At 42.5% G+C, this 72,089-nt stretch overlaps 2 protein-coding genes across 2 annotated transcripts; one reads left to right on the forward strand and one right to left on the reverse strand.

Annotated features, from left to right (window-relative positions):
• Positions 1-7,251: 7,251 nt before the first annotated feature.
• Positions 7,252-10,891, reverse strand: LOC134287103 (uncharacterized). The gene is made up of 2 exons (XM_062848797.1): positions 8,237-10,891; positions 7,252-8,188 (listed from the first exon to the last, which is right to left on the reverse strand). Exons 1-2 carry the CDS (start codon positions 10,011-10,013, stop codon positions 7,698-7,700), a joined length of 2,268 nt encoding a protein of 755 aa, XP_062704781.1. The 5' UTR covers positions 10,014-10,891; the 3' UTR covers positions 7,252-7,697.
• A 27,463-nt stretch (positions 10,892-38,354) lies between these two features.
• On the forward strand, positions 38,355-43,543 carry LOC134286524 (uncharacterized). Its single transcript, XM_062848150.1, has 3 exons — positions 38,355-38,618; positions 39,189-42,704; positions 42,761-43,543. The coding sequence occupies exons 1-3, from the start codon at positions 38,355-38,357 to the stop codon at positions 43,541-43,543; spliced, it is 4,563 nt and encodes a 1,520-aa protein (XP_062704134.1).
• Positions 43,544-72,089: the final 28,546 nt, after the last annotated feature.

The following is a 72,089-nucleotide window of genomic DNA, read 5'->3' on the forward strand; positions in this document are numbered from 1 at the left end:
AAGACGTCGAGACGATCCGAGGCAAATGTGCACTTTTATCACACTTTTTAGGCGTACCAAAAAAAGTGTGATAGTCCAATTTGGGATGTAGTCTGCAATACCTATAGTTGGTAGTGGTTGGTGCAAGTGATTTATTAGCAAAAACTTAAATAAACAATGGTTTTTACATTTTTCCTAGCAAATTTAAGTGGAAAACCACCGATTAACGTCGAAAGCGCAAAACACCATTTCGCGACCGTCACCGCAATAGAGTTAAGAAACTATAGAGGACGAATGTCGCTGCTGTTCCCTTTGTTCTCGTTCGGAAACATGTCGGGTATCTATCTGTCAAACTGCATACTTTTTCGCTTTGACACTTATAGCCCGGCCTATCTCCACCAGCAAGAGATGTTTCGACAGCGACGCCAGCGACATTCGTCCTCTATAGTTTATTAACTCTATTGTCACCGCCGACGTCCGATCCGACAGTTGTTTTTGATCGATATCTTTATTCACAGCGAAGTCACCGAAAACACTTCTCGCACTTAACTGTAATGCTAAAACTGTGAAAAATCTAAATCAATAGGAAGCAATCAGTGAAGTACTAGATTGAAAGTAGTGAGCTGGATTTTTGTATGGTGAGATGATCAATTCTCCGTTTCTGCAATGAAATGGTGCAAACAACGTGGGTTATATGATTTCTTGCCTAATTTAATGCTGTTTGAGTAAAGCTTTGGGTAACTGTGTTGTTGAAGTTGCAAGAAATAAATAATACAACAACACATTTACCCAAACGTTTGCTCAAACAGCATTAAATTAGGCAAGAAATCATATAACCCACGTTGTTTGCACCGTTTCATTGCAGAAACGGAGAATTGATCATCTCACCATACAAAAATCCAGCTCACTACTTTCAATCTAGTACTTCACTGATTGCTTCCTATAGGAAGCAATCAGTGAAGTACTAGATTGAAAGTAGTGAGCTGGATTTTTGTATGGTGAGATGATCAGTTCTCCATTTCTGCAATGAAATGGTGCAAACAGCATGGGTTATATGGATTCTTGCCTAATTTAATGCTGTTTGAGCAAAAGTTTGGGTAACTGTGTTGTTGAAGTTGCAAGAAATAAATAATACAACAACACAGTTACTCAAACTTTTGCTCAAATAGCATCAAATTAGTCAAGAAATCATTTAACCCATGGTGTTTGTACCATTTTATTACAGATATAGAGAACTGATCATCTCACCATACAAAAATCCAGCTCACTACTTTCAATCTAGTACTTCACTGATTGATTCCTATTCCGACTTCGCGACGACTCCGTGAACCGACGACGATGGTTAAAAACAAACTGATGCAAGATGATTTTGCTCACACACACTTGAGTGTAGTTGATTCTGTACGGAAACTGTTTGTACATTCCATACAGTACTTTGTGCGTGCCGGTGCGTGCACCATCATTCGCAGTTTGTTCGAGTTCCATAGTCGAGCAGTTCAGTGGTGGATCTTTGTATCCACATTCTATTTTTGTTACGCATGTACAGGGGATGGCCAAAATGTTTGGGATAGGCAACTTTTTTTTCTCTCACAAAAAAGTTCAGCATGCTATATCTTTTCATAGAGCGCATCAAAAAATCTCAAATTTTGACTGTTTGTCAACCTATTATATGTGCATCATTGGTACAAATTTGGGCTTGATTGATTAATATTTCGCGAAGTTAGAACCGTTCGGGTAAAACACCTTTTTTTAGACAACGCATTTTTGAGCTGTCATATCTCGGAAACCAGTAAACCGAATTGAATGAAATTTTGAACGTACACTAACAATATGTAAATGCTTCACAAACTATTAAAACATAGATACTTTTTAAACGTTGAAAAAAGTTATCATGGATTGACACTTTTTGGACTTTTCTTGAAAAAAATGTATTTTTTTTTTACATTAATGTGAACAAATTTTAGTGTTGATATCCAAAGATTTTCCACTTCTGTTCTCAAATTATCTCTAATCAGATATATTAGAGCCTATTAAGATTGAAGGAAGAACACATTTAATAATTTTTGTGTGGTATTGTAAATTTTACTTATTTTCCTCTATATGGGTAAAAATTTCAACCCGATATAACTTAATTCGCCGTGAGAAAATATTACATTTTATAACGTCGTATTGAGTATCAATATATTCTTGATAAACGTTAAAAAATTCATTCAATTTGGTTCACTGGTTTCCGAGTTATGACAGCTCAAAAATGAGTTGTCTAAAAAATAGTGTTCTACGCGAACGGTTCTAACTTCGCGAAAAATTAATCAATCAAGCCCAAATTTGTACCAATGATGCACACATAATATATTGACAAACAGTCAAAATTTGAGATTTTTTGATGCACTCTATGAAAAGTTACAGCATGTTGAATTTTTTGTGGGAGAAAAAAAGTTGCCTATCCCAAACATTTTGGCCATCCCCTGTATGCGATAACCGAGCATGTGCGCTTGCGCACCATCCAACGTGCACGTTTTGCGCCTATGCCGTGCACGTTTGGTGCACAAAACGCCGTGCACTAAAACGCTCCTAAATCCCAGTTTTGGGTGTAGGCCCAAACATGGCATAATTAGTACGATAGTGATTAGTAGAAAAAATGCTGCGATTCCGTAATTGACGAGTAGGTGCATAAAAATTCAATTTTGATAAAATTTCCTGTGAATCAACTCGGTTGGATACGACGTCATTTATAAATGAAATATGGCGAATTTTCGACGTTCTTTTAATGTTTGGATATCTAACAGCTTGCACCGTGCTTCATAAGGTGGCACAGGCTGCTCACATCTCCAACCTAGTTTGCGAAGAGCGAATAATAACAACTGTTTATGCAATGCAGTATCATAATTTCAATTTTATATCACTCATTTCAGTATTATAATGACCTATTTTTCCGGACCAGTACATTATGCAACTGAAATGAGTTGCATAATGAAAAATAGTTGCATATTGTTCATTATGCAACTCATTATGAACATTATGCAACTCAAATGAGTTGCATTATGAAAAAATCATAGCATAAAATTTTGTATGGAACTCATTGCAAAACTCAATTTTTTCAGCACTTTTCGTATTTATCCAACTCGGCAAGCCTCGTTGGATAAATGTACGACTCGTGCTGAAAAAATCAACTTTTTGCAACTCGTCACATAAATAACTATTTTGAACAGATTCTATTCGGCTGACGTGATTATCTGAAAATGGCGACCATACTATACAACAATATTCTAGTATTGAACGAACATAGGAAATATATAATGCTTTTATTGTGTATGAGTCGTGGAAATTGTAACTAAAACGTTTTATGCAATTCAGTATAATAATTTACATTTTATATAACTCATTTTGGTATCATAATGGCCAATTTTTCCGATCTGGCTCATTATGCAACTGAAATGAGTTGCATAATGAGAAATAGTTGTATAATGTTCATAATGCAACTCATTTGAGTTGCATTATGAACATTATGCAACTCAAATGGGTTGCATTATGAAAAAATCATTGCATAAAATTTTGTATGGAACTCGTTGCAAAACTCGATTTTTTCAGCACTCTTCGTATTTATCCAACTCGGCAAGCCTCGTTGGATAAATGTACGACTCGTGCTGAAAAAATCAACTTTTTGCAACTCGTTGCAAAACCCAAGCATCTTATAGTGGTTTCGGTGCGCGGCGTCACGAACACTAATGTAAATCTACTGGTTGAAAATATGCCCATTTGATTTTGCCGGGAACAGCTGATTTTTGTTTACTATTTTCAACCAGTAACTCAGGTAGTGTTTGTGTAATGCAACGTGTACGTACACACAATACCACTAAAAGCAGAAATCACTATTGGCCTTGTATTATTGATTGTATTATAATGATCTATAAATGTCACTTTAGAATCTACTAGTACACCACGGTCTCTTATTCTTTCACATTTTTGTACTGGTTGACGTCCCAACAAAACTGTTGTGTTTGGCGAGTTTAACTTCCTGCTAATGGAAATGGAGTTACATTTTTTAACATTAAGTTTCAATAGGCTTTTCTGACACCATGTGTAAAATACATTTATTTCATTTTGGAATAACCTAAAATCTTCATTGTTTCTTATTTCGAAGTACAGTTTCATGTCGTCAGCATATATGAGAATATTAGTCTTACTAAGTATAAAAGAGACATCATTGACATACAAGATAAACAAAAGTGGGCCTAAATGAGATCCTTGCGGAACTCCTAAAGTTACATGTATTGGACTTGATTTAGCACTTTTGAATTTAACTATTTGTTGACGATTCGTGAGGTATGATTCTGTTGAAAAATAGGGTATGTGTTCCATCAGTAATCTCACGCTCCCATTTTCATCTCATTCGAAAACAAGCGATTACGGCACCGATTGATTCCGTTCTTTTTGTTTTCATGGGTGCTCACTTCTAACAAAAAATACAAAAATAAGAAACAAATCATACAGCGCTTCAATCCTCTGTTTTTCGTAGGATGAAAATGGGAGCCACATGCTTAACAAGGGAACCAATACCCTATGAGGTGGTAAGTGGATGCCCGGACCGTCCGACCTAAACTTCTTGTAATTATTACTGTGGAAATCTCCACCAGACGTAATCATTACAAGTGCCTTTCTAGGCAACCAAGGTGGACATCAACGATCCAAGAATGGAACAAATATTGTGGAAACCTCCACCAGAAATATTTGTCCCAGGACCCTTTGGAACACGAGAGTTCTTTCAGAGAGAAAAACTCTCTACAAAAATGTGTTCTTTCTCAAGAACGTATATTTAACTTACCAAATGTAAGCTGGCATAACAGCGTGAGCGCCTGAATGGATTAATCGATCTGCACGCAAAAACGCCTTCGCTCAAAAATGTGTTCGGCCTGCACATTTTTAGTAAACATCCATGCCGCACATGACTGTGTTGGAGACAAACATTTTTTTAAATTGCTCGTACGCTCACATGAGCATGTATTTTGCAATAATTTCGACATGGTAACCTCACTGGGTTTATAAACCACCTTCAAATACCGAAAAATATTGATATTTTGCAAAAATGTGAGCGTATGAGCAATTTTAAAAAATGTGTGTTTCCAACACAGTCCCTGTGCGGCATGGGCGCTACTCAAAAATGAGAGCTTTCGTTTTAGAGAGTGAAAGCTGCATCAGCCATGCCCTGCCACTAAATGCATGACGACCTAACTACTCTATCGATGCATAAGCCTGGGGCCTGTAGCATAATGAAAATTTTACTAATAATATTAGTCTTGTAGCTTGTAACTTATAATTTTCTGTTGCATAAAAATACTACAAGTACAAGTTACAAGTCCAATACTACAAGTCGGTTGGACTAATATTATTAGTAGAATTTACAAGTGTATGTTGCATAAACAAACTACAAGTATAAAATATTAGCTATGACTTGTACTTTTAATTACAAGTCTCAAAGGTCTTGTAAAATAATTTACAAGTTAGATTTAAAGTATTGCAGAAGTCATATTTAGTTTTGAATATATCGATTTACCATTTTGATGAACTCAAAAGATATTATTTATCTAACATGTCAACCTTAATTCCAGTTTTCAACGATTAAGATTGGCAGTATGTATTCGAAACTCATTGAAGACAAAATTGCGTTGATGTACACTTTGTATCTAAAATATAATTTCTGCTGAGTCTCTCAAGTTCTTCAAAATTTCTACAATACCCATCTTTAATTGGAGGTTCTTGGTAAAGTTATATATTATGGTCACTGCATAAGAGCAACATTAACGGCAGCTACTATTCGAGCAACCCGCGCAGCGCTACCATTTTGACTTAACCACCCTTTTCCACACCGGTAGCAATCAAATTAGTCGCCCTGGTTCGTATCGGGAGGGCTGTCATATTTCCATAACATTTTTAGCAGCGCAACTGTTCCGCTACTATATTTGGTCACCCACCCATAGCGCTACTATTTTGCGAGCGCATCCAGCAGCGACCGGTAAAGTTTACTGCAATGATGGAGGGCTGCCAAACGGGCTATAGAAGCGCACCGTTAAAGGTGCTCTAAGCACAGGTAAAGTTGCAGCTGCGAAATAAATTTGAATCAATTGCTTGTATTGCGCATCATTAAGCTAATCAAGAGCTACAATATAGGGTAAAAACACTTCGCCCCCCTAAAATTCTGCTCTAATCTTCGCCACTTCATACATAAAAAATGGAATTTGTATGGAGAGGGCGAAGACTAGAACAGTGGCGAAGTCTAGTGCTTTTACCCTACATACACTAACTCGAATCGAGTTGCGACATATAAAAGTAGGTAAAAGCTCATTTTTTGCATCCCAGATTACTTTGGATTTTAACAAGAAGCAAAATACATGGTGCTAAATCTTTAAGGTACACCGGGGCAAGTTGAAACGGGTGGGGCAAGATGAAACACGAAGTTTTAAAATAGATTTCAATACAATTTGGAAATTTAGCCTTCGCTAAAAGATGGTTTGAATTAAAAACTATGTGTTATGGCGATTGAACTGTTTATCATCATTAGAAAACATCATGATAACCCGCTGTTTCATCTTGCCCCACCCGTTTCAACTTGCCCCGGTGTACCTTATACATTGTTTTTCAACCAGTACTATTAAATCTTTGGGACATTTTACTAAAAATCTAGGTACTTGCGGCCGAAAATTATCCAAACAGCACATGCTTTTCTTCATCTATTGTATAGAGAATGCAAAACTTCGGAAAAAAAAGAAGTTATTTCCGGATGTTACGCGGAAAATGCAGAATATAAACAAACATCAACTGCCATTTCAAATTAATAGTGAACTGTCGGATGAATTTTGACAGGTAAATGAACCAAAACAACTTGTATTTTCATGGTCACTAATATTACAAGTGCTAATAATATTAGTGGAAAATTGAGCCTTTATGCAACACAAATTATTAGCACTTGTAATATTAGTACTTGTAACTTGTAACTTGTAGCTAATATTATTAGCCCGATTATGCTACAGGGCCCTGGTCGCACATCAGTGCATTTGTGTGCGTGAGCACTCCTAACACTCCCGCCATCTCTCTGACAGTTGGCTTTTTAACTCCTGTAAACAACCCGGGCCACGTACAGTCACTATATACACAGTCTGGCGGACTGTCACTTTCGACCGGAGCCAATCGAGCATGGCGTCACGGTGTAGCATTTATCGGTGTGGACACTATGACGTCATGCTCGATTGGCTCCGGTCGAAAGTGACAGTCCGCCAGACTGTGTATATAGTGACTGTAGGGCCACGTGGTCACTGCCAGCATGGCACTGACAGCATTTTCCTACACTGAGAGTAAAATGGTTTTGAAATTAAGAAATGCTAATTTCAACACTTCTCCTCATTTCTTCAATTTCAAACTATTTAACATTTCTTGAAACTTGAGCCCTCAATGGTTTCTTCTATTTACTCACTTTAAAATAAATATGCCAGCATGAGCTTTTGCTCTCTTTACAATTCTTGAATATAAATATTCCTTACATCTATGTGTTTTGTTCTTCTGTGTTACCTACATTATATTATTTTCCATGGCCGCTGCACACTCAGCAATCAGCTCTCTTCGGTTGAAGTTAGTTCGACAAAATTGCTTCGTTGCACTCCAGGTTCCCAAGCCAGGTTTCACTACCTCCGGAAATGGAGTGCCTTTCGTCCACATTGCTGCCATAGTCAGCATCGGCATATCCTGCCAACGGTTTGGTATCCTTGTCTCGATGGTATGCAACACCAAACGTTTTGGCGCCCTGATGACAACGAAGGCTGAGAAATGTGGTGTTCACGAGGATCATTCTGAAATTGACTTGAGATATTTAAAGTAAAACAAGTATCTGTTCTTATCTTTGAAACCAGATATCCCTGTAAAGCTCTGTGTGCTGTAAGCTTTGAACGGATTGCTTCGTAAAAATTCACGGCCGAACCTCTGTTAAAATCTATCCACGAACCTAGGTTGTCATCTTTCGATGAAGCTCGGTTGTCTACCAAAGAACCGCCTTTTGGCGAACCTTTTTCACCTTTTCGTGAAGCATCGACTTCCGACGGACAACCTTGCCGTGAATCTTTACTACTTTCTGGTAAACCATCATCTATTGATGAACCTCTACTTCCTTCTGGTGAACCAAAATCATCTACCGATGAACCATCGACATCATCCGTCGATGAACCTCCATCATCATCTATCGATGAACCATCGACATCATCCGTCGATGAACCTCCATCATCATCTATCGATGAACCTCCATCACCTTCTGGTGAACCAAAATCATCTATCGGTGAACCATCGACATCATCCGTCGATGAACCTACATCACCTTCTGGTGAACCAAAATCATCTATCGATGAACCTCCATAATCATCTATCGATGAACCTCTATCATCATCTATCGATGAACCTTTATAATCATCTATCGATGAACAATCGACATCATCCGTCGATGAACCTACATCATCTATCGATGAACCATCGACATTGACCGTCGATGAACCTACATCACCTTCTGGTGACCCAAAATCATCTATCGATGAACCTCCATAATCATCTATCGATGAACCATCGACATCATCCGTCGATGAACCTTCTGGTAAACCATAATCACCTAACGATGAGCGTCTATTATCATCTATCGATGAACCTTCATCACCTTCTGGTGAACCATAATCATCTAACGATGAACCTCCAAAATCAGCTATTTGTGGACCAACATCGCCTTCTGGCAAACCAACATCACCTTCTGGAGAACCAACATCATCTAACGATGAACCTATATAATCATCTACCAATGAACTATCATCTTCTGATGAACAGCTGCGACGTATTGCTTCCTTTGTTATTTCACCTTTCGATGAATTCAAATCTCTCGAAGCTTCACTTTCATGAGAAATATCTTCCCCTGATTCCATGGTGAAGTTGGATGGAGTACACACTGACATGGCGACCGGTAGTTCCCAAAAGGGCTCACCGCAGATTCTCTGTTTCTTAACCTGCTCCTCATCATGCCGAATTTGATTACCATCCTTCAACTGATTAAGCCAGGGATGACCGGCTCGTTGTCGTTTCGCTCCGACACGATTCTGCGTGTCTGTGTCCATAAGACTGAATGGCACACGCATCATGCAATCATAACTTTCGTTGGTAGTGAGGGCTACGTCACACTGCTGGTGATACTTTGAAGTGTTTGTCGTCACATGGGCTGTCTCCTGTGGTTTATGCCAATACTCATCGCAAAAACGGCGTATGTGAGCAAGTTTGCCACACTCGTGGCACCTCAGCATTTTGCGATGTTGCTGCTGCTTTGGATTCGCTTCCTTCCACCAACCATTCGTCATTTTATAAGCCACTGGTTGCTGATCAACTGATTCGGATACACTGATGTCAGCATCAATGAATATGCGCTGAACCTGAAGCAAAGCCATATTCATCAGGTCGTCTTTTCTCATAACTGCAAGAGCTCCCAAAATATGACTGAACTTTTCAGGAATAGCAGCCAAAAGGGTATTGATTTGTTCTTGGCGAGAAACTTGTTCTTCCATCAGATTAAGCTGCCGGACCAAGTCTTCATGTGTCGAAAATAATTCTTTTAGAGTATTGAATTTTCTGTTTTTAAGTAAGTAAAGCTGTGATCGCAGCCCAAGCATTGCATTCACACCTTTGGGCAAATATACTTCATCAAGTGTATCAATCACATCTTTGGCATATTCACAGTTCAAAACATGCCCCATGGGTTCATCATTCAAGCACAACATCAAGTCATTAACAACTTGAAAATCATCTTTAAGTCGCTTAGCCATTTTTGCCTTTCGATGGTTCTCTGCTTGTGGAGAAGCATTGATACCAGGCGAAGCATATTCCTCCTCCAACGGAGTTCTCTCAAAGACATAAAGTAAGTCATCTAGTCTGAAATAATTTTCTATACGCTTTTTCCAAAAAGGATAACGTTTGTCATCTCCATTGAATGTTGGTAGAATCGTACTTCTCAGTCTGTTGTCCATTATGCAAACCTGTTCAACAACATTCCTTACAGTAGGTCAAAATACTTACGGATATCTCCGCCCGACGTAATAACCTCCTAAACATTCAACTATCTCAATAAACCATCTTGCACAATACAGTGCCCATGCGGAATTCTCCACCAGATACCAAATATCAAAATATTTCTCACACACATATCTTCACCAGGGTAAATTGGTTAAAATGCTCACGCGGATATCTCCGCCAGAATAAATCGATCAAAAATTATCATGCGGATATCTCCACCACAGTAAATTATTCAAAAGTTTCCATGCGGATAACTCCACCAGATTAAATCATTCAAAAATGTTCATGCGGATATCTCCACCAGAGTAAATTATTCAAAAACTGTTTTCCAGGCACACGTTGCCTGGGCCCATAACCTGTTGAAAAATATGAGGTGGTAAGTGGATGCCCGGACCGTCCGACCTAAACTTCTTGTAATTATTACTGTGGAAATCTCCACCAGACGTAATCATTACAAGTGCCTTTCTAGGCAACCAAGGTGGACATCAACGATCCAAGAATGGAACAAATATTGTGGAAACCTCCACCAGAAATATTTGTCCCAGGACCCTTTGGAACACGAGAGTTCTTTCAGAGAGAAAAACTCTACAAAAATGTGTTCTTTCTCAAGAACGTATATTTAACTTACCAAATGTAAGCTGGCATAACAGCGTGAGCGCTGAATGGATTAATCGATCTGAAAGCTACATCAGCCATGCCCTGCCACTAAATGCATGACGACCTAACTACTCTATCGATGCATAAGCCTGGTCGCACATCAGTGCATTTGTGCGCGTGAGCACTCCTAACACTCCCGCCATCTCTCTGACAGTTGGCTTTTTAACTCCTGTAAACAACCCGGGCCACGTGGTCACTGCCAGCATGGCTCTGACAGCATTTTCCTACACTGAGAGTAAAATGGTTTTGAAATTAAGAAATGCTAATTTCAACAGATTCAACCCATTTAAGAAGACATGGTTCGAACCCTATTTTTCCAATTTAAAGAGTAGCATGGGTATATCGATACGGTCAAAAGCTTTACTGAAATCTGTATAGATAGCCTCTACGTAGTTCCCATTATCCATGGCATTCAATGAGTAGTTAATGAATTCCACCAGATTTGTACTGGTGGAACGCCCTTTGAAGAGGCCATGTTGATTATGAGTTATCCTGTTTTTGATTTGCTGAAATAAATTTCCATTAATTATTGCTTCGAACAATTTGGGAATGCATGAAATAATAGCGATACCTCGGTAGTTACGCACGTCAGATTTCTTGCCGCTTTGGAATATGGCAATCTAAAGTTGACTATTTTGTATGGAAAACCGGCTTTGGTGCAATTTTATTGTCCGATACTGTACACTCAGAAATAAAAGTATACACGGAATTACTATTATTTATGCATTTTGTATCCGCATCTATCTCACTCTCTTTCTGTTTTCATGCTATCTGCCGTTTGGCCTGGGTTGAAGAGTAGTGTTTCGTCAACCCAGGCGAAGCACCAGATAGCATGAAAACAGAAAGAGAGTGAGAGAGATGCGGATACAAAATGCATAAATAATAGTAATTCCGTGTATACCTTTATTTCTGAGTGTACATTCATCGTTGTCATACATACATTCACTGTCATTGTCTTGGTGACGTGCACAAAACGAAATGTCAAAAACATGCACAATAGGGGGTTCGGCAATCAGGTCGAATACCGGACGACCGTTGCATTTTCTCCAACAGATTTATGCATTGGCAGAAAAATTAAACCTTGAATCAATTATTGTACTGATTAAATAAGTAAAAAAAATAAATACCTGTAGAAGTGCTAGAAGAGCACTATGCTGAAGAGTAAGGCACTGAATATAGGTTCAAATATTAGACATGGAATGAACTTAAGACTTAACGTCTGACACAAATGAAGGTTCGATCTAGTCATATCAGATGTTTGAGCATTGGTTTGTTTTTGGTGAAATATTTATTTGACTCTATGTACTAGCATCTTAACAGGCCAAGCAGTTTATTTGGCAGGTGCATGTCATGACGGATTGTCGTGCAACTTTCTAATAAGCATGAGGATAGTAATAAAGAATCACAAGAGCGACTCTTTGTATATCAGCCTACATGAGTGTTCCTTTGTATGTATGTAAGCCTATGTCACACTGATCAACTTTGCCGGAGACATCATCATTCTTAGTTACAGGTCGATCTTGATTATCCGTGACTCAATTATCCGCGATTCGACTAAAATATTTTCAGAATTCTGAGCTATGAGATTTCTAAAATCTGCATGTTCACTAGCGCCGCCTAGTGGCAGAATTGCGAAACAAGTGTTCATTTTTATGTAAGTCTTGGTTAGGGACAATGGAAATTCGCGGCAAAATTTCTTAAATTTCGCGGGTCAGCATTGTGAATTTCGCGGCAATTTCGCGGCTCCATATTTTTCACCGTATTGTTGAAGAAAACGCCGATTTTACATGCGAAATCAATCATTTGGTTAGTTTTTGTGTGGCGTAAACGTAAATTCACAGAAAAAGTAACAAATTTGATGAAACATCGAAAAAAATATGTAAAATTGTTCAAACTTTTAATATGCCGGGCTCGGAATCGTCAATTAGTCTACACTGTTCAAAATGACCACCTAATTTATGATTTAAAACTAAAAAAATGGAGGAATTCGCAGCTTATTTTCTAAATTTTGTTAGATTTCGCGGCATTTCACGGGATTTCTTAAATTTCGCGACCGTTGCCCAATTTCGCGGATTTCGCGGCTTCCGCGAAATCGCGAATTTCCATTGTCCCTAGTCTTGGTCATACTTTTCAACTTTGCCGAAAACATCAACTTTCCAAGTTATCAAGATTCTGAAATTTCTAAAATTTGCAGTTCACTAACGCCGCCTAGTGGCAGAATTCCGAAACAATGTCATACTGATAAACTTTGCCGAAGACACCAACTTTCTAAGTTATCAGGATTCTGAGCAATGAGATTTCTAAACTTTGCATGTTAACTAGCGCCGCCTAGTGGCAGACTTGTGAAACAAGTGTTCATTTTTGACGTAGGACTACGTCTTTATTTTCTATACCGGGGTACACTTTGCAAAAACCAAAAATCAACCGCGTTACGAAATGATGAAAGATTTCAAACGTTAATAACTCAAAATCCATCGTTTATTTTTCGGATTATAGCTCGAATCGATAGGAAAACTGCACAACAATTTTCTACAATACTTGAAAGTTACTATTTTCAATCATAAACTATTGAAAAATTGAAAATTGTTGAACATTCTTTTCACTGACCAATCACGTGCAAGCAGAATTTTGGATTTTTGCTTGCGGTATAAGAGCATTCTGCTTCTTCTAATCTTCCATCAGTCTTCTTCGATGCCTCGACGAGAACGCATCAGCGGAGCGCTCGTGGAGTACACTCAGCGAAAAAAAAACTAGCGAAATTCATCGAAATACCTTATGAAAATTTGATATAACTAATTCTTATGGATGACATAAGAATACCTTATGAAAATCGATCGTGCTCGCTATGACAAATTTTCATAAGATAGACATACGAAAAGAACAAAAAAATCTTAAAATTTGGTTTATAAATAATAAATTGTTGAAACATTTTCGAGTTACCTAGTTAAAGCACTCAAAATGCAACATAAATAATGGGGAAGATGTTCTGAAATACCTAGTTTTTACCACTATTGATATCATTTTTTTCAGTTTTCTTGTTGAAGTATGCAAATTTAAAATGGTTCACATAATGAAATTAGCGTGTAATTTTTGAATTTTCTAGGATGCCTGCTATATCACCACATGACACTTCAAAATGTTCATAAAATAATCGTCTACAGGCTAGTAACATTTGCACATCCAAGTGTCCGATAGCTTTTAATCTGTGCGGTTGAAAATAGATATGACTTTCATAGTTACCTAGTTAAATCATTCAGTTCTTGTATTCTAGCGAAGTTGGATTTTTCTCCAAATCCGTGCGTCGGACCTAACTTCGGAAGTGGTGCGCTGTATAGCGGACCAAGTTTACTATACAGCGCACCACTTCCGATGGTAGGTCCGACGCATGGATTTGGAGAAAAATCCAACTTCGCTAGTCAAAAACTCCGATTTTCAACTAAATTGAGAATATATTATAGAGCTCAAAAAGCTCGATGTAATGGTATACAGTGAGAATTCGCTCGTTGGGTCACGACTGCGCCCCGATTGGGGCAACTGACAACTGATCTAAATGCTCTAGACACACGCAAGTGACGAGAAATACGTCACGAAACACTCACATACTTGCGCAGACGGTCTGTATACAGGAGCTGCGATGCGACGACGGTCAGACGTCAAACTCGTTTTGACATCGATTTTGACATTGACAGTGCTTTTTAGTTGGGTTTTGCCCCAGCTAGCGAACATCCAACCATCGAGACAGCCCATCTAACGAGCCGCCAACGAACGAATCGGGACTGTATTCAACTCAAAAACGTCAAATTTCGAGTTACCTAGTTCTAGCATTAAGGGGACGAATTCTGAATTTTCAGCAAGAGTTGTTACCGAATTTTCCTAGAAAGTGCCGACATTTCAAAACCAACTTGTACGAATGCGTCGTGTGGAAATTAAATCGCGCTTTCTCGCATCTATGATAAATTTTATATTGAATCTGCCAAATAATTAAAATAAATTAAATTATATATAAAGAGCATTGAAAATCATCAATTTTCTTCAACGCATAGAACATAGAAGAATGAAAATCGTTGACCGGTGTTGCCAAATTTCAATATAATTTTCCATCGCAATTATTTGATTAATTTTCACTGATTTGGCCAATAAACCTTCAAGAAAATCGTATGAAACATAGATTGTCAAAGATAATTTATAGATAATGAGCAGTCTACTTATTAACAATAGTTTAATAATGTTCAATAATTAATAACTATTAACTTGTGCTACATCTCTTTGATTGCAGGTAAATCTGCATGGCATCACTGATTTTTACCCCTCTCTCATCTAGCCAATCACGTGCGAGAAGGGGAATCCAAAATTTTGCGGCGTATATAAGCCAACTGCTTCTTCTCATCTTCCATCAGTCTTCTTCGATGCCTCGACGAGAACGCATCAGCGGAGCGCTCGTGGAGTATAAATTAAAATCTTCTTCTCGTTTTCGCTCAGTATTCTTCCGTGCGTTGTCGAGTGCGGAGGAGTGGGCGAGAGCGCTTTTGCGTTTCGCTTTCCCATTCTTCACTGTCGAGTGCGGCAGATGGTCGGTCCGCCGGACGGACGGACGCACAAACTCATGGGGTGTTAAGGGATTCATCTTTACACACTACTTTGAAAAATCGCCAAACCGTATAAAAATTAATTTACTTATTCCAAATTCGCTTCAAATGTGCGTTGGAAATAAAGGCATACTATAAGGATTACCACTCATGCAAATACGTTTTTAACTGGACACTAGACATTAAAAATAAAACGGCATTGCTTTCTCTGAATTTCACTACCATTTAAACATTCATTCGTGAGGTCAGAAATATTATTAGGAAAAGTATGTGAGTAATCGTAAGGTGTTCTACAACTCATTTCAGACAAAACTAGGGTAAAATATTTGATCTAACTAAGGTGGTTTTCAAACACAAACATTTTTTGTGAAAAAAGTTTAGTTTCATGAACTGGTGGGGTGTTAGGGGATTAAATTTCTCATATAACTTTTTTATTTGTATAATGAAGTTTTGAGGCGATTGATTTATTGTATAACATTGTTATTGTTACTATTCTGAATGACGTATTACGGATTTCATTTTGGGTCATAGACATCCCAACAGTTGCTATGGATGATAAATTAAACTAATGCAATATAGATCTTAAGAAACAAGTGTTAGATTGATTTAGGTTAGGGTCTGGAACCATTTGAGCAGGGGCACTTGCTGCTATAACTCAGTCAATTTCAAACCGATTGACTTAAATTTTCGAACATGTCTAGATACTGTGGCTATGTGATCGTGTATAAAAAATCAAATGAATCGGTTCAAAATTAACTGAGTTATAGCAGCAAGTGCCCAAAATAGGTGCTCCTACCCAAATGATCCCAGACCCTACATATAATTAAAAAATTGGTTTACTCAATGTCGCAGTGGTCCCCTCTTTACAGAAGTTTATGTTCTTTAGGTGTTTTGTTCAAAATAGATTTTTCGTCTGTTTTCTTATTTAAATATTATTAATGATTGGCGCTTAAACGTGAAAGCTTTTTGAAAATGTGGAATATGCTTACTTGTTCCATATATTATGTAAACTAGACTGCCACCATCTCTTGCAAAAGAAAGTATTTATTAAGATGAATCATGACCGCTAAAATATCTCAGAATCTAAAATACGACCTATCAGCGATGTTCTACACTAGAACTATGAGCATTGAATACACAGTTTACACCCTGAGCCATCTAATTATGCTTGCATTTATAACATTTCAATATAAATGAGTTTTTAAGTGAACAAAAAACTGTAAATCTGTAATCCTTAGTTTACAACCTGTTGGTCAGCCTGAACTATTCAATTTGGTTACTCTAAATAGTAGCTATGAATAATGTGTTTGTTGAAAATTGAAGCCACTCAGGTACAATTGACGGTATTTTTCCAGATTTCGAGGCTTCAACAAAAAAAAACTCATTCACAAAGGTAGATGACAATGAAACTGTCCCTGCACCTTCAGGACTATGATAATCTTTTTCGGTGATGTTCAATAAATATTACAGTCACTGTTTACAATCAATCAATTTGTATCTTTCTTTAAAATATAAGAACTTTTACATTCATTCCCTTAAATTTCTCAACACCCCATTTTCATAATTTTCAAAAATTCGCACATTTTGGTAAATATTTTCAATTTCTCCAAAAAATTGTCAAATTTTGTAATCTATACGCGTAGCAGGCAGCAAGACAATGATCGGACTGCTTTTCCTGAAAGTTTTAAGAAGTAGAACCCATGAATTAATGGGGACGAAAAATTTGTCCGTCCCTTAACACCCCATTTTACGGTACCTCATTGCACTCAAACGTCAAATTTCGCGTGAGAGTAAGCAGGCTAGTCTATAGGGCTCTGCACGAAATTCTCTCCCTCTCTTTTGCTCTTATTGAAATGTTGTAAACAACAAGGCCAGGAAATGTCAAAATCCCATACAAAATCAAAACAGTGCAGTACCCTACACGCTAAGACCAGTTTACTCATAAATAGGTAGTTTATTTACCCATATTTGAGTTATATATGCATTACGAGACATGGACGATGCTCGAGGAGGACCTGCAAGCACTCGGAGTTTTCGAGCGACGGGAGCTTAGGACGATCTTCGGCGGTGTGCAGGAGAACGGTGTGTGGCGGAGAAGGATGGGACCACGAGCTCGCTGCACTTTACGGCGAACACAGTATCCAGAAAGTGGCCAAAGCTGGTGTTTGCTTACCATCCGGTTGGTACAAGAAGGCGTGGAGCGCAGAGAGCACGATGGGCGGACCAGGTGGAGCGTGATCTGGCGAGTGTTGGGCGTGACCGAGGATGGAGAGCTGCAGCTGCAAATCGAGTATTATGGCGGCAAATTGTTGATTCAGTATTATCATGAATTTGATGTGAACTAAATAAATGAAATGAAATGCATTACCTAGATTATGGGTAAAATATGTGGGACAACAGAGTGGACCGACCAACAGACACGGACTCCCAACAGGCCAGCGGAATACCGGAATCCTCCGGACAATGCGTTTCGGTGATACAAGAGAAAAACTTAACACTTACCTTACCTTACCGGTCAGGCTAAGGCCGGGGTGGCCTCTGCTGTACATAGTAGCCGCCTCCGATTGTACGACATTTCCTCGAAAACCAGTTCCCCGAAAGTTTTTCCCCCGAAAAACGGTCCCCCGAACGAACCGTTTCCCCGAATGGGCCGTTTCCCCGAAATATTTATTATACTATTTTTAGAACTGGTTTCTGATCATTTTCTTGATTGTTTCCAATGTTCGACCTAGTTGTTGGAATGAAGTTGCGGAAAGTTAATCTGAGTACAAAGAGGGCTGATATGCAGGCTTTAGCAAGACTTTTCAATAATTTTTACCTTCTCAGATTTGAGAAAATTTACAAATGGATGAAGACATCAAGATCATGGAAACTTTCGCACCTTATTGATGTTGTGCATTCCCTCTTATCATGGGTTTTACGAGATAAAATATTATTCATTAGGTTTGCTCTTCTTTTAAATGTGGGTTGTTCTTTTCTGTTGTACTGATTGAAAATGATATGGCGCTCAACTAAGAACACGCTCATCATAATTTTACCTTCTTTTTTTTTTCCTGTTGGGGACATAGTACCACTGCGACCATTAATTTGATCTATTGTGGTGTCATCCTCTTTATTTTTGCCGTACTAAAAAGACTCATCACTATGGAGAAATGATCATCCCTTTCCCTTCTTTTAATCATAGGCTGTTCTTTCGTGTTATTTTTGAATATTCAATCGATGAAAACACCCTTTAGAAACAATAATACCTTTAAAACGAGTAGTTGTAATTGTGGTAATCTAATAACGTTTATTATCAGCATAAAAGTTGTATACTAAGTATAACATACGCGATCGCGATAATGTTAAGTATGTTTGCTTACGAAGGAAGTCTATGAGCTCAATTTTAATGTTTAAAGTAATGAAATTTGTTTGACAAATAAATTTTAAACTAAGCACTCTTCAGAATTTTTGTAAATCGATTCAAGTTTATTATGACCGAAGTAACATTTGAAATTGCAATTGCTGCACAAAATATTAGTAGTTAGACTGCCGCCAATATTTCGACAACATATTTTGATAGAACAGTATATGATGAAAGAAGGGAGAATTTCTGATGAAGATTTCTACTACATATAATGCTTTTAGATACTAGAACAGTTGTACATGAAAACAAAACATCATTAATTAATATAGCAGCACTTAAATTACTGATGATTAACTGAACAGTTCATCGTGAAAGAACAGCCTATGTTTGAAAGAAGGGAAACTTTATTATAAGATAGGTTATCAATTAGGCCAAAACCTCGGTCATTAAGCAGAAGTATGTAAGGCCGAAGTAAGTTGGGCCAAAGTTCATTTGATCGAAAGGGTCGTGAAAGTGATGGGTCATCAGTCCGATTTTGTTTAAAGTCAAACGGGCAATCTAGTGGAATAATTTAAATGAATTATATGAATAAACGTCAAAAAGCCGCCTATTTTAAAAAATGGAAACATGTGTGATAGAATAGCTGATATGAAAAGAAGAATAAAAAAATAGCCGACTTCTCAAAGAAGGTGAATCTGCCATGAGGTAGTCAGTAGTATAATAATCTACTACTAATAAACTCTGCAATAGTAAAACTCGAAACAACTGTGTGTTATAAAACAAGGAAAAATATCAGATAGCATGTTGGCAGATTGATCCTTTATATTTCCGTAACATTATAACTTCAACACCAAGGAGTCATCTATGAGAAGGGGGTTCGGCAATCAGGTCGAATACCGGACGACCGTTGCATTTTCTCCAACAGATTTATGCATTGGCAGAAAAATTAAACCTTGAATCAATTATTGTACTGATTAAATAAGTAAAAAAAATAAATACCTGTAGAAGTGCTAGAAGAGCACTATGCTGAAGAGTAAGGCACTGAATATAGGTTCAAATATTAGACATGGAATGAACTTAAGACTTAACGTCTGACACAAATGAAGGTTCGATCTAGTCATATCAGATGTTTGAGCATTGGTTTGTTTTTGGTGAAATATTTATTTGACTCTATGTACTAGCATCTTAACAGGCCAAGCAGTTTATTTGGCAGGTGCATGTCATGACGGATTGTCGTGCAACTTTCTAATAAGCATGAGGATAGTAATAAAGAATCACAAGAGCGACTCTTTGTATATCAGCCTACATGAGTGTTCCTTTGTATGTATGTAAGCCTATGTCACACTGATCAACTTTGCCGGAGACATCATCATTCTTAGTTACAGGTCGATCTTGATTATCCGTGACTCAATTATCCGCGATTCGACTAAAATATTTTCAGAATTCTGAGCTATGAGATTTCTAAAATCTGCATGTTCACTAGCGCCGCCTAGTGGCAGAATTGCGAAACAAGTGTTCATTTTTATGTAAGTCTTGGTTAGGGACAATGGAAATTCGCGGCAAAATTTCTTAAATTTCGCGGGTCAGCATTGTGAATTTCGCGGCAATTTCGCGGCTCCATATTTTTCACCGTATTGTTGAAGAAAACGCCGATTTTACATGCGAAATCAATCATTTGGTTAGTTTTTGTGTGGCGTAAACGTAAATTCACAGAAAAAGTAACAAATTTGATGAAACATCGAAAAAAATATGTAAAATTGTTCAAACTTTTAATATGCCGGGCTCGGAATCGTCAATTAGTCTACACTGTTCAAAATGACCACCTAATTTATGATTTAAAACTAAAAAAATGGAGGAATTCGCAGCTTATTTTCTAAATTTTGTTAGATTTCGCGGCATTTCACGGGATTTCTTAAATTTCGCGACCGTTGCCCAATTTCGCGGATTTCGCGGCTTCCGCGAAATCGCGAATTTCCATTGTCCCTAGTCTTGGTCATACTTTTCAACTTTGCCGAAAACATCAACTTTCCAAGTTATCAAGATTCTGAAATTTCTAAAATTTGCAGTTCACTAACGCCGCCTAGTGGCAGAATTCCGAAACAATGTCATACTGATAAACTTTGCCGAAGACACCAACTTTCTAAGTTATCAGGATTCTGAGCAATGAGATTTCTAAACTTTGCATGTTAACTAGCGCCGCCTAGTGGCAGACTTGTGAAACAAGTGTTCATTTTTGACGTAGGACTACGTCTTTATTTTCTATACCGGGGTACACTTTGCAAAAACCAAAAATCAACCGCGTTACGAAATGATGAAAGATTTCAAACGTTAATAACTCAAAATCCATCGTTTATTTTTCGGATTATAGCTCGAATCGATAGGAAAACTGCACAACAATTTTCTACAATACTTGAAAGTTACTATTTTCAATCATAAACTATTGAAAAATTGAAAATTGTTGAACATTCTTTTCACTGACCAATCACGTGCAAGCAGAATTTTGGATTTTTGCTTGCGGTATAAGAGCATTCTGCTTCTTCTAATCTTCCATCAGTCTTCTTCGATGCCTCGACGAGAACGCATCAGCGGAGCGCTCGTGGAGTACACTCAGCGAAAAAAAAACTAGCGAAATTCATCGAAATACCTTATGAAAATTTGATATAACTAATTCTTATGGATGACATAAGAATACCTTATGAAAATCGATCGTGCTCGCTATGACAAATTTTCATAAGATAGACATACGAAAAGAACAAAAAAATCTTAAAATTTGGTTTATAAATAATAAATTGTTGAAACATTTTCGAGTTACCTAGTTAAAGCACTCAAAATGCAACATAAATAATGGGGAAGATGTTCTGAAATACCTAGTTTTTACCACTATTGATATCATTTTTTTCAGTTTTCTTGTTGAAGTATGCAAATTTAAAATGGTTCACATAATGAAATTAGCGTGTAATTTTTGAATTTTCTAGGATGCCTGCTATATCACCACATGACACTTCAAAATGTTCATAAAATAATCGTCTACAGGCTAGTAACATTTGCACATCCAAGTGTCCGATAGCTTTTAATCTGTGCGGTTGAAAATAGATATGACTTTCATAGTTACCTAGTTAAATCATTCAGTTCTTGTATTCTAGCGAAGTTGGATTTTTCTCCAAATCCGTGCGTCGGACCTAACTTCGGAAGTGGTGCGCTGTATAGCGGACCAAGTTTACTATACAGCGCACCACTTCCGATGGTAGGTCCGACGCATGGATTTGGAGAAAAATCCAACTTCGCTAGTCAAAAACTCCGATTTTCAACTAAATTGAGAATATATTATAGAGCTCAAAAAGCTCGATGTAATGGTATACAGTGAGAATTCGCTCGTTGGGTCACGACTGCGCCCCGATTGGGGCAACTGACAACTGATCTAAATGCTCTAGACACACGCAAGTGACGAGAAATACGTCACGAAACACTCACATACTTGCGCAGACGGTCTGTATACAGGAGCTGCGATGCGACGACGGTCAGACGTCAAACTCGTTTTGACATCGATTTTGACATTGACAGTGCTTTTTAGTTGGGTTTTGCCCCAGCTAGCGAACATCCAACCATCGAGACAGCCCATCTAACGAGCCGCCAACGAACGAATCGGGACTGTATTCAACTCAAAAACGTCAAATTTCGAGTTACCTAGTTCTAGCATTAAGGGGACGAATTCTGAATTTTCAGCAAGAGTTGTTACCGAATTTTCCTAGAAAGTGCCGACATTTCAAAACCAACTTGTACGAATGCGTCGTGTGGAAATTAAATCGCGCTTTCTCGCATCTATGATAAATTTTATATTGAATCTGCCAAATAATTAAAATAAATTAAATTATATATAAAGAGCATTGAAAATCATCAATTTTCTTCAACGCATAGAACATAGAAGAATGAAAATCGTTGACCGGTGTTGCCAAATTTCAATATAATTTTCCATCGCAATTATTTGATTAATTTTCACTGATTTGGCCAATAAACCTTCAAGAAAATCGTATGAAACATAGATTGTCAAAGATAATTTATAGATAATGAGCAGTCTACTTATTAACAATAGTTTAATAATGTTCAATAATTAATAACTATTAACTTGTGCTACATCTCTTTGATTGCAGGTAAATCTGCATGGCATCACTGATTTTTACCCCTCTCTCATCTAGCCAATCACGTGCGAGAAGGGGAATCCAAAATTTTGCGGCGTATATAAGCCAACTGCTTCTTCTCATCTTCCATCAGTCTTCTTCGATGCCTCGACGAGAACGCATCAGCGGAGCGCTCGTGGAGTATAAATTAAAATCTTCTTCTCGTTTTCGCTCAGTATTCTTCCGTGCGTTGTCGAGTGCGGAGGAGTGGGCGAGAGCGCTTTTGCGTTTCGCTTTCCCATTCTTCACTGTCGAGTGCGGCAGATGGTCGGTCCGCCGGACGGACGGACGCACAAACTCATGGGGTGTTAAGGGATTCATCTTTACACACTACTTTGAAAAATCGCCAAACCGTATAAAAATTAATTTACTTATTCCAAATTCGCTTCAAATGTGCGTTGGAAATAAAGGCATACTATAAGGATTACCACTCATGCAAATACGTTTTTAACTGGACACTAGACATTAAAAATAAAACGGCATTGCTTTCTCTGAATTTCACTACCATTTAAACATTCATTCGTGAGGTCAGAAATATTATTAGGAAAAGTATGTGAGTAATCGTAAGGTGTTCTACAACTCATTTCAGACAAAACTAGGGTAAAATATTTGATCTAACTAAGGTGGTTTTCAAACACAAACATTTTTTGTGAAAAAAGTTTAGTTTCATGAACTGGTGGGGTGTTAGGGGATTAAATTTCTCATATAACTTTTTTATTTGTATAATGAAGTTTTGAGGCGATTGATTTATTGTATAACATTGTTATTGTTACTATTCTGAATGACGTATTACGGATTTCATTTTGGGTCATAGACATCCCAACAGTTGCTATGGATGATAAATTAAACTAATGCAATATAGATCTTAAGAAACAAGTGTTAGATTGATTTAGGTTAGGGTCTGGAACCATTTGAGCAGGGGCACTTGCTGCTATAACTCAGTCAATTTCAAACCGATTGACTTAAATTTTCGAACATGTCTAGATACTGTGGCTATGTGATCGTGTATAAAAAATCAAATGAATCGGTTCAAAATTAACTGAGTTATAGCAGCAAGTGCCCAAAATAGGTGCTCCTACCCAAATGATCCCAGACCCTACATATAATTAAAAAATTGGTTTACTCAATGTCGCAGTGGTCCCCTCTTTACAGAAGTTTATGTTCTTTAGGTGTTTTGTTCAAAATAGATTTTTCGTCTGTTTTCTTATTTAAATATTATTAATGATTGGCGCTTAAACGTGAAAGCTTTTTGAAAATGTGGAATATGCTTACTTGTTCCATATATTATGTAAACTAGACTGCCACCATCTCTTGCAAAAGAAAGTATTTATTAAGATGAATCATGACCGCTAAAATATCTCAGAATCTAAAATACGACCTATCAGCGATGTTCTACACTAGAACTATGAGCATTGAATACACAGTTTACACCCTGAGCCATCTAATTATGCTTGCATTTATAACATTTCAATATAAATGAGTTTTTAAGTGAACAAAAAACTGTAAATCTGTAATCCTTAGTTTACAACCTGTTGGTCAGCCTGAACTATTCAATTTGGTTACTCTAAATAGTAGCTATGAATAATGTGTTTGTTGAAAATTGAAGCCACTCAGGTACAATTGACGGTATTTTTCCAGATTTCGAGGCTTCAACAAAAAAAAACTCATTCACAAAGGTAGATGACAATGAAACTGTCCCTGCACCTTCAGGACTATGATAATCTTTTTCGGTGATGTTCAATAAATATTACAGTCACTGTTTACAATCAATCAATTTGTATCTTTCTTTAAAATATAAGAACTTTTACATTCATTCCCTTAAATTTCTCAACACCCCATTTTCATAATTTTCAAAAATTCGCACATTTTGGTAAATATTTTCAATTTCTCCAAAAAATTGTCAAATTTTGTAATCTATACGCGTAGCAGGCAGCAAGACAATGATCGGACTGCTTTTCCTGAAAGTTTTAAGAAGTAGAACCCATGAATTAATGGGGACGAAAAATTTGTCCGTCCCTTAACACCCCATTTTACGGTACCTCATTGCACTCAAACGTCAAATTTCGCGTGAGAGTAAGCAGGCTAGTCTATAGGGCTCTGCACGAAATTCTCTCCCTCTCTTTTGCTCTTATTGAAATGTTGTAAACAACAAGGCCAGGAAATGTCAAAATCCCATACAAAATCAAAACAGTGCAGTACCCTACACGCTAAGACCAGTTTACTCATAAATAGGTAGTTTATTTACCCATATTTGAGTTATATATGCATTACGAGACATGGACGATGCTCGAGGAGGACCTGCAAGCACTCGGAGTTTTCGAGCGACGGGAGCTTAGGACGATCTTCGGCGGTGTGCAGGAGAACGGTGTGTGGCGGAGAAGGATGGGACCACGAGCTCGCTGCACTTTACGGCGAACACAGTATCCAGAAAGTGGCCAAAGCTGGTGTTTGCTTACCATCCGGTTGGTACAAGAAGGCGTGGAGCGCAGAGAGCACGATGGGCGGACCAGGTGGAGCGTGATCTGGCGAGTGTTGGGCGTGACCGAGGATGGAGAGCTGCAGCTGCAAATCGAGTATTATGGCGGCAAATTGTTGATTCAGTATTATCATGAATTTGATGTGAACTAAATAAATGAAATGAAATGCATTACCTAGATTATGGGTAAAATATGTGGGACAACAGAGTGGACCGACCAACAGACACGGACTCCCAACAGGCCAGCGGAATACCGGAATCCTCCGGACAATGCGTTTCGGTGATACAAGAGAAAAACTTAACACTTACCTTACCTTACCGGTCAGGCTAAGGCCGGGGTGGCCTCTGCTGTACATAGTAGCCGCCTCCGATTGTACGACATTTCCTCGAAAACCAGTTCCCCGAAAGTTTTTCCCCCGAAAAACGGTCCCCCGAACGAACCGTTTCCCCGAATGGGCCGTTTCCCCGAAATATTTATTATACTATTTTTAGAACTGGTTTCTGATCATTTTCTTGATTGTTTCCAATGTTCGACCTAGTTGTTGGAATGAAGTTGCGGAAAGTTAATCTGAGTACAAAGAGGGCTGATATGCAGGCTTTAGCAAGACTTTTCAATAATTTTTACCTTCTCAGATTTGAGAAAATTTACAAATGGATGAAGACATCAAGATCATGGAAACTTTCGCACCTTATTGATGTTGTGCATTCCCTCTTATCATGGGTTTTACGAGATAAAATATTATTCATTAGGTTTGCTCTTCTTTTAAATGTGGGTTGTTCTTTTCTGTTGTACTGATTGAAAATGATATGGCGCTCAACTAAGAACACGCTCATCATAATTTTACCTTCTTTTTTTTTTCCTGTTGGGGACATAGTACCACTGCGACCATTAATTTGATCTATTGTGGTGTCATCCTCTTTATTTTTGCCGTACTAAAAAGACTCATCACTATGGAGAAATGATCATCCCTTTCCCTTCTTTTAATCATAGGCTGTTCTTTCGTGTTATTTTTGAATATTCAATCGATGAAAACACCCTTTAGAAACAATAATACCTTTAAAACGAGTAGTTGTAATTGTGGTAATCTAATAACGTTTATTATCAGCATAAAAGTTGTATACTAAGTATAACATACGCGATCGCGATAATGTTAAGTATGTTTGCTTACGAAGGAAGTCTATGAGCTCAATTTTAATGTTTAAAGTAATGAAATTTGTTTGACAAATAAATTTTAAACTAAGCACTCTTCAGAATTTTTGTAAATCGATTCAAGTTTATTATGACCGAAGTAACATTTGAAATTGCAATTGCTGCACAAAATATTAGTAGTTAGACTGCCGCCAATATTTCGACAACATATTTTGATAGAACAGTATATGATGAAAGAAGGGAGAATTTCTGATGAAGATTTCTACTACATATAATGCTTTTAGATACTAGAACAGTTGTACATGAAAACAAAACATCATTAATTAATATAGCAGCACTTAAATTACTGATGATTAACTGAACAGTTCATCGTGAAAGAACAGCCTATGTTTGAAAGAAGGGAAACTTTATTATAAGATAGGTTATCAATTAGGCCAAAACCTCGGTCATTAAGCAGAAGTATGTAAGGCCGAAGTAAGTTGGGCCAAAGTTCATTTGATCGAAAGGGTCGTGAAAGTGATGGGTCATCAGTCCGATTTTGTTTAAAGTCAAACGGGCAATCTAGTGGAATAATTTAAATGAATTATATGAATAAACGTCAAAAAGCCGCCTATTTTAAAAAATGGAAACATGTGTGATAGAATAGCTGATATGAAAAGAAGAATAAAAAAATAGCCGACTTCTCAAAGAAGGTGAATCTGCCATGAGGTAGTCAGTAGTATAATAATCTACTACTAATAAACTCTGCAATAGTAAAACTCGAAACAACTGTGTGTTATAAAACAAGGAAAAATATCAGATAGCATGTTGGCAGATTGATCCTTTATATTTCCGTAACATTATAACTTCAACACCAAGGAGTCATCTATGAGAAGAAAGGGAAAATGATAAAAGAATTTCATAAAATCATGGAAATATATCCCAGATTCAATATAATGCGCTAGATTCGAGGAATGTTAAAAAACTCAAGGGAGTCAAAACATTTTCTAGAACTTCAAAACCAAATTTGAACATCGTTATAAAAAAAAAATAGGAAAATAGCCTACTGACCCATTCGGACTGAACAACTCATTCGGCTTAACGTACTTCAGTCTGACGTACTTTGGATAAGCGTACTTCGGCCTAATGACCAGACCCCTAGTTGTGCATTGAGGTCATTACGGCCTACGTGTACTACGTCAACGTGGTGAGCGACAGCTGATGCTTGAAGAATGTTAAATGGCAGATGCAATACTCTTTTCGGGGAAACGGTACATTCGGGGAAACATTTTTCGGGGAAATGGTACATTCGGGGAAAAAACTTTCGGGGAAACTTCATTCGGGGAGCTGGTTTTCGGGGAAATGTCGTACAATCACTTGGTCGACCCACCTAGCTCGCTGCGCTCCACGTCTTCTTGTACCGGTCGGATGACTCTCGAGAACCATTTTAGTCGGGTTGCTATCCGACATCCTGATGACGTGACCCGCCCACCGTAGCCTCCCGATTTTCGCGGTATGGACGATGGTTGGTTCTCTCAGCAGCTGATGCAGCTCGTGGTTTATTCGCCTTCTCCAAGTCCCGTCTTCCATCTGCACTCCGCCGTAGATGGTACGCAACACCTTCCGTTCGAAAACTCCAAGGGCGCGTTGGTCCTCTGCACGTAGGGTCCATGTTTCGTGCCCATAGAGGACGACCGGTCTAATCAACGTTTTGTAGATGGTTAACGTCGTGTTACGGCGAACTTTATTCGATCGTAGAGTTCTGCGGAGTCCAAAGTAGGCACGATTTCCTGCCACAATGCGCCTCTGAATTTCTCTGCTGGTGTCGTTGTCGTCGGTCACCAGTGAGCCCAAGTACACGAATTCTTCAACCGCCTCGATTTCATCACCGTCGATATGAATTCGGGGTGGCAGGCGCGGTGATTCCTCCCTGGAGCCCTTTGCCATCATGTACTTTGTCTTCGACACATTAATGACTAATCCGATTCGCCTGGCTTCACTCTTTAGTCGGATGTACGTTTCCGCCATCGTCTCAAATTTACGAGCAATAATATCAATATCATCGGCGAAACCAAGCAGCTGAACGGACTTCGTGAAAATCGTCCCACTCGTGTTTATCCCCGCTCTTCTTATTACACCCTCCAAAGCAATGTTGAACAGCAAGCACGAAAGACCATCACCTTGCCGTAACCCTCTGCGAGATTCGAAGGGACTCGAGAGTGTCCCTGATACTCGAACTACGCACATCACTCGATCCATCGTCGCCTTGATCAACCGTATCAGTTTATCCGGGAATCCGTATTCGTGCATAATCTGCCATAGCTGTTCTCGATCGATTGTATCATACGCCGATTTGAAATCGATGAACAAGTGATGTGTGGGCACGTTGTATTCGCGGCATTTCTGCAACACCTGGCGGATGGCGAACACCTGGTCCGTTGTAGCGCGTTCACCCATGAATCCAGCCTGATATTGCCCCACGAACTCTCTTGCAATCGGTGATAGACGGCGGCATAAAATTTGGGAGAGTATCTTGTAGGCAGCGCTCAGTAGTGTGATTGCGCGGTAGTTTCCGCAATCCAACTTGTCGCCCTTTTTGTAGATGGGACACACGATACCTTCCATCCATTCCTCCGGTAATACTTCCTCCTCCCAAATCTTGGTAATGACCCAGTGTAGTGCTCTCACCAGTGCTTCTCCACCGTATTTTAGAAGCTCGCTTGGTAGTTGATCTGCTCCAGCGGCTTTGTTGTTTTTCAACCGGCCAACCTCCTCCTCAATCTCTTGAAGGTCAGGGGCCGGAAGTCTTTCGTCCTGTGCACATACTCCTAGATCTGTTACCACGCCACCTTCGGTACTTGCAACGTCGCCATTGAGGTGCTCATCGTAATGCTGCCGCCACCTCTCGACCACCTCACGCTCGCTCGTGAGAATATTCCCGTGATTATCTCGGCACATGTCGGCTTGTGGCACAAAGCCTCTGCGCGAGCGGTTCAGCTTCTCGTAGAACTTTCGTGTGTCCTTAGCGCGGTACAGCTCTTCCATCGCTTCGCGATCTCGTTCTTCCTGCTGGCGCTTCTTCATCCGGAAGACTGAGTTCTGCCTGTTCCGCGCCTGTTTGTAACGTGCCTCATTCGCTCTCGTACGGTGTTGCAGCATTCTCGCCCATGCTGCATTCTTCTCGTTTTTCAACTGTTCACATTCGCCGTCGTACCAGTCGTTTCTGTGATTCGGAGTCGCGAAGCCTAGTGCTTAGTGCTGTAGCCGAGGTACTACCTATGACGGATCGGATGTCCCTCCAGCCATCTTCAAGTGTAGCTGCGCCAAGCTGCTCTTCCGTTGGTAGGGCCACTGCTAACTGCTGCGCGTAGTCTTGAGCCACTTCTACGTTACGAAGTTGCTCGATGTTGAGCCGCGACGTTCGACTTCGACGCGTGGTGATAACTGTCGAAAGTTTTGAGCGCATGCATACAGCGACTAAGTAATGGTCCGAATCTATATTCGCACTGCGGTATGTGCGGACGTTGGTAATATCTGAGAAGAATTTACCGTCGATTAGAACGTGGTCGATTTGGTTTTCTGTTTGATGGTCGGGTGATCTCCAGGTGGTTTTGTGGATATCTTTGCGGGGGAAGAAGGTGCTTCGGACTACCATACCATGGGAGGCTGCAAAGTTTACGCATCGCTGGCCGTTATCATTCGATACGGCGTGCAGGCTGTTTCGCCCGATTACCGGTCTGTACATTTCCTCCCTTCCTACCTGCGCGTTCATGTCGCCGACAACGATTTTCACTGCTCTAACTGCGCGTAGAACGCTTCTTTCTCGTCATCGGGTCTCCCTTCGTGTGGGCAGTGGACGTTGATGATGCTGTAGTTGAAGAAACGGCCCTTAACTCTCAACATGCACATCCTTGCGTTGATCGGCTGCCACCCGATCACACGTTGTCGCATCTTGCCCAACACTATAAATCCTGTTCCCAGTTCATTGGTGGTGCCACAGCTTTGGTAGAAGGTAGCCGCTCGATGCCCGCTTTTCCACACTTTCTGTCCAGTCCAACAAAGTTCCTGCAACGCCACGATGTCGAAGTTGCGGGGATGTAGTTCGTCGTAGATTATCCTGTCACATCCTGCGAAACCTAGTGACTTGCAATTCCATGTTCCAAGTTTCCAATCGTAGTCCTTATTTCGTCGCGTGGGTCTTTGCCGATTGTATCGAGTCGTATTTTCTCCTATGTTATTCGCAATGGGGATTTTTACGGGTGGCTTATTGGGCCTACGCCAACACTCCTGTCTCGCCGGAGGGCCATCGTTCCAGTTCTGTTTAACGTCCCAACCAACACTGGGACGACCACGCTGATGGGGCTACCACCTTGGATCTAGCTGGGCGTGGTGCAGCGTTTCTTACTCAGCCGCTGGATGCCAGAACAGACGCCGTTTGAGCCGCACCTCCTTGGTGAACAGACACTCGGATCGTACCTCCTCAATCTAGCTGAAATCAGAAGGACAACAGTGCCCAGGCTGCACTACCAGCTAAGCACACAACTCTTAGCTGGCGGTCTTTGTAATCGCTTGACCCGTGGAAGCATGAGGGAGGAACTTGTGAGGACCAGAGCTATATTGGACGCTCTCCTTATCGACTCACCGTTTTGCAGCCCGAAAAACTTAACACGCGGGACCGATTATTTTTCACACGTCCCAAGTAACAATTCCATTGCTGGTTGGTTTTGTTTGATTTTTATTAGGTTTTTATCACACCAATAATTAAAACTCACAGTTTTATGATTATTTTTATGAAAACCATTGATGAAACGTTTTATAGTATACTTGAAGATGTGCATAAAGACAGATTTTAAGAGTAAACAAAACCCTCCGATATGTAAATCTTCTAGCAATCATTATTACCACAATAAAACTGTTAAAACTCTCAACAGATGGCGATCCGTTCGATTAAGAACGACATCTGTTGGTGGAAAAGCCGAAACAACGACACTGCTAGGTTTATTGCGGTCATCATAAAAGTAAACTTGCTTTCGTGTTATTTTCGCTGATTATGGTCGTCGCCATATTGAAGAATTAGCTAACGTGAATGGAAAATAGTTATTTTTGCTCAAATTAGCAATGAATTGATAGTTTGCCATAATTTCCATAACGTGCTCACATGAATAAACTATCTCTGCTGAGTTTTCTTGTGATTCGCGATAGTTTTACTAAATTAATCAATTGATTTATTTCATTCCAAGATGATAATTTTTACTATTTTCGAAGCGCATTAATTTTATGGTTCTGCAACCCCAATATTCACGGTAAAATTGAATGCGCATAAGCCTACCAACACAATAACTACTAAAATATTGCTTTAAAATTATCGCTTTCTACTTACGAATGATGCATCCTCCTGAACTTTACGTGCCATCGAAGAAGCTTTTCTGCATCTTGAGCTGTCATTGTTTTGTTGATAAAAAAAAAAACAATCGAGAATGGGAAACTTCTCAACTAGGTTTTAAAACGGGTTTATTGCTACTTCTAATGCGGTTTGCAAAACCTCTCCGAGAGTGGTCCACTTAGCCGGAAGATTCTCTTGAAGAGGTTATCAAAAGGTTTTGATGTATAAATCAGTTTTATTGCAAGTTTTAAAAATTTGGTCATGAAGATCTCTTGTAGAGCCGAACAAAACTTAAAATGTTACTTGGGGTTTTTATTCGTTCGTATCTCGGGTACAGACTGAATGTTCGTTATGGTTATCATGCAAGCGGGGATTTTCGGCTTCCAGTCTCTATGTAATCATAAACGGATATTGGTTCAACACCTGACGTTTCGGTCACATATATTGTGCCTTTTTCAAAGGATAGATACAATCCCTCCGTTTACTCGTGAGGTTATGTATGTTTTAAACATAGTCGCACGTCTTCACTTCAGTGGTTGAGTTCGTTGGTTGGCGCACTTTTTCAAATCGATCAGTATCGATCTGTTTTACCTCCTACGATCTACCTCTTGCCGGCGGCGTCACTTTCGCGCCAGATTTCGATACTGATCGATTTGAAAAAGTGCGCCAACCAACGAACTCAACCACTGAAGTGAAGACGTGCGACTATGTTTAAAACATACATAACCTCACGAGTAAACGGAGGGATTGTATCTATCCTTTGAAAAAGGCACAATATATGTGACCGAAACGTCAGGTGTTGAACCAATATCCGTTTATGATTACATAGAGACTGGAAGCCGAAAATCCCCGCTTGCATAATACCAATCACAGTCGATCCCCTTACAACGTTATGGTTATCTCTCTCACTTGTGTTGCCAGATTGGCGGTGCAGTGACGGCGTTACTATAAACGTCGCCTCCACTTTATAGCTGACACTCCTCCTCGACGTCACGGAACCGGTTCAGCCCGGCCATCGGTACTGACCAGTCCCATCGCTTCCACGAATCGCTGCTGCTTTACCGCGCCTAACGGTTTTGTTAAGAACCAGTTATCGCTCAGCTTCTGAGACGCGCGGACGTGTTTCTATCGATAGCGCTCATCACAAGTCAAGCGTCTAGTTTCGGTGTTTCTCTTTTTTATTTCGCCGTGCCGCGTCGCGTGCTGGAGTGTTTCGCGATGAGGCGAGAAAACACCTTTCGAATAGACTATTCGAGTTTCCCTGTGAAACCTTCATTCAAAAAGGTGCACGGTTTTTGCCGTACAGTGCTTGGGCTGAAGAAAGAAGATGTCGCAAGACTACAGTGCCACAAGGGTGAACAATGTGCGTTCGTCAAGGTCAATGATCTGATGCTCGCACAAAAAGTTGTGGACGAACATGACAATCGTCACGAAGTGGAACTGAACGGAAAGAAGCACAGGCTTCGTATAACCATGGAAGATGGTAGTGTGGAAGTGAAGATTCACGACCTGCCCGAAAACGTGTCCGAGGAGAAAATAATCGAGTTTCTGTGTCGTTTCGGCGAAGTGATTTCGATTCGCGAATTAACGTGGGGAGAGGGCTACGAATTCGCCGGTATACCACTCGGCATATGGTCGGCCCGTATGCTGGTGCAGCGGAACATCGACTCGTGGGTCAACATCGACGGGCAGCAGGCTTTCATCTTCTACAAGGGGCAGCTGCAGTTCTGCAAACACTGCAAAGAGCAGGCACACACTGGTATATCTTGTGTGCAAAACAAAAAGTTGCTGGTGCAGAAGAGTTACGCTAACGTAGCGAAGCAAGCTGGACCACGACCACCACCGAAAAAATCAGCTGGTGCGAAGCCACCGAACTCCAAACCGATCGGCTCGAAACCCTCCGCTCCGCCACCATCATCGTTCGACGCGTTTCCTGCGCTACCGAATCCCTCGGGTCTGCCCGAACCGTCTGCCTCGGCAGCACGATCCGAAAGTCAACCAGCAAGTGTTTATCTAACGACATCTTCCCGCCCGTCACCTCAGCGCGCGCATTCCTCTTCATCATTGCTATCAACACGATCCGAAGAGTCTCCAAAAGCCATTGTGTCGCTGGTTGACTGCTTCAAAAAGCCGACTCATGCGATGCGATCGCAGAGCAAGAGCGACAATGGCAACGGTAATGAAACAGATGATTCCTCCACATCAACGAGCAGCAGACGAAGCACACGAGGTCGTCCTCCCGGCAAAAAGCCCCGCCGAGAAGATGCTGACGACGAACAGGGTGAGGATAAACTGTTATAAATGGCTCTCTCGTCGTACAACATCGCATCTATCAACATCGGCACGATCACGAACCCCACGAAACTAAACGCCCTACGAAGTTTCATTAGCAGCCAAAGCCTCGATATTGTGTGTCTACAAGAAGTGGAAAACGACCAGCTCTCCTTGCCTGGCTTCGTCGTATACACTAATGTAGACCACACGAGAAGAGGAACAGCAGTTGCGGTGAAAGAATACATCCAAGTATCTCACATCGAAAAGAGCCTCGATAGCCGACTGCTTGCGCTCAGAGTGCAAGACACGACCATCTGTAACATCTACGCTCCCTCCGGCTCAGCGCAGCGAGCAGCACGAGAGGATTTCTTCAACGGAACTCTCGCGTACTACCTACGTCACAGCACCGCACACGTCATCCTCGATGGCGATTTCAATTGCGTACTGCGCGCATGTGACTCGTCCAGCCCAAACACAAGCCCTGCTCTCAAAGCAGCTGTTCAATAGCTACAGTTGCATGATGTGTGGGAGAAGTTGTGTCCGCGGGGCGCTGGCTATACGTATATCTGCCGCAACGCACAGTCACGCCTTGATCGAATCTACGTCAGCGGTGGCTTGCGACAGAACCTCCGAACCGCCCACACGCACGTCTGCTGTTTCACAGACCATAAAGCGTTGACAGTACGACTCTGTCTCCCCCAGCTCGGTCATGAGTCTGGGCGCGGTTTCTGGTCATTGAGGCCACACCTGTTGACTGAAGAAAATGTGGCGGAGTTCCAATACAAGTGGCAATATTGGACCCGTCAGCGCAGAAACTTCACATCGTGGATGGAGTGGTGGATCGTGTACGTCAAGCCAAAAATAAAAAGTTTCTTCAAGTGGAAATCTCGAGCCGTCTTCGAGGAATTCCACGACCAGCATCAGCGCCTTTATGCTGAGCTCCGGCTAGCGTACGATCAATACTATCTGCATCCCGAAATGCTGCCCACGATCAACCGACTGAAAGGCGAAATGTTGGCGTTGCAAAGGGACTTTTCTCACATGTTCATGCGCATTAATGAAACCTATGTGGCGGGAGAACCAATTTCGATTTTCCAGTTGGGGGAAAGGCGACGGAAGAGGACCAACATCACGCAGATACAAACGGCAGAAAACCAAATCGTTGACCAACCACAAGCAATCGAGGCAAATCTGTTGGATTTTTTCTCGAGCCTCTACATGGAGGAGGCAGTAGACAACAACGACGACGATTTTGCGTGCGAGCAAGTAATTCCCCCCGACGACCCAGCTAATGCAGCCTGTACGAACGAGATCACCACGGAAGAGATATTGGCTGCAATCAGAGCGAGTGCCCCTAGAAAATCCCCGGGCAGCGATGGTATCCCACGAGAGTTTTACCTCCGAATGTTCGATGTCATCCATCGCGAGTTAAATCTCCTACTAAATGAGGCACTTGGCGGCAATCTTCCCCCCGCTTTTGTGGAGGGCATCATCGTGCTGGTGAAGAAGAAGGGAGGCGACAACACGGCCTCTTGGCCGACTCTTGCGCTGAAGGATCGAATAGCAAGCCTCCGTCACCAACGTCGCGCCGGGAAGCTCATTAGCTTCGACTTGGAGAACGCTTTCGATCGGGTTCGGCACCCATTTCTCTTCCGAACCATGCGATCGCTCGGGTTCAATCCCGAACTCGTCTCTCTGCTTTCTCGTATCGCAAGCCGGTCCACATCGCGGCTGCTGGTCAACGGACGGCTCTCACGCTCGTTGTCCATGCACCTTTTCGTGCTGTACCTCCACCCTCTGGTTCGACGACTAGAGCAAGCATGCGGTAATGATCTGCTGGTTGCGTATGCAGACGACATCAGCGTGATCGTCACATCAGCTGGACAGATCGAAGCGATGAATGAAATATTCGCTCGCTTTGGCAGAGCTGCCGGTGCGCGATTGAATGTACGGAAAACAATTGCCGTCAACGTTGGATTCTGCGAAGGTAATGGGATCATTACCCAGTGGTTGCAGACAGCCAACACTGTTAAAATTTTGGGTATTTCGTTCGCAAATTCGATACGGTTGATGACAACCCTCAACTGGGACGCAATGGTGAGGAAGTTTGCACAGCAAATGTGGCTGCAATCTCTGCGCACGCTGACATTAGAGCAGAAGGTCGTCATGCTGAACGTGTACGGAACATCCAAGCTGTGGTATTTGTCGTCGGTATTACCTCCGTTCGCAGTCCACACCGCGAAAATCACGTCAACCATGGGCACATTCCTGTGGAGAGGAATAGTCGCTCGTGTCCCGATAACCCAACTAGCCCGTGCCAAGAAGCAAGGTGGTTTGAACCTGCATATCCCCACTTTCAAATGCAGAGCGCTCGTCATCAATAGGTTTCTGAAAGAGATCGACTCCCTTCCCCACTATATAAATCTCTTATCTTCCACGATCTTCCCCGTCCAGCAATCTCTATAGACAATCCTGATATCAAACTAATCCTCTCAAATTTATCCCACATTCCATCCCAAATCCAACAAAACCCCTCCGCCGATCAAATCTATCGACACTTTGTACAACAAACTGAACAGCCAAAAGTGGAGCGCAACAGCCCGGCAGTCAACTGGCCAGCCGCCTGGCGAAACATTGCAGACAAACGGCTATCTCCTGCGCAGCGCACTCAACTTTTCCTACTGGTTAACGGCAAAACCGACCACCGCAAGCTACTGTTCGTGATGCAGAGAGTGGACGATGAAACCTGCACACATTGTGGGATCCAAGCGACAGAAACTCTCCAACACAAATTTTGTACCTGCGCTCGTGTCGGCCCGGCTTGGACGGTCCTACAGCAGAGAATAGCGGGCATCATGAATGGATGGAGACGATTCACTTTTGAAGAGCTGGTTAGACCTGTCCTAGTTGGGATAAGGAGAACTCAACGAGTGAAAATTTTGATGTTGTTTATTAACTACATCTGCTTCGTTAATCAATGTTGTTTGCAACACCAATAAGCCAATATAGATCAAAATAGGAATCAATCGGCGATACAACATTGATGTAGTTTCCTAAATGTAGCACCGCCCCACGTGCCACCTTCGACGACGATATCGGCAGATCATCATTAGTGCGTAGAACACAATCAAACCTACAAGCAAAAATCTGGACTATCATTTGTGAGTACCAGTAATGATACGTTCCATACACGAAATCAACGTGAGCGAGAGAACCTACGATCTTCTACGAACGCGATTTTACCTAGAGTGATGGGATAGCGAGTCGTCGTGAAACTCGCAATGATCAGTACGCCTCATACACTTCGCCGGGATCGGTTCAACGTTAGTCGTCGCCAGTGTAGTTTATTACCGAAGATAATTCCAATTATGCGATAGATTTAAGTTCAAGAAACTAAATTATAAGTGAATATTAAAGCTAAATAAAGGTGACTTTAACTTAAGTGCTTGCCGATAAATAAAATGTGTAGTGCTTCAACAAGTGTCGGGTTGCCAATGCTCTACGAATGAGAAAGCCACTCCGAATAGCAGTAATTTAACCGTCTCACCAAGCTACTCCGTGTTCGCTGCGATGGACATATAAAATCTGTTGGATGTAAGTCTGCCTCTCACCCTGGCTATAACATCTGGTCCTTCGAGCCGGATGGTCGTCGACGCGATTCCGACCACCCGGTGAAGCTACGGTTCCGACGCCATTCCTGCAGATGGCTATTCAACTGGAATATCGCCATCGAAGTCTTCCCTCCATCGCCATCTTTCCACGCTTGGCACTGCTGCTGATTGAGAATAATTGTTCAAGGCATTGACAATTGTTCTAGAAGGTGAGTGATATTCCAATCGCCCTTAAAGTGTATCGCTCGTCTACCGGGTCTTCTTTTGCTTGCATGATTGCACCGCCCTACTGGATATTCCTCGCACATCTACCGCACTGGGATCTCCGGTCGACATTCCCGGAGTTTCACCGGTCCTTCATCCGATCCTGCGCACAATAGAGGCAACCAAACGCCATTTCCTGAAGGGACGACTATATAGCAGCACAAGTTGCAGCCATTGCTGGCTGTGTTCCATCATCATTAAACTCAATCACAGTGAGTCGTCGACGTATGCGAACCGATCTATCGCATCTACAAGGACGTTGCAGTTGGGGAAGCGGAGAAGCAAAAACTACAAGGCACTTTATTGCCTTTTAAAAGGTAATTACCGCTCCATTTCGCTAGTTTCTTCTTTTCCGGGCTACCTGGTCTCAATTTGTAGATCCTGATTTGCCATCATGTCCGGAATCGAGCGCAAGCTGCGCTATTTAAATACGAGGCGCCGCAGCATATTGACGTCACTGGCCTCCATCGAGAAGTTCGTTGCGTCGTACCAAGAGGAGAGAAATGAACCCGAAGTCGCCATACGCCTGGAAGCAATTGTGTCTCTGTGGACAGAGTTCAACAAGGTTCAGGCAGATTTGGAGACCACCGACGAAACCCCTGATGCTCTTGAGCAGTACCTCAAGGAAAGGATTGAGTTCGAAAACTCCTACTACAAGGTAAAAGGTTTTCTTTCCCAACGCTGCCCTACCCCTGCAAGTACGCCCACTCACAACCCCCCTGCCCAAAGCCATTCGAACCATGTGAAGCTGCCCGATGTGAAGCTACCAGTATTCACTGGCAACTATGAAACATGGCTCAACTTTCACGACCTGTTCGTGTCGCTCGTACACTCATCATTAGAGTTGTCGAGCATACAGAAATTTTATTACCTTCGGTCATCGCTTGCCGGAGAAGCATTGAAGCTAATCCAAACGATACCGATAAGCGCAACGAACTATTCTGTCGCTTGGAATCTCCTCGTCGAGCATTTTCAAAACCCGAAGGTTCTAAAGCGCAATTATGTGCAGGCATTGTTCGATTTTCCGGTGATTCGCAGAGAATTGCCGGCTGAGCTTCACTCATTAGTTGAGAAATTTTAAGCTAATGTAAAAGTGCTCAAACAGCTAGGAGAGAGCACTGAATATTGGGACATCCTTTTGATCCACTTCCTCTCAAGCCGTCTGGATTCCGTCACTCGGCGTGATTGGGAAGAATTTTCCGCCACGCAACAAAACGTTACTTTTAAGGACTTGACGGATTTCATCCAACGTCGGGTCAGTGTTCTGCAGCAGATGTCCTCCAAACAGCCCGAACCGCAACAAGTTTTTCAGCCTCGCAAGCCACCAAATTCTCGCGTTGGAAGCCACGGAGCCTTCCAGGAGAATCGTCGAAGGTGCCTCTTCTGCCCGGAGGAACATCCAATCTACATGTGTCAGATCTTCAGTCGCATGCCAGTCGAGGAGAAGGAAAAACTCGTCAAGCGACATCAACTTTGTCGCAACTGCTTCCGAAAGGGTCACATGTCTCGTGACTGCCCATCGGAAAATTGTTGCAGGAGGTGCAACTCTCGTCACCACACACAACTCTGCACCTCAACTACATCCAATCGAGGGAGATCAACAAACGCTGCAGTTACAACGAACGACGTCCGAAGTTCGAACCCTTCCGCCACTGGTGCCACCCCCACTGATCCACCGACGTCTCCTTCTCCTTCAGCATCAAGAGCGGCTTCAACCACGATGAATGCTGCCCACTCAAGAGTGACCAGTTGTAACTCACAACAAACGACACGGTCCAAGTTACTTCTCGCTACTGCCGTGGTGATCGTCGTTGATGATGCTGGAAAGGAACATCTTGCTCGCGCTCTCCTGGACTCCGGGAGCGAATGCTGTTTCGCAACCTCTCAACTATCACAGATGATGAACGTCAAACGAACAAGAGTCGATGTGCCGGTCGCAGGGATCGGAAAGTCTGCATTGAAGGTGAAGCACCAATTCCGAGCCGTCATCAAATCTCGAAATTCCGATTACACAACTAGCGTCGATCTGCTCATCTTGCCCAAGGTCACTATGGATCTTCCATCGACGAACATCGACGTAACCCGCTGGGACATCCCCTCTAACATCGACCTCGCTGACCCTGCTTTCTTCCAATCGAGCACGGTGGACATCGTGTTGGGGGCAGAGATTTTCTTTGACCTGTTTTCCGTGCCAGGGCGCATCACCCTTGGCGAATCTCTTCCGTCGTTGACCAACTCGGTTTTTGGATGGGTAGTATCTGGAAGAACTGCCCATAATTTGCCCCACACTTCTGTCTGCTGTAATGTCGCAACCGTTGCCGATCTGCAAGCCTATATGGAGAAATTCTGGAAGATAGAGGAGGACGCATCAACTACCAACTATTCCCCAGACGAAACTGCCTGCGAAGAGTTTTTCCAACGTACGGTGACTCGTGACGCGTCGGGCCGATATATAGTGCGTCTCCCGTTTAAGGAGTCCAAGGTCCAACGATTGGGAGACAATCAGAAATCAGCTCTACACCGGTTTCGCTTGCTGGAGAATCGCCTGTCTCGTGATGCTTCGATCGCTCAGCAGTATCGGGATTTCATGGCCGAGTACCTTCGACTGGGCCACATGACACCGCTCAGCACCTGTAAAGGAGAAGTTCATCCGAAATACTATCTCCCACACCATCCAGTAATTCGAGAGAGCAGCACGACGACGAAACTGCGCGTTGTATTCGATGCGTCCAGTAAAACGAGCACGGGCATCTCGCTTAACGATGCTCTTCTTGTCGGTCCAATCGTGCAAGACGATTTGCGATCGATCGTAATGCGGTCCCGCACCCATGAACTCGTTCTAATTGCGGACGCAGAGAAAATGTACCGCCAAGTGCGACACTTCCCCGAAGATTACGCATACTTGTGCATTTTCTGGCGGCTGGCTCCAGACCAGCCAATACAGACGTTTGTTCTCCAAACCGTTACTTACGGGACAGCGTCGGCTCCCTACCTGGCCACCCGCGTGCTGAAACAGCTAGCGTGCGACGAAGCTGAGAACTACCCGATCGCATCGCAGGTAGTGAAAAACGACTTCTACGTCGACGATCTATTTACTGGAGCTGCAACAGTCACCGAAACAATCGAGCTCAGAGAGCAGCTTGATGGCATGCTGTCAAGAGGAGGATTCACGATGAGGAAATGGGCATCAAACTGTGAAGCCGTACTGGAAGGCATTCCGCCAGAGAATCGAGCTCTTCAGCACTCAATCGACCTGGACCGAGACCAAACTATGAAAACGCTCGGCTTACACTGGGAACCGGGCACGGATCATCTCAAATACAAGATCGATATACAACTACCACCCAATACCATTCTCACAAAACGTCTCACGCTATCCTACATAGCTCAACTTTTTGATCCGTTGGGGCTAGTTGGACCAGTCGTCGTAACAGCCAAGGCCTTTATGCAAACTCTCTGGACTCTCAGGGACGAAAACGGAAAGGTGTGGGAATGGGATCGAGAGTTACCAGCTAGTCTGAAGGATCGATGGTGTGCCTACCATTCGGATCTGCCCACGCTCAACGAATTGAGGATAAATCGCTTCGTTCTTCAGCCCAACTCGCTTGAGATTGAGCTCCATGTGTTCTCGGATGCCTCTGACATCGGTTACGGTACCTGTGCCTATCTGAGGTCCGTCGACAGACAAGGTCAAATTAATGTCGCTTTGCTTACTTCGAGATCGAGAATCGCACCACTGAAGCGCCAAAGCACTCCGCGACTTGAATTGTGCGGTGCTCTACTTTCCGCCGAGCTGTATCAACGAATTGCCGCCTCTCTTCACTTCTCTTTCACTACGGTATTTTGGACCGATTCCACGACCGTCATTAATTGGCTAAAGGTAACGCCCTCAACGTGGGCCACCTTTGTGGCCAACAGAGTGTCCAAGATTCAACATGCGACTCAAAATTGTGGATGGAACCATATAGCAGGACTCCAGAACCCCGCTGACGTCATTTCCCGAGGTTGTCTGGCATCCGAGCTCGTCCACAACAAACTCTGGTGGGGTGGCCCAGAATGGCTGCGGAAGGAAAAAGAATACTGGCCTGTTCCTGGACAACAGTGCGGATCAACTGATGATTGCAACAGCGAACGACGAAAAACTGCCGCAGTGTTCGCTTCTGCCACTACCACACCCTCTTTTATCGACGAATATACAGGAAAATTCTCCAATTACTCCAAAATGATCCGCACAACAGCATACTGGCGGCGTTTCTTTTCGATTCTGCGATCACCAAAAGAAGATCGAACTTTCAGCTTCCTAACGAACGATGAACTCAAAACTGCCGAACATGCGCTCATACGATTGCTGCAACAACAGTGCTTTCCAGACGAGTGGAAGCGATTGCAAAGTGGACAGCACGTCGCCAAAGGCTCTCGACTGAGATGGTTTTATCCAATGCTCTTCTCCAACGACAACGTTATTCGAATCGGCGGTCGGCTAGGCCAATCTACGCTACACGACGACTTCAAGCATCCCATTCTGCTACCTGGTGCTCACCGGCTATCAACATTGCTTCTCGCATCGTATCATCTGCGACTGTTACACGCAGCTCCTCAGTTGATGGTAAACACGGTTCGCTTGAAATACTGGCTCTTGGGTGGGCGAAGTGCGGCACGACAGGTAGTACACAAATGTGTCACTTGTGTGCGGGCTCGACCGAAGCTGGTCGAACAATTCATGTCTGAGCTCCCAGCAGCTCGTGTAACGGCAGCAAGACCTTTTTCTCGTGTGGGCATTGATTTTGGGGACCCATACAGCTACAACCACGGCATCGGCGTGACGCTCCAATCAAAGCATATGTAGCCGTGTTTGTTTGTTTTGCGACCAAGGCAGTTCATCTCAAACTGGTCGCCAACCTTACTACAGCCAAGTTCCTGCAAGCCTTTCGGCGTTTCGTGGCTCGTCGAGGCCTCTGCTCCGATGTTTATACCGACAATGGCAAGAATTTCGTGGGCGCAGCGAACGAGCTTAAACGACTTGTACGGAGTAGGGAGCACAAAGATCAGGTAGCTCAGGAGTGCACGGAAAACGGCATCCGTTGGCACTTCAACCCTCCCAAGGGATCCCATTTCGGTGGGCTTTGGGAGGCGGCAATTAGATCGGCCCAAAAACATTTTGTGCGGGTCTTGGGATCACGACTGGTAGCGTACGACGACATGGAGACTCTATTAGCTCAAATTGAGTGTTGTCTCAATTCCCGTCCTCTCACTCCCTTGAGCGAGGACCCTTCCGACCTCGACCCTTTGACCCCTGGTCATTTTCTTGTGGGCTCGGCCTTAAAGGCAGTGCCGGACGTCAACGTTCTGTCGGTCCCGTATAACCGATTGACCCAGTGGCAGCAGATTCAGAAGGCCTTTCAAGATATTTGGAACCGCTGGCACCTGGAGTACTTAGCCACTTTACAGCCGAGAGCCAAGTGGTGCAATCCTCCAGTGAAAATCGACCGGAATCGCCTGGTCATCATCAAGGACGAAAATCTGCCACCATTGCAGTGGCCAACGGGAAGAATCCACGAACTCCACCCGGGAAAGACGGCATAGTACGGGTAGTCACGCTCCAAACTGCGCGAGGATTCGTCACTAGACCGGTGGCAAAACTGTGCCTTCTCCCAGTTCCATCTTCAATCGAGGATCCAGGATGCTCCGATGTGGCAATCACACCCAGCGATAAGCAGAATCATTGTTAATACAAGGCCCAAAATCCTTGGGTCCAAAGTAAGGACCTGTCCAATCTTTTACTTTTTCCCTCCGGATCTATTTGGTCTTAATTTACATGTACCCTATGCGACGTTCGACGATGGTTTACCCGATGACGACAAGCAACAACGGAATGGTTTCAAGAGCATCCAGAGCATCATCATCACGTCAACGAGTGCTTCTTTAACGCTGGCGAAGACACTTCGTAATTGGTCCAGAAATAGTTATTTCTGGGGGAGGCAGGATGTTTGCAACACCAATAAGCCAATATAGATCAAAATAGGAATCAATCGGCGATACAACATTGATGTAGTTTCCTAAATGTAGCACCGCCCCACGTGCCACCTTCGACGACGATATCGGCAGATCATCATTAGTGCGTAGAACACAATCAAACCTACAAGCAAAAATCTGGACTATCATTTGTGAGTACCAGTAATGATACGTTCCATCCACGAAATCAACGTGAGCGAGAGAACCTACGATCTTCTACGAACGCGATTTTACCTAGAGTGATGGGATAGCGAGTCGTCGTGAAACTCGCAATGATCAGTACGCCTCATACACTTCGCCGGGATCGGTTCAACGTTAGTCGTCGCCAGTGTAGTTTATTACCGAAGATAATTCCAATTATGCGATAGATTTAAGTTCAAGAAACTAAATTATAAGTGAATATTAAAGCTAAATAAAGGTGACTTTAACTTAAGTGCTTGCCGATAAATAAAATGTGTAGTGCTTCAACAAGTGTCGGGTTGCCAATGCTCTACGAATGAGAAAGCCACTCCGAATAGCAGTAATTTAACCGTCTCACCAAGCTACTCCGTGTTCGCTGCGATGGACATATAAAATCTGTTGGATGTAAGTCTGCCTCTCACCCTGGCTATAACAAATGTAACGGTAGAATTGATGTGAATGCACTAAATTTTCACCTAGATATAGATTTTTGAATTGAAGTAATTGTTTATTAGTTATCAAATGAACTGACAAATAAAACTAAACTTTTATTAAAAAAAAAAAAAGATGTCCGCGGTCATCTTCTCCGACGGGCAGTATTGGAAAACCACCACGCCTTTATCGACCAAGTCTTTGGTGTAGTGCATCCTAGTGTCGATATGTTTCGACCTCCTTGACTTCCGATCGGTCTCCACGAACTCGATGCAACCACAGTTGTCTTCTAGAATGGTAGTTGGCTTCATCTGCCGCTAGCCTACTTCGTCCAGTAATTGTCTCAGTCAGATCAATTCACGGCACGCTTCCGATAGAGCCATATATTCGGCCTCCATGCTGGACAAGGAGACGCTGGTTTGTTTCCGGCTCGCCCAGCAAACTGTAGCCTTCCCCAGTTGAAATAGAAAGCCGGAATTCGATTTCCGGTCCGACGGGTCCCCGCTCCAATCCGCGTCGCAATACCCGACGAGATTTAGCTGCTCATCCTTCGCGGGCGACAACTTCAACTTGTAGTTAGCGGTCTTCAACAAATATCGTACGACCCGTTTGAGTTCGACCCAGTCGGTCTCTGTGGGACTGCTGATCTGCCTGCTTAAGATGGACACGCTTGCGGCTATGTCCGGCCGTGTATTCACCGCTATATAAAGAAGGGCTCCCACCAGGCTGTGGTAGAGCTCGTTCGATTCCAGAGGCTGGCTGTTCTCCCGGCTGCGGTAATATCCAGGATCGAGAGGGATACTCGAACCTTTGACGTCCTTTAAGCCGAACCGTTGCGCAACAACCTTGATGAACACGTTCTGATCCAGGCTGAAAAAACCTGTCACTCTCACACCTAGAAATTGGTTAACTTCACCAAGTGACGTCAACGAAATCTTCTTCCGCAGCTCTCCTTCGACATTCTGGATCTCCTCCGGAGCCGTACTCGCCACAATCATGTCATCGACGTAAATGAGAAGGTAGATGACACCACCGTTGGCCAACTTCTTCACATAAAGGCATGGATCTGCTACCGATTGAGTGAAACCGAGTTCTTGTAGCATTGTACTGATCGTCTCGTTCCACACGCGTGCGGCCTGCTTGAGGCCGTACAGGCTCCGCTCGAGCCGGCACACGAACCTCTCCCTTCCACGAATGACGAATCCTTTTGGCTGTTGCATATATACCTCCCCCTTAAGCTTTCCGTGGAGGTAAGCGCTCTTTACGCCAAGGTGGTGCACATGCATCTTCCTTTGACCGGCGACCGTCAGGAGATTCCTCAAAGTTGTCTGAGTCGCCACCGGAGCGAAGACGGTATCATAATCTACTCCGAACCTCTGAGAAAAGCCCCTTGCGGCTAGCCGGGCTTTGAATCTGGAAATGTTGCCGGCGCTGTCGTGCTTCTTCTTATACACCCACTTACAGCTGATTTGTGTACATCCAGCGGGTAGTTCCACAAGCTTCCACGTTCGGTTTTTCATCAGCGACTGATATTCCTCCGTCATCGCCTCTTTCCACAAGCTCTGTTCGGATCCGGACACTGCTTCATCGTAGGTCGCTGGCTCCTCCTGTGCCAGCATTGCCGCGTTGACGACGTAGTCCTCCAACCGCTTTGGCAACACGCCTCGGGTGCTCCGCTTCTGATCTGGTCCTGTCGCTTTCGTTTGGTCGGGCTGGTCCTGTTCATCATCCCAGTCGAAGTAAGCTTCTTCCTCAGAATCTTCCTGGTCCTGGGGCTGCCCTGGATTGCCTGCTTCTGCATGCTCCTTCGATTTTCCGGATGAGCTATCTACCTCAACGAAATGCTGATATTCAGTCGCTTGCTGACCAACCGGCGCAGGTGTCTCCTCCTGAAGCTCAACAAACCGAGCATCGCGACTTATGGTGATCTCGTTTGTGTCCGTGTTCAAGAACCTGTACGCTTTCCTATCGCTGCAATAACCCACGAAAAGCAACTTCTTCGCTTTGCTATCCAGCTTCGACCGTTTAACATTGGGGATGTGAACAAATGCAGGGCAACCGAAAATCTTTAGGTGTGACAGCGAAGGTTTCCTGCCGAACCAACTTTCGTAAGGCGTGCTATTCACTGCACTGGATGGCAATCTATTTTGCAAGTACGCTGCCGTGGCCACCGCCTCCCCCCAGTATTTCTTGTCAAGACCTGCATCAAGAAGCATGCAGGTGGCCATTTCTTGGAGCGAGCGATTCTTACGCTCGGCCACTCCGTTCTGCTGGGGGGAGTAGGCCGCGGTGAACTGGGCCTGAATACCCTCCTGCTCATAATACCGCTTCAGTTCATGGCCAGTAACATTTGATGATGCAACCAACTGTAGTTCCGTTACGTTAAGGTGAATCAGGGAGGAGGTCAGACGCAATGAGCTGATGGACTCTGATGATCCGAGTTTAAACAGTTAGATTTGCGAATGCGTCAACGAGGGTGTTGATGATGCAATCAACTGTAGTTAAGATCACGGCTATGTAAGTTTTTTGACATTGCGGAGTTTCCATTGTGGTAATCGTTCAAGGAGTAACGGTTATGTAAGTTGTTTGACAGTGGAAAATTCCCTTTGTGGTAGACCTGTTCGAGTCATCCGTGTTGTAAATTGCTCTATGACCATCAATGTAAACTGGACATAAGTTTTGTGTTTTACGTTAAGTTTTGATTCAACTGAGTAGTTTCTTTCGAGTATTTTGTGAGTTATGAAAATTTGATCAGTTTCTCTGATCAAATTTTCATAAAACTGGGTGGTGTGATGTAACGTTTTGACGTTTTTTATCTTTTTAAGTAAAATAAAGTTTGAATTCAATTGGATAAATTTGGATAAATCTGTTTTTTTTATATATATTTTAGATTTATAATTCAAAGTTCGTTTCTTAAATTTATTACTATTTTAGATAATTTGTAGCTTTTGACGTTTTTATCTTTTCAAGTAAAATCTTATTTGAATTGGATTCGTTGAATTTGACTTTGGATTTGAACCGTTTCATCTAGTAGAGATTATCCGTTTCATGTAAGGTTTGTGTCTAGGCTAAGCTAATGACGATTCATGTTACGTATCTTATAGGGTTTTTTCGATGGCGCAAAATAGATTTGCAGCCATGTGCGAGTTGAATTTGGCGCACTTGTAAATAATTGTTTGTACATTCAATAGACGACTGCTTCAATAGCAGGAAATTTACTTGACCAGAGAAATTGACTTGACTCGATCACTTTCAATTTGAGTCGGCTGGAGAACAGAAGCTAGCTTGAGCGACCTTCTGCCAGTTTTAAGTTTTGTTGAAGGTGTGTAGTGTTTTTGTAGTAATGTAGATTTGTGAAGTAGTGCCGTTTGAAGTGAATTTATAATTAATTGTCTGTTTTTTCATTCTGTAGTAACTTAAATGTTGGATTTTGTCGCCAGGGGCAGATGCTCTGTTTCCTGTGCGTTTAATTGTTGTAAAAAGGTAATTGTGAATTTGAATTCGTTTTTAGTGTATATTGTTTTAACTCTGTGTTTCGTCCTTGGACCTCAGCGTCCAAGAGACGCTTTTTATTTTGGATTTCAAGTCATTTTCGCTGCTCCTCGCCCGCCAAATTACTGGCAGTCAAACGGAGAGTTGGGTTTTCTTCCGGCCTACCTGCGTGCGGCCAACGTACGATCAGGCAGAGTACCGGACCGCCGACGCTCCCCCTCCGCACCTTTAATCCGGCGAACGATAAGGAGAGCGCGACGTCGACGATTGGCCACGAAAGGCACCGACGTCGAAACAAAACCTGCGCAGGTACGTCAATCATGGCCATGATACACACACACAACACACACACACACTTGACGAGCATTATGTGAAAATAATATACGTTTAAACGAATTCTTTTGTTTGTTGTTCTTGTTTTATTGTTTTGATTCTTTGAATTAGTTAGTTACTTTTAATAAATTCATTTCAAACTCTTTTAATTATTCGCGTGTAGTAGTTTATTCATTTTCTAGTCCCCTTTATGTAAATTTCCGTTATTGTTTCAGTTTATACGTTCTATGTATTAGTTTTTAGTGCGTTTGGTGATTTAAGTCGAGTCACGGCCGTTCGAGAAGCCCTTGAGAGTAGAGTCGTCTTATAGTCGGGCAAACCTTAAAATGAACCGGTGGTCTCTCGTTCGCGAGAGTGGCGCAAAAGCCACCGAGTTTTTAGGTCCTCTTAAGCGAATTCGACGAACGGTTACACAATGATTGTCATTAAATAGCGGGCACCCCCTGGCGTCACGTGTGCCATTGGGCCGCATACATCCGTATGTATAACGTCGAGAACACGTTGGGTCCGATTGGCCGCGATTTTAGGAAATGGAATTCTACATGATTTACCTTCAAGGCAAGGTTGACAAACCTGCCGGATCCCGCAATCCTGAATCTTGAAGTCCTTGGACAGCTCCTTCCTCTGGATCTCATCCAAAGCCGCCGGGTCCCGATGGCCTAGCCGGCGATGCCAGGTGTGCTGGCAATTCCGCAGGTGCCGAGCCTCCTTGCCCAGCTGAGCTTCCTCTGCGACCTTCAACGCGAACAGATTGCCGCGGGGTTCCGCAACAGCCACCACTTTACCTTGAGCTGACAAGATGTCACACCGCGAACCACTGAATTCCACTTTTAGTCCTCTCTTCACGAGTTTTCTCACTGATATGAGTCCACTGTCCAGTGAGGGCACGTATAGAACGTCCTTGAACGGCATGTCCACCATACAGTTCTCACCGTTCACACATTTCACTGTGCCTTCTCCAATTCCACCGGACATCGTCTTCGACCCGTCAGCAAGGACGACTTTCACTTTCACACTCGTGTCAAGTTTGTCGAAGAACGACTTATCGTTCGTCATGTGACTGGAACAGCCACTATCGACAATCCAAGGTCCACTACAACTCGTTCCAGCCACAAAACAAATAGCCGAATCACTTTCTTCGGCCTGCTTCGCCTTCGCACCACCGAACTTTGATTTCACATCGCGCTTCACATCACTACCGCTCGGTTCGCTCTGCGGCTGCTGCGGACAATTTCGGCGAAAATGTCCCGGTTTGCCGCACTGAAAACACACGCGCTCACTCTTCTTCTTGTTGTTCATTTTCATCGCGTTTTCACTGGTGTCGCCCGAACGCTCTTGACGCCGCTGATACTCATCTATCAACTTCTGCTTTACCAGCTCCATTGTCTGATCGGCATCCGGTCTGCCCTCCAGAGCGGTAACCAGACTGCCGTAAGACTCTGGCAAGCTGCGGTAGATCATGGCGATTTTGAGCGGCATCTCCATTTGCTGACCGGCACAGGCCGGCTTATCGAAAAGCTCCTCCAGCTCGTATAAATGCTTCTCGATATCACCCCCTTCGGCCATATTCAAACTGCATATGCGACGAAGCAAGGCTACCCGTGACGTCATCGATGATTTCTCGTGGAAAACTCGCAGTTTGTTCCACGCTTCTTCTGCCGACGTCGCACCGCGCACTAGATTCAGCTGGCTGTCCTCGACGGCGAGAACAATCATCGCCAGCGCCTTTTCATCGCTCTTCGTCCAGTCATCGGTGACTGGCACTGGTGCTGCGTCTCTAATCACTTTCTACAGTTCTTCGCGCTTTAAGTACATTTCCATGCGCGTTTTCCACACGGCAAAAATGTGGTTGTTTAATCGAGCGAACAGAAATTTCTCACTCATTTTCTTCTCCGATCGACACTCGCGACGAGAACGAAAACACTCAGGCCCTTTTCACCTGCTTCGCTAGAAATTTCTCCCGGCCCCGAACACACCAGCAATCGAAACGCGCCCTCTAGTCACCTCCCAAACACACGCACACTATCGCAGCCGTGCGCTGCTCCGCAGCTCGAGTCAAATGCCACCGCCGAATGAACTGTGGCGAACGAAACCAACGCCGCCGCCGCGCCGAAAACTTTTCGCGCACTAATGGCTTCCAAAAGCACTTTTCGTCCCGCAAAACACTTTTTCTTGCACACAAACTCTGGGCCCATAACCTGTGGGACAACAGAGTGGACCGACCGACAGACACGGACTCCCAACAGGCCAGCGGAATACCGGAATCCTCCGGACAATGCGTTTCGGTGATACAAGAGAAAAACTTAACACGCGGGACCGATTACTTTTCACACGTCTTTATTCGTTCGTATCTCGGGTACAGACTGAATGATCGTTATGGTTATCTCTCTCACTTGTGTTACCAGATTGGCGGTGCAGTGACGGCGTTACTATAAACGTCGCCCCCACTTTATAGCTGACAAAATATACTGAGAAAAAGCTGTAAAATTTACTCATATTATGGGTAGTGCACAAAAACTCAAATATGGATAAATGCTATTTACCCATATTTGGATGAAAAATAATTCTCGTCCATTGCGATGAAAATAATCATCAATCTCTGTTTGAGCTTGGTGCTGCTTTTGTAATTTTCCCCGGAATCCCATTATTTCCCGTTGTGCAAATATCTGAGTAAGTATCATGATAATGTTCCATGAAAATAGTTTTCAATCTTTTGTTTCTCCCACAGCCAATACCAGAAATCTAAGCAAAGCCGCCGATGGATCAGTGAAGCAAATGATGAGACCTCCATTGGACCCCAGGCGCATTTCAGAGCTCGTCTTTGATGGAACACACTCAGCGAGGTGACAAAACTGAGGCCATGAAGGTATCCCTTTTAGCACAGACAAACAGACGTAACACTTGGAACATTTTTCGATTTAAATCATAGTCACGGAAACATATTCGCCCAATGCTAAAATGACTAAGTTTGGCCGACCATCAACTAGGTGGCAGTAGTGAGCAAACGTCAAACTCGAACAAAAACGATGTGAGCGCCACAGGTGGGTAGTTGGCCAACTATCTAATTTTGAAAAAGATCGTTAAATCGAAGTACGATGGGAATTATCAGAGTGTTACGTCTGTTTGTCTGTGCTTTTAGGGTTAAGCAAGGAGGCGCGAACCACACAGCGCTGCAACACCAGAAATCCATCAGCGACCTTGTTTCATGCAATAAGGTAACTCGCAGCGAAAGCAAGAGGTGGACTCGATCCCGGTCAACATGCAAATGAACTGGATTGATCCTTTGCCGGAGGAGGATACCCGTACACTGGCAGCGAATTCCGTGGCGTTAAAGTGAGCATGCAGGATGTTCCGAAATGGAAAAAGCCATCATCATCGGCGGTTAGAAATCATCGTACGGCAAAAATTCAGACATGAGTTTGGATGAACAGCGTCAATCGCTTCTAAAAGCTGAGAGACAAATTTTCCTTGACCTGATATATGGCCTGTCCAACAGGGTGTCGTGATGTTACTAATAAATTACAAAATTAAAGCTGTGACGGGTAATCTAATTTTGATTGTCATCGAAGAGACCGGTTCCGGCTAATCTACACAAATTACTTGGCCGAATGTGACTTCATTGTCCGGGGGAAGATAGGATGCATGCAGCCACGTCGTATGGCCGCCGTGTCCGTAGCAAAGCGAGTTGCAGAGGAGTAGGTTTGCCGCCGTAGGCAGGAAGTCGGTTATACGATCCATTTCGAGGCCTGCATCCCCTGCACCAGCCAGGAAACGGTCATCAAGTACATGACAGACGGTATGTTGCTGCGTGAATGTCTAGTAGATTTAGATTTGAAGTCATATTCGATTATTATCCAGCGAAGGCCGAAGCTGGAACTCATCATTACGTCCGCCACATTGGATTCTGTCAAGTTTTTACAACATTTCTTTGAAGCTCCCATTTTCACCATTCCAGGTCGGAAATTCTCGGAAATTTTGTGCCCGAAGGAGTCAGACGAACTATTTGGAGGATGCGTCTCCCAATACAGTATAATATTCTTTCTCGTTTAACAGTCCGTTAGAGTTAGACAAAATCTAACCTTGTTTTAGTGGTTTTCTAAACTGCTTTTTCTCTCTTTCGGTTGTTTTAGGACATGCAAATCCATCTTCGCGAACCTCCTGGCGGCATCCTGCTTTTTCTCACCGGTCAGATGGAGATTGACACTGCCTGTGAAATAATTCTGTACGAACTAATGGAAGCCCCTCGGGCCGGATGTTCCGGAACTGATTATCCTGCCGTTGGAAATGCAAACCCGTGTTTTCGATCCGGCACCACCTGGCAGTCGAAAAGTGGTCTATGCGACCAACATTGTCTAAACTTCCCTCACCATTGACGGTATTTACTACGTGGTAGATCCGGGATTCGATTAGCAGAAGGTGTAATATTCCAAGACCGGAATGGACTTCCTCGTCGTTACGTCGATTTCCCAGCCACTGCCAAACAGAGACCGAATTGGAAGAAGTTTTTTTTTATTCTTAATCACTCAATTTACAGCTCTATTGTCCACTAGGGCACTACGTGAGCGATTTCAATTGACAGCTGCACTTACAGTATTGTACAGCGCCGAGATGTATTCTAATATTCTTTATCGAACTGGTTGCCTTTCTGCTGCTTTCACTTTTCTACTCTATACATGGTAGAATGATGAGCACAAGGATGATGGATGGCCGTTGTTCCTTTCCAGTCCGATTGGGGGGTCCATTATGAGTAGCAATTAGTCGATGTCCAGGTATCCGGATCCGTTTGAGCCATGGGGCTCAGAAGAGGGTCAGTGTCAGCCGCTCTCGGTAAAGAGCAACTGACGAAAAATTGCAAGTGCCGGGGCTGGGAATCAAACCCATGACCATCCGCATATGAAGCGAACGTGTGACCAACTACGCCACGGGTCCCGGCAATTGGAAGAAGTTGTAAACGAGGTAAAGCCTATCGCTTGTACACGTAACGCGTGCCTCCAATACCGGGAATCTAAGAAAAGACGTAGATGGATCAACATGTGGGAGCAAGATGTGAGCCCACGGGAGTTGATCATCCAGAAGGAAGGAGACGCGAACCGCAAAGTGCTGCAACATCGGAAATCTCTCAGTGATCTTGTTTCCGTAAACGTGGATCCGGCACATGTTGCAGCCCACCAAAAAAGATCCGGCTCTCTGAAGAATTTCAACATTGCAGTGGACTTATGAACCTGTTCAGGATTCAGCACCCGATCCAGCCTTTTTTGATGCACCGTCGACAACCGACGAAGGGGAAATAACCTGCTCAGCTGAAAACAATCAGCAAGAATAATAAGGCAGTTGGTTCCTTTTTTTTCATTTTATTTTATATTTTTATACTATTCGTTGAATAAACGTTGTTATAGGGTAAGTGTGCCCATCGTTGTGGTATTAAGGTAAATTCATTTTAAAAACAATGATCGTACCATCTAATGAAGGGTTGCAAAACGTTAGTGGGCAGTTTTCTATCCAAATTTGCTTGGAAAAATATAAAAACTATCGTTTCTCTCTGTTTTCGATCATAAATCGCTTACCACAACATTAGGCACACTGTTCCTATTATGGAGGTAAATAGTTATTTATGCAACAAGTTGCAAAATGATGATTTTTTCAGCACGACCCGCATAAATCAAAACCACACCAAAACAGCACCAGATATGGTTTATGGTCCACCTTCAACCATAATCAAAATGGTACACCCGACCGTAAGCCGACCATTGCTGAATAATGTTCTGACAGTAATGAGTGATGTTTTTGAAGACCCGACCATACGAGCAACGGGTCGTTAAGAATGTTTACCGTTTCTGTCGGTGTGTTCAGTCGAAGGGCGCTGATACACTGTGCCTAATAACTTCAGTCACCGGGGAGAAACCGGAAGAATAAAAAACATTGATTTTTCTGTACTGTCATTCACAAGTTGTTTTCCATATCTCGAATAAAGACGTGTTTTTGTTTAAAAGCATTTTTCACGTTTCCCACGCTAGTTTTTATTCCACTGCGGGAGAAAATCCCTTCGCTGGCCATTATCCTTGCTACAGGTTATGGTCCCAGCCGCGGAACGTGGAAATCGTTAACGGTTGTACGGGAAAATCGGAAAGTTTGTCGGTCGTCGGTTCGGCGCGTGTTCTCAGTTCGTCGGGAGTGTTGTTCGCATCGGCGGAAAGTTGCCGGTCGGGAGCAAGATGGCGGACGCAGGAAAGTTTTCGCTAGGGAAGCTCAACAACACGAATTACGCGACATGGAAATTCCAAATGGAAATGTTCCTTGTGCGCGAGGACCTTTGGCACGTCATCGATGAGCCGAAGCCGGAACCTGAAACAGCGGATTGGAGGAAAGCCGACAAGAAGGCGCGAGCTACAATCGGATTATGCTTGGAGCAGAGCCAGTACCCGGTAATCAAGGACTGTGGCAGTGCGATTGCAGTGTGGGATGCTTTGAAAGCATACCACGAGAAATCGACGGTAACATCGCAGCTGTCACAGCTAATCCGATTGTTGGATGCCAAGCTCCCGGAGGGAGGCGACGTAGAAAAACACCTGCTGGAGATGGACACTTTATTCGAGCGCGTACAGAATGCCGGGCTGGAGTTGCAAGAAAAAATGCAAGTGGCAATGGTGTTGCGCAGTGTACCCGAGTCGTACCACCATCTTGCGTCGGCGTTGGAGGCACGACCAGATGAGGACATCACTATGGAGCTCGTTCGGTCAAAACTGGTCAACGAATATCATCGGTGTTTGGCTCGAGAAGGGAAATTGGCCGGTGGTGAACAGGTTTTGAAAACGCAAAATGTAAGCAAAGACAAAACTTGCTTCTTTTGCAAGAAACCCGGCCATTTCAAGAAAGACTGCCGGAAGTGGCATGCAGTAAAGGATAAGCAGGACGACAGCGGACCTTCCGGTAGCAGGCCAGGTAGCAGTGGCCGGAACAGTCATCCTAAAGCCAAAGCCAAGCAAGCAACGAATGCGGAAGCGGTGAGTTTTTTCGCTCAGGAGGAGACACACGTCACCTGTGCAGCAGTGAAGCAAAACCGGTTGTGGGCCGTGGACAGTGGCGCTTCATGCCACATGACCGGGAACAAAAGTTTTTTCGACACTATGGAGCAGTCGTCGGGTGTGCAGGTGATGATGGCGAATGGAAAGTGTACACGATCGGACGGGCACGGCGATGGTTCCGTGGCAGGTATCAACGGTGCGGGAAAACAGGTCGATATTCATCTACAAAATGTCCTGTACGTACCTGAGCTCGACAGCGGACTCCTATCGGTAAGTAAAATTACCGATAAAGGCTTCGAGGTTCTTTTCAAGCGGAACAGTGTTGAAATCGTTGACCATTCGGGCAAGATCGTGACTGTTGGTGGTCGTAGTGGAGGTTTGTATGTGCTCAATGATTCGGAGCGTGCAGCGGTCGCTGCAGGACGACGTCACACTATGCAATGTCAGCATACGTGGCACCGGAGATTCGGTCACCGAGATCATACGGTATTGGACCGAATTCAGAAGGAGAACTTGGCTACCGGCATGGAGCTGGTAAATTGCGGAATACAGTGCGTGTGTGAGCAATGCCTGGAAGGGAAGATGGCTCGCCTGCCATTTCCACAGAGCGCAGACCGGAAGACGACTGAACCACTGGAGCTTGTCCACACGGACCTGTGCGGACCGATGAGCAACGTCACGCCCGGTGGGAACAAATATTTCATGGTGCTAATCGATGATTACAGCAGATATCTCGTGCTGTATCTGCTGAAGGACAAAGCGGAAGCGAAAGAGTGCATCAAAAGCTACGTGCGGCTCGTCGAGAACCAGTTTAAGCGGAAGCCACGGATTATCCGTTCGGACCGCGGCGCGGAGTTCGTCAACAAGGAGCTCCAACAGTTCTATCGCGACGAGGGAATAGAGATGCAGCTGACCGCCGGATATTCGCCGCAGCAGAACGGCGTCGCTGAGCGCCGGAATCGCTACCTCCAAGAGATGGCGGTTTGTATGTTGCTTGATGCGGGTCTCGAAAAACGTTACTGGGGTGAAGCGATCGCGGCAGCCGCGTACATCCAAAATCGTCTACCTTCGCGGGTGGTGCAGAAGACCCCAATGGAGTTGTGGTGCGGTGTGAAACCAGACTTGAGCCACCTTAAAGTGTTTGGATGCAGCGCCTATGTCTATGTGCCGGACGTCAAACGAAGCAAATTGCAAAGCAGAGCCGAAAAGTTGATCTTCGTGGGCTATGCCTGCGGAAGCAAGGCATACAGGTTCCTCAACAAGCGGACCGGGAAAATAATCATCAGCAGAGATGTGAAATTTCTCGAGCTTGGAGCGGAGTTGCAGGAGGAGTCTGAAGGTAGCCCGAAGAAGAGGGCTGAAGCAAAGAACGAAGTTTCGACGCAGCAGGATGGAGCAGTTTCTTCGGAAGTGCTGGTGGAGTTCCAGTGCAGCGGCGCAGAAGATGGAAGCGAAGATAGTGATCAAGTGAGCGTTGATGATTCGGATATAGTGAGTGATAATGATGATGAACCAGACTTTCATGGATTCTCGGATGTTGACACTACTGTGGAAGAATTCCACGAAGCGGAAGTCTCGGCAGATAATGAAGATTTGTATCACGGTGAAGACGACAGTGAATGTGAACAACCTCCGCGTAGATCGCACCGGGCAAATGCAGGTGCAATTCCGAAGAGGTACGGTGACTTCGTCGTGGGTGTGGCTGAGATCGAGGAACGCGATCCGAATAGCTACACCGAAGCAATGAAAAGTGTAAACAAGGCTGAGTGGTCCAGAGCAATGGACGAAGAGTATCGATCGCTAATGGCAAACGACACCTGGACGCTTGTTCCGTTGCCGCCAGGTCGTCACGCGATCGGTTCAAAGTGGGTATATAAGAAGAAGAAGGACTCGACCGGGCGCACAGTGCGTTTCAAGGCACGCATGGTCGCCCAAGGTTATGCACAGCGGTTCGGTGAAGACTTTAGTGAAGTACACGCACCGGTAGCTTTGCAACAGACATTCCGAGTTCTGCTTACTGTTGCGGGCCACCAAGGACTCCAAGTGCGTCATGTAGACGTTAAAAACGCGTATCTAAACGGGGTGTTGCAAGAAGAAATCTATATGCGTCAACCCCCGGGCTATTCGGTGTCGGGCAAAGAACAGTTAGTTTGCAAGTTGAACCGGAGTCTCTACGGACTTAAACAGGCCGCAAGGGTCTGGAACTCGACAGTGAAAAAGGTGTTAACCAGTCTTGGGTTCCGTCAGTCAGAGGCAGACGCCTGTCTTTTCACCAAACGGCTAAGTAGTGGCGATTGGATCTATGTGTTGATTTACGTCGACGATATGATTATCGTCTGCAAAGATGGACAGCAGATCGCTCGACTGGAACGTGAACTTCAGCAGCATTTCGAAATATCATCTCTCGGTGAAGTGAACCTGTTCCTTGGTATTAAGGTAACGAAGGATAAACAAGGCGTGTATTCTCTGAGCCAGAAGTGTTTTATTCAGGAGATTGCGAATCGATTCGGTCTTGACGGCGCGAAGACGTCGAAGTACCCACTAGATCCCGGGTATTTCAGGCTGGACGCTGGTGAGGCACTGGCTGACAACGTTCAATATCACAGCCTCGTCGGTGCGCTACTGTACGTTGCTACGAATACTAGACCGGACATAGCAGCAGCGATCTCCATTCTCAGCAGAAAGACCAGCCAGCCAGCGCAACGGGACTGGCTTGAGTTGAAGCGTGTGGTGCGCTATCTTGTAGCCACACAGGACCATCAGCTGAGACTGGGCAGTGACCGTTCGAAGAGTCTTTCGTTGGTCGGATACAGTGATGCCGACTGGGCCGGGGACACAGCCGACCGGAAGTCCACCAGCGGGTTCGTGTACCTGGTCGGCGATGCAAGCGTAAGTTGGGCAAGCCGCAAACAAGGTTGCGTAACAACTTCAACGATGGAATCGGAGTATGTCGCGTTATCCGACGCGGCGCAGGAAGCGGTTTGGCTCAGACGGTTGTTGGCGGAGCTGGGACACAACCAACAGTCACCCACAGTCGTCAACGAAGACAATCGCAGCTGCATTGACTTCGTGTCGCTGGAAAGACAGAACAAACGCAGTAAACATATTGATACACGATACTACCACGCTAAGGATCTATGTGCTCGTGGTGTGATTCAGCTATGCTATTGCCCATCGGACAACATGGTGGCTGACGTTTTCACTAAGCCACTAGGACCGGTGAAGCTGCAGACATTTAGAGAGAAGCTTGGACTACGCCAGGGAAGTGGGGTCCAGTGATCAGCGAGGAGGAGTGTCGGTGTGTTCAGTCGAAGGGCGCTGATACACTGTGCCTAATAACTTCAGTCACCGGGGAGAAACCGGAAGAATAAAAAACATTGATTTTTCTGTACTGTCATTCACAAGTTGTTTTCCATATCTCGAATAAAGACGTGTTTTTGTTTAAAAGCATTTTTCACGTTTCCCACGCTAGTTTTTATTCCACTGCGGGAGAAAATCCCTTCGCTGGCCATTATCCTTGCTACAGTTTCAAAATTGGATTTTTCTCATACAAATTTGATTTGCCCACCGTAACAAAAGCATATCCGATATGGTTGAAAATTTTACTACTTGAAGGTTAAATCTATGGTACGATAACAATATTACGATATCAAACAACAGTACGTGGTGTGGTTTGAGATACATTTTGTTTTTTTTTTCATTTTGTAAAAAATATATATTAAAACACCCTTTTTCGAATTATCTTAGATTTATTGAAAATATCACACATGGTTATACAAGATAATGGCACAACCGGGCACAACATATGATCTGGCAACTGATAAAACTTTGTATTATGTAGAGGCTATGCAGGCTGCAGCACAATACTCTTACTTCAAATCTACTCGACAATTATTTACGAAATAATTCCAGCTGTCTAGAAACTGCGGTGGAACATGTAGAATAGTAGCGGAAGCCCTGTTGGATCCTTGTTCAATTGACTGGAAAATGTGAAGGAATATCCGAGGTTTTCATCCGATCCCGTATCGGCGAACGCAATGCACTTGCTGCTGCAAATTAAATATTCAACATTTGTATATTTTTGTCTACCACAAACAATATAAAACACCTACCTCCACGTAGCTCACTAACAGTACTTGTGCCAGAAGTATTTTTCAAACTAATAACGTACTTACTTAGAAATTACAAATTACCAATTAAAATTGCGGAGGGAATTTTTGATGCAAGTTTTTTGTAAATAAACATGGCTGACAATTTTTCTGTTCGTCATGGGTCGGCAGACCGAAGTCGGGAACGAACATCAACAGATATGGTTGGACTGATGTTTGATAAAGTCTACTCACAGTGGGATTATTTTCAACAATAAATGGAAATTATTGACTAATGTTAAAGTTGTACTAACTGTCACAATGTTATTGTACCGTAATAAGTAGACCATAGGTGGAATGTATAACGAATAGGTAACAACAATACGATTGGTTACAAAACGGTTTTAACAGTATTGGCACAGACAAACAGACGTAACTCTTAGAAGAAATTCATCAAAAACTTTTGCCCGGTGTCTTTTTCATGAGCACACTGCCACCTGTTGGTAGAACCGCGCGCGACACTGTCGGCCATGATGGATTTCGATTTGACGTTTGTCTGACACGCACACTACTACAAATATTGCCTGTAATTTTCGTTTGCATCATTCAGCAACGTGTACACAGGCAAACGTCAAAGCGATCGAACACTAGCGTCTCTGGTGGAACTATCGCGGAAATCAAATGCAATTTGAATTGATCGTTAAATGCATGTGCCAAGCCGTTTTGAAGAGTGTTACGTCTGTTTGTCTGTGGTATTGGGTACAGTAAGTTTCTATGCGGGGAGTCGTACATTTATCCAACGAGGCTTGCCGAGTTGGATAAATACGACGAGTGCTGAAAAAATCGAGTTTTGCAACGAGTTGCATACAAAGTTTTTTGCAATTGCGAAAAATACCTATTCAGGATAATCTTTCTAGCTTCCCAAACATGACCTCAGGTAGAACCACGTGGAAACTCTCATGCACGACAGCGCGGCTGTTATGTTTGATCAGGTAGGCTATGGCGTAGTAGGTGTCACAGATTTTCATTCTTCCGTCGTCATCAAACAACAGTATGGGCAGGAGAAGGGAGTTTTAGCTAGTGTTTCTATACCTGATCTGCACTAAACTAAATCTTCCTGATTCGGACGAGTGCTCAGTGGATGTAGACGCAGCAGCTGTACCAACAAAAAATGTGCCAGTTAGTAAAAAGTGTGCGGTAGCAAAGGTGCCGAAAAGTGCTACTTTTCAGTTCTCAAAAGAGTGCCGAAAAGTAGCACTTTTCGGCACTTTTGCTTTAGTGAAGAAAAGTAGGCCGTTATATAATTGCTATCGCGAGTGAAAAGTAGGGAAATAAGCAACGCAATTGCAAAAATTTAATTTTGGTTCCTATTGTTGCGGTATCCCATTGAAATCATATGGGATACCGCAACATTAGGAACACTACCGCAACAATAGGAACACAGCAGCAAAAAATTTAAGGAAAATATTTTTTTAAAATAGGGTTTTGGGCAAATCTTAAGCACACAAATAGTGCAATCTCATAATTTAAGCATAATACATCTATTAAAAATGCCTTTTGGTAACATTTCAGTCGAAAAAGTTCTCAATTGCCACTACCGCAACATTAGGTACTACCACAACGAAGGGAACAATTACCCTAGTTATTGTTTTTTTTTATTACATATTGTACGTGGATTTGCTAACTGAACACGACGAATCAAAGCCGTCGTTTTTGGAATCGCCGTTGGAATCGTCGTTCGAATGTAGAGCGAGACAGCAACCAAACTGACACATCGCTTTGACATATTTAACGTAGAGTCCCTATAATTAGAGTCTGGCGGACTGTCACTTTCGACCGGAGCCAATCGAGCATGACGTCATAGTGTCCTCACCGATAAATGCTACACCGTGACGTCATGCTCGATTGGCTCCGATCGAAAGTGACAGTCCGCCAGACTCTTACTAGACTGACTCTAATTTAACGTAGGAGCAACACGTGCGTGAGATTCTCTCTCGGTTGGTGTGGTTTGTTTTGATTCAATCTGACATTTCTTTTATGCTGCTCATGCTGCCGATGCTGCCAGCTGATGGTGGCAAGGGTGGAGGAGCATAGTCGGAGGGGTGCTCCAATGCGTTTTCGGAAGAATTCGTTGAGATACTGAGGGATTTGCACAAAAGTGCACGCGGCCTATCGCTTCTGAAAGGTACAGCCGCGGTTTTCACTCCCTGTTTACTTCATCCTTATGGGAAATAACATTGCGGCGTTTCCTACGGTGCGGCTGTTCCTTTCGAAAACGAAAGACCGCGTGAACTTTTGTGCAAAGCCCCTTTTTGAAACATTTCAACGACCGCGCGGTGTTTACGTTTCAAGAAATCTGACAATAAAAAGCTTTCGTTATAAAAAAATATGGAAAGCTCTAGTTTAAAAGTTCAGCATTAAACTTTTCAATGCGTGTTACATATATTTCTTTACAGAGAATCAGTCTAGAGGTCCTTTAACGTAATAAGAGCTTTAATTTAAAAGTCTATAATTTTACAAGAACGCATTGAAACGCCCCTTGAAGTTAAACGGTGATTCCCAACCAGCTCAAGCAAATTCCCTTGGAATTCATCTTCGAAGTAAAATCACAATATTAAGGTTCTTTCAGATTGCATAAAATAAAATTAAAAGCATTTACCCAAATATGCGTCAAATTCACCCAAAATGGAAAAACTCAGCGGGGCAGCGCGGACGTCAACCATAGACTATTGTCAGATTTCTTGAAACGTAAACACCGCGCGGTCGTTGAAATGTTTCAAAAAGGGGCTTTCCACAAAAGTTCACGCGGTCTATCGTTTTCGAAAGGAACTACCGCACCGTAGGAAACGCCGCAATGTTATTTCCCATAAGGATGAAGTAAACAGGGAGTGAAAACCGCGGCTGTACCTTTCGGAAGCGATAGGCCGCGTGCACTTTTGTACAAATCCCTCAATAATTCCAAGACCTCGATGTACCGAAGAAAACGATCAAATTTTCGGTGACCAGTCCGGTACCCAATAAATATTCATAACCGTGTATTTTTTTCCGTGTAAATTGCCTTTTTGTAAATTTTATTTAGCGTGTTATACTGATCTGACATTCCACGTTTAACTTTGGTCGAGAACGGTCGTGTTTGCAAAGCAGTGTTCGATAGTTGTGTTGTGAGAACGGCCTATTGTTTCCTCCGTCGTACGATCTTTTATCAGGATAAGTATCATTGTTCGCTTTCTACTGAATTTCTACCGCGATAAATAACCGGTGGCCGCACGGGCGTTGCGGTCATGGATGCTGACGTTAAAGAACCTCCTGATAAGACATCTCCAGAAAATTAACCAAGATCCAGAACTTACCATGCCACAGCTAAGCCTCCTTTCGTTGTATTTTTCCGTCAAGTTGAAAAACCTTTGGATACTACGTCAATCGCTAATGATCTCCACAAGCATTACCGCTCGATCCAGCAAATTCGTAAAATCACTCTTAAGAAAATCCGCTTAGTAGTAACAGATCGAAACGACGCTAATGCTATCGTGAAGAATAAGCTCTTTAAACAGTACAGAGTCTATATCCCGAGTGAACAGGTGGAGATTGACGGCGTCATCGATGATTCTTCTTTAGTCCCACAACACATATTTGAAAATGGCGTCGGTAAATTCCGGAATCCAAATGCTCCCTCGGTGAATATTCTGGGGGTTGTTCAACTCGTCGCTTCTCGCAAAGATGGAGAGAATATCGTTTATGACCCAAGCCACTCTTTCCGTATAACATTCGAGGGAACAGCCCTTCCTCACTATCTGGAAATCAATCAAGCGTTGATCCCGGTTCGTTTGTACGTCCCAAAAGTTTTGCTATGCACAAACTGTAAGCGATACGGTCACTCAGCCAAAATGTGCGCTAACAGAGCACGATGTGGCAAGTGTGCGGAGCTCCACGATGAATCAACATGTACCTTCGTATCGCCTTTGTGTATCCGCTGCAATGGAGAACATGACCTTTCCCCAAAAAGTTGTCCCTCATATGTAGATCACGTGACGATGACCCGACGAAAGCTACTAGAGAAATCTAGGCTCTCATTCGCTGAGTTGCTATCGAACGCCGATGAAGAAGCAGTGGCACTCGAAAATGCATTCTCACCTCTTGCAGACCTCCCTGAAGATCCCGATGAGAACGGTAATAGACCATTCCCGTGAATTTTTTTTATGCGCTCTACGGCTTTCCGCCAATTTATTGAACAAACTTTCCCAAGGAACTCATATGTTTAGAAGCCTCTAACTATTGAAAAACAATGAAAAACCTGCGAAGTAGCACTTTAGCCCTAGAGTCTCCTACACATTTTTTTTTTCTCAATACTCATTGAGCCCCCTTCTCCTCTATGCCTTTTTCGGAGAAATGTGGAGAATTTTCGATCAGCTGGCTGTCACTCATGACGTTTGGCATTTTTGTTTTGATCTGTGCTTCCGATCTCCGATCAGCTTCCGATATTGCGGTCGAGGTGCGCTAGATGCCCATCGGGATGTGCATCTGGATTTTCCTGGAGTTTTCCGAAACGGAGCAGCTGGGGAGACTGACAAGCAGTCGCGTATCGCCATCGTCAGCTCCGTTAAGTGCTAACTGAAACGGTGCCGTCAATCTTGCCCGGTTTCCCGGATGGGCAAGCTGTGTATCGAGTCGACGTGGCAATGAACTCGAAGACTGTGTCCCCTTCGGAGAAGTTTTGCATTGAATGCGGTATTTGCGCAAAGAAATGTCCCTTCGATCCGAGTTGGACAAGAACACGGCCGATTGCCCGCCCGGGAGAAGTCAAATCCACCGCGCTGAAGACCTTCGCCGGCAAGTGGAAACTGGTTTCGTCCAGTGTTTTGTTCTGCTGGTGGGAACAAAAAAGTTTTATTTTGATGGCACGAAATTAGAGGTTGGTAGTTATTTTTATTCATAAATATTTACGTTAAAATTAGAATAACTACCTATTTAAAAATGTTGTTTGCAAAATACTTGAAAAGAAAAACTATTTTCTATTTCAGTTTCCGAAAAGAATGGTTCCCGTGTTTTTCCATGTGCGGTTTCGCCGCCGCCTTCCGCGATTCACATTGTGGTAATCCTGCGAAGCGTCCGATATCCTGAGTTAGCCGTCGATGGATAAACCGAGAAACGGACGCCAAAGGTGCATTGCGTCGACAAGAATCCGCGTGCCGTTTCCTCCATCCCCAACCGACCGGATTCTACATCAGCTTATGAATATGAGAAAGCTTGTTCGCAGAAGCCACGAAGTAAAAAGACATACCTTCGACCTGTGGAGGTACGTCAGTCAAAGCCACCAGCACCGGAAGTGCCCGCACCACCATCCACCAAGAGGCACAAGGAGATTAATGCCGAAAAAGCGCGCGTTTATTTAAAGGCGAACCGAAGCAACGCCACCATCCGGATCGAAGGTGAAAGTTTACTGCCCAGATTCACGGCCACCACATAGTCAACACTGCCGGAACGGATCGACAAAATAACCAAGCGAAGCAACATTTAGAGCATGCGCATCAATTGGAACAGAACCCCGATGAATTGATAACGACCAGTCCCAGTTGACTATCTTCGCGTTACGATGCCCGGTGCGGTACGAGTTGTAGTGGTGCAGTTGAACCTAGGATATGATGTGACACCTGCAACTTCCCATATTGCAGCAAATAAAATATGTGTGCAATATGACAAGGCGATTTCAATTTTGCAGCATTCCCCCTGGTCCTCGAGAACAATCTGGATTTCCGTGATAGAGAATTTCTACCTTTTAGACAGTGAGATTAAAAATTTGTATGAACATGTGTTTAAGTGAGGTTCAGTTTTTATGTTGAAATTCACGTTAATAAATATAACAAAAATATGCAAATGCTTCTATGTGAAAAAGGCAAGAGAAGATATGATACTGGGAGAACCCATCAATTTGTATAATGGAAGGTGAGAGAATTGCTTATAATGCTACTTAGATAATTTATAGTTATACTTAACTATAAACGATAAGCTCTGACTTAACGATAAGCTCTGACTACAAGGCAGAGCAGAACATCTCTTGGGCTACTCCAATAACCACAAGAATTAATCTATTTAATGCATTGAGAGTTACCAAGCAGCTTCAGATGACAAGACGACAGATTGTGCGTCACCAAACAACTTCAGAGGATTTGGTGAACCTTCTTCATGGCAAGTTCTGATGGTTATAAGAAATGGTTCCATTTCCAATGTAGTTGGATTGCGCATCACCTCAGAGTAGATGGAATGTGCAACTTCAGAGGACTTGAGGAACCTTCATGACAAGTTCTGATGTTTAGGAGCAATAGTTCTATTTTCAAAGTTGATGCACCGTGCGTCACCAAACGACTTCAGAGGACTTGGTGAGCCTTCTTCATGACTAGTTCTGATGGTTAGGAGGAATGATACTATTTTCGAAGTAGATGCATTGTGCGTCACCAAACAATTTCAGAGGACTTGGTGAACCTTCTTCATGACAAGTTCTGATGGTTAGGAGGAATGATACTATTTTCGAAGTAGATGCATTGTGCGTCACCAAACAACTTCGGAGGACTTGGTGAACCTTCTTCATGACAAGTTCTGATGGTTAGGAGGAATGGTTTTATTTCCAAAGTAGATGCATTGTGCGTCACCAAACGACTTCAGAGGACTTGGTGAGCCTTCTTCATGACAAGTTCTGATGGTTAGGAGGAATGGTTTTATTTCCAGAGTAGATGCATTGTGCGTCACCAAACAACTTCAGAGGACTTGATGAACCTGCTTCATGAAATTCTGATGGTTCTATTTCTAAAGTAGATGATTTGAGTCACCAAAAAAAACTTCAGAGCACTTGATGAACTTTCTTCATAAAGTTCTGATGGTTAGGAGGAATGGTTCTATTTCCAAAGTAGATGGATTGTGTGTCACCGAAGGACATCTTAAGAACCACTGGAACAATTCTTATGCTCTAGATGTTTTGCGTCACCTGATAACCTGAGAGCACATGGTGAAACTTCCTGACGAGAAATTGTGATCAATCAAATATTTAATTTCTGATCAAATGAAAGAATATATCAAGAGCCACTGAAATGATTCCTAAGCTCTACGCGTTTTGTATCACCTCGCAACCTTGGTGGACATAGAGAGGATTCTAAGCGACAAGCTCTAATATAATGGAAGACAATCTCAGGGACTACGAATATATTTTAAAGTTTCTAAGTGTTCAGTGTCAGCTTGCAACCTAAGAGGACCCGATTAATTTTCGGATGGATAGAAAAAGGGAAAAGAGAAACAACCCACCCACCCCAGTATTTTTATTATTATGTATGCAAATATAAAAAAAATATTAATAATTACAAAGCATTGATGATCAAATCGGTAAGGATGCTCCAGATAGGGATGCTACTATTTCTAGTATTCTGCTTGATTGATGTATATGTATAAGGTTGTTGCTTAACCATGGTGGACGAGAGTACCTAGAAACGGGGTTAAAAATGAATAAACGGATGCTGCATTGTCTAATTTAGTTAAACCTAGTTATTTATGACACTGAGTTACATTATTTTTTAAGCTTTTGCAAATGCTTTCCATTGAAATTGAGAAGAATCAGTTTCATTAGAATTATTTTCGTATATCTAGTAAGGCCGATGCAAATATTGTTTTTCTTTCATGTCCGAAACCTCTCATCGGATATTAGGGGTGGGGGGGGGGGGTGGTTAAAAATAAATAAGGAACAAACAAAAAAACTATTAAAAAAATTTAAAAATATATCACCTATTAAAAAAATATTTTTCAACTATTACAAAAAAAAAGTTGCTTGTCAACAGAGAATGGAGTCATAGGCCACCATGTTTTTTTTTGTCACCGCTTCAATATTTTGAGAGTTTTAAAGAGGGGGGGGGGTTACATAAAACAAATGAAATATTTGTATCGGCCTAATATCTACTAATTCTACACTCATCCAAAAATCAGAATTTTAGACATGTTTATCTCACTTTCATTTTATTTTGCAGCATTTGGTGGATCATGTAAAATAAAATTTAATTTCAAATTCTGTGTAATACACAGTGTGTATGTATGTGCAAATTGAATTCATGAGAAAGTTTAGTTATTAATTATACAAATTTAATTAAAATGAAAGCATTATTGATTTCATTATTTATTGATAAATCTTTAACAACCATTTCTGGTATGCTGATTCTAAAAAGGCTTCAAAACTATCCACAACATCAATTATACTTTTATTATGGTTTATGACCATCCTCAAAACCTTTTCAGATCCATTCGGCCTGGAATTGTTTTCTGGTTATAGAATCTGCTGACCCCCGGCGATCCCTTCGCGTTTATCGAGCATTCTTGATCAATACGCCGAAACATATTGTTAAAGATGATATGTTTTACTAAAATACGTTATATTACAAAAATTAAAACAAAGCGCCTTCACTTTCATACCGTCACCCTTCGTGATCTTACCCGACGTCTCTACTGGACAGAAATGTCTTGCCATTTTGCTGGACAGATGTGTCATGACAGAAATGTTGTCTCGCTGTTTGCATGGAAAGCAGCGCTGTTGATCATTTCTGTTACGGATTCTCTTTCTGGCAGCAAAATGGCAAGACATTTCTGTCTAGTGGAGACGTGGGGTTAGCCAGAGCCTACATACCTGTTGAAAAGGATAAAGTAGTCTTCAACGAGGTTTTCACCCTAGCTGCAATCAAATAGATTAATGCATAACTCCTAATAATAAGAAAGCCTGACTGCCGTGTTTTTAGATATTTCAGGAGCATTCGACTCCATTTGCATTGATATCTTATACCGCAAACTAATATCTGTAGGATTTCCCCTTCAAATTAGCGATTTCTTATTCACACTTCTGAAAACGAAACAAATGCACTTCATTGTTAACGGGCATACTAAAGTAACTCGTACAGGATACATTGGTGTCCCGCAAGGATCGTGCTTGTCCCCTCTTTTGTACAATGTATATGTTAAAGATATAGACTCCTGTATTCCCGATGACTGTGAGCTCGTACAGTTCGCCGACGATGCAATCATATGGATTTCTGAAAAAGATGATGAGATCGCTAGAACTCACATCCAACACACGATTCAAAATCTCGAAACATGGTCAATCTCAAATGGCTTATTTTTCTCCAGCAGCAAAACCGAACTGATGGTATTTTCTTCTTCTTTTCTTCTTCACATGTGTGCAATATGTGTGCAGACCATCTCTCGTTACCGTGTGCAACACCATCAGTGAGAAATGTATTGCTTATCCAGAGAAATCTTCCAACCTGGCGGAGTGAAGAAGACAAAGAAGACCTGTTCCGCAAACGTCAAACTGCTGCACACTTCAAAAAGTATGCACACAACCTTGAAACGAAAATATATAGTTGAAAATCTTAATTATGTTTAATAGCGTACAGCTGCATGCTAAAGTGCTAAAACTACACCTAATATAGTTTAGAAATAAGTTACATGTTGTGGCAGCAATTGCGATTACATAAACCATAAATAAAACAATTTTCATTATTTTTGAATTTTATGGCAACCAAGTGAGTGAGAGCTTTTTAGCGTGAACCGAGCACTTTTGACGTTTGCGGAACGACTGCGGCGGTCGAAACCACCGCAACCCCGTTGGATTTTTTCTATTTTACCGCAGTATCGCCAACAGCACGCACACGCATGAGCGAAAGATGTATTGAAACAGCCGCTGCTTCGGCTGCTTGCTTGACAGTTGCATACTCGAGCCGTATCGAGCCGAGTGGGAAACGTCGTCAGTATTGCTTATCCAGAGAAATCTTCCAACCTGGCGGAGTGAAGAAGACAAAGAAGACCTGTTCCGCAAACGTCAAACTGCTGCACACTTCAAAAAGTATGCACACAACCTTGAAACGAAAATATATAGTTGAAAATCTTAATTATGTTTAATAGCGTACAGCTGCATGCTAAAGTGCTAAAACTACACCTAATATAGTTTAGAAATAAGTTACATGTTGTGGCAGCAATTGCGATTACATAAACCATAAATAAAACAATTTTCATTATTTTTGAATTTTATGGCAACCAAGTGAATGAGAGCTTTTTAGCGTGAACCGAGCACTTTTGACGTTTGCGGAACGACTGCGGCGGTCGAAACCACCGCAACCCCGTTGGATTTTTTCTATTTTACCGCAGTATTGTTGGCCGCATGGCAATGACAATCTTCGGCTAAACAAGCCGGCTATCACGTAAAGGTTGTCATAGGCTGTCACGGGAGCACATGGCTTAACGCTAAAAGTTATTCACAAAATATGTGCTCAACAAATATTTTTTTACAAACATGATATGCCTTTCACAAGATGCCCCAGGGACGAAAAAAAGTTTGTGCCAGCGTTTGTCAAAATTGTAATCTGGCTAAAATATAGCACTGATGTGAGATTCAACTCTCTTTTATAATGAAAACATGGCAGTGCATTTCACATGCCAATAAAAAAAAATGCTATGCAAAATACTCTAATAGAATAAGACTTACAGGTACATATTCTCTATTTGAAAAAATACATAATACATGAAACGCGTCGATAATTTTGAGCGTGCGATATACCATGATACTCGACACGTTCAACAGAAGTAAAATGCTCGGGCCGAGCGCAGCGATTTTCGTCACTTCGTGTCCAGCCAACGAGAGACGGTTTGGGCTAGAGCCGAGGTTGTCATCGGCGAACGAACGCACAGCGAAAGCAGACGATGTGAGCAGTTCCCGACAGTGATGTTGTAGGTCGCATGAGTTTTATTCTGTGGGCTGTCATGAACCATGCATTCACAAGGCTGTCATGGGAATAAGAGTGTGACAGCCATCAAAATGCTATCATGATGCAGTACTTTTGGGAAGCCTGGTTAAGACACCTCTTCATTTTTTTTATCATGGACATTCACTCTGGTTTCCGACGTGGCTATATTTTGACATTAGATTTCGCCTGTTTACAATTCTTCGATAAAAAAAAAAGAAAAACAATTATCGCGTGGTGTTTTGTGCCGGTGCCGTATTTTTCCTGTGTACCGTCGTTTCGTCCGCCCAGTACGGAGGGTTAGCCTAACATTAGCCTAATGTGAGACTAACTGGCCAGCATGTTAGGCTAACTTTTTGTCTCACTTTTAGCTAATGTTAGTCTAAAATTAGACAGATATGACACACTTTTGTTAGACATGTTGCAAATTCGAAACAGTCAGTTGAGCAAATGGCAGTGGAAAAAAAACTTTGTTAGTTGCGGCAGCTTGAAAATCGCGTTCGTCGGTCGAGAAAATGAAATAAAAAAATCGCGTCTCAGTTAGTTTAAACCCGTAGGAACCATTTCAGTCGTTCCGTCGTCCAACCCGTTAGTACCTCGTCGCTGCTGCTGGCCAATAAAGCGGTCTTCTCACTTTACCGGGCCGGGACCGTGCCGGGCCCCGGCCGTGCCCCGGTCATCGATTTCTTTCTAACGATATCTATGGCGTGCTTCTCACTAGCCCGGCCGGGGCCCGACCGAGCCCCGGCACGGTGTGATGTGAAACACGCCATAGTAATCGCATGTAAGAAATCGATGACCGGGGCACGGCCGGGGCCCGGCACGGTCCCGGCCCGGTGTAATGGGAATAGCCCTTTAGTCTTGTTCGTTCTCGTCGTATTGTCGCCGGAACCAGTCATCACCAAAACAGTGTCCGATTCCGTTAAGTTTTGTCTCATCGTGTCGGTGAGTCACTTTAATTTTAATTCAATTTCAAAGCCAAGGGCTGAAAGTCTTTTACATAGAGACAAATCAATCAATCAATTTCAATCAATTTTAATTTAATTTTAATTTAACTTTTATTGAATTTTAATTTAATTTTAATTTAATTTTAATTTAATTTTAATTTAATTTTAATTTAATTTTAATTTAATTTTAATTTAATTTTAATTTAATTTTAATTTAATTTTAATTTAATTTTAATTTAATTTTAATTTAATTTTAATTTAATTTTAATTTAATTTTAATTTAATTTTAATTTAATTTTAATTTAATTTTAATTTAATTTTAATTTAATTTTAATTTAATTTTAATTTAATTTTAATTTAATTTTAATTTAATTTTAATTTAATTTTAATTTAATTTTAATTTAATTTTAATTTAATTTTAATTTAATTTTAATTTAATTTTAATTTAATTTTAATTTAATTTTAATTTAATTTTAATTTAATTTTAATTTAATTTTAATTTAATTTTAATTTAATTTTAATTTAATTTTAATTTAATTTTAATTTAATTTTAATTTAATTTTAATTTAATTTTAATTTAATTTTAATTTAATTTTAATTTAATTTTAATTTAATTTTAATTTAATTTTAATTTAATTTTAATTTAATTTTAATTTAATTTTAATTTAATTTTAATTTAATTTTAATTTAATTTTAATTTAATTTTAATTTAATTTTAATTTAATTTTTATTTAATTTTTATTTAATTTTTATTTAATTTTAATTTAATTTTTATTTAATTTTAATTTAATTTTAATTTAATTTTAATTTAATTTTAATTTAATTTTAATTTAATTTTAATTTAATTTTAATTTAATTTTAAT

The sequence above is a fragment of the Aedes albopictus genome, chromosome 2 (genome assembly GCF_035046485.1).
Source record: "Aedes albopictus strain Foshan chromosome 2, AalbF5, whole genome shotgun sequence".
Lineage (NCBI taxonomy): Eukaryota > Metazoa > Arthropoda > Insecta > Diptera > Culicidae > Aedes > Aedes albopictus.

Coding starts and splice junctions, on each gene's coding strand:
- LOC134287103 (XM_062848797.1), bottom strand. CDS start 10,013: ATGGACAACAGACTGAGAAGTACGATTCTACCAACATTCAATGGAGAT. Junction 8,189..8,236: donor ATCGATAGATGATGATGGAG/GTTCATCGACGG, acceptor ATGATGATGGAG/GTTCATCGACGGATGATGTC.
- LOC134286524 (XM_062848150.1), top strand. CDS start 38,355: ATGTCCGGAATCGAGCGCAAGCTGCGCTATTTAAATACGAGGCGCCGC. Junction 38,619..39,188: donor TCGAAAACTCCTACTACAAG/GTAAAAGGTTTT, acceptor GTTACTTTTAAG/GACTTGACGGATTTCATCCA. Junction 42,705..42,760: donor CTGAGCTCCCAGCAGCTCGT/GTAACGGCAGCA, acceptor GGACCCATACAG/CTACAACCACGGCATCGGCG.